Raw genomic sequence first — 72,089 nt, forward strand, 5'->3', positions numbered from 1 at the left:
TGTATTTGTTTTAATATATATTGCTTCAAGTAAAAAAAAAATTATGTTATAGCTTTGCTTTTTGGAATTTTATTTGGATTCTAAAAGTAATAAATATACATGGAAAAATATCAAAATACAGAGAAGTTGAAAGAAGAAAATAGAAGTCCCTCTTAATTCTAGCATTCTGATATATTTTCTATGTTAAGCCTTTTTCTGTGTGGTTCATTTTAAAACTATAGAGAAAAGGCTTCTATATCTGTTTTTCAGGTCAACTAAGAAGGACACTTTTATTTGGGGATCTAAGTAAGGGTTGGAAGGATCCTGGTTTTTCTTAAGACTTTGGTGATAAACAATCTGTGACTTCTTAATGTCTATTGTGTATTGACAATTCCTTGTTTCTGGAGTAGGACATAGGTATGTGATGCTTTAAGACCTCCCATTCCTCCCCAATCTGTGGATTTCAAGAATATTTTGGAGCTCTTTATCAGAACCAGTTTCATTTCTTGGCAGGCATAGTTCAGTACAACCTTATGTTGCCTCATCGAGATTTATGAGAGGTCTTGGCTTATCTATGGAGTAGGATGAGTAATTGTTGGACGCTGTATCGTTTTAGGATTGACTGTGTAAGTTGGTGTGGTGTTTCACAGGTTAAATTAACCTCTTTGAAAAGATACCTAAAGTTGAATGCTTCACACAACAGTAATTTTCCACCTTTCTGGGTCTTTGCACGCCTAGGATTTTTGTGTGTCTAGACACAGTTAAAAATATCGCTTTATTTTTTAAAGTATGCTTTTCTTCATATATTTAGAACATTATCACCATAAAGGAAATGTCCTAGAAAATGGAAGTGAACATTCTCATGTGATTTACTGGAATTCTTCAAATAAGTCTCTGTCTGTAAATCAAATATAGTAAACTGATGGAATACCTTTAAATATCTCATAAAGGAAATGTCAGAAAGAACGCATTGCTGCCTTTAGTTATGGATATTGTATGTTTAACATGGAACCGAAACTGCCCGTAGAGTGCTGCAGAGAGACATGTCTTTACTAGTTGCATAAAAGGTGGTGTTTCTGGACAGAGACATGGATGTGTGATTCAAGCAGTGTCAGATCGGGCTAGAGGGGGGTGACTACCTGCTCAAGTGAGATGACCTAAGAGGCTCCTCACAGCCCCATGTAGCCAGCAAATAACCTTGTTAATTGTCATGGTTCCTCCTGTCTTCCTTTTACACCTGAAATTCTCTTTGATCAGTTCATACAGGTTATCTGGCAAAGCAGATGAATACATGAGATGTGATTCTAGCAGAACTCCCATCCTCCAGGCTGGAAAACCAGTCCTGCTAGTCTTGCGGCAGCAGCGTCTGAGAAGGAAAGAGCCAGGGGGCGGTTCCCGCGCTGTTTGTGAATTGCTGCTCTGGAGAGGCGCGAGAGTTGGGGCCTGGAGGGGGAGCTTGGAGCCTGTCCCAGGCCCCGAGGGTGGGGTAAGTCACAGGAAGGATAAGGCACGGAGCCTTCACAGCCAGGGGCTCCTGTGTAGGCAAGGCTGGGCAGCGTCCGGTCTGCCGAAGCAGTAGCCTGTGGTCAGCCAGGCAGGAGGGGATATGGTACCATTGCCCTGGGAAGGCTTACTGCGGAAACTCCTCTTTCTCTTTTTCTCTCAGTCTTTGCTGGTCTTTACAAGGCTCGGGCAAGTGACACTCTAACCTGCCAGCTGTTAGCTTTCAGTTGCAAGAGACAGAGCCAGTGTCTCAAGTGCAGGAGATCTCAGATACGTGGATTTTATTTGCTTTCCTATGCTTTATTCTTCTTAAAAATCCCTTGGAATTTTTAGAAAAGCCCATATAGATTCCCAATTTCCGCTTTAAAGCCCTGAACTTAGGGCCACAGCATCCCTTAGAGGTTGATGCCACCTGCCAAAGGTCGGGTGAGGGAGCGTCCTGTGGAGCTGTCTGTGAATTGAAAGATACACCTCCATCAAGGTAACTTACTGCAGTAACTGTGGTTGAGTTATCCTTGCAGTGCACATGGATAGAACTTAAATAGAATGGGGGGAAGATAATTCCGCTAAATCGCATCTGTTTTTAAAGTTAGCATCAGTACTGCTTAAAACTTTATGGGAACTTCTGTTTTTGCATTTAAGGGTCTTTGCGGTGCCTTTGCTGTGCAAACTTTGCGGTGCCTCCTTAAATGATTTATCGCTAAGTTATTTTGAAGAGGGTCGCCTCACGGGTTACAGCAGCCGCACTGCTACCATCTAGCGGACAGTTCATGCAATTACTCGTTCTTTGGCTTGACGGCTTCCCAACAGGCGACTAGTGGATTCTGTTTTTGAATAGAACACTGTCACAGCTACTTTCATGTATTATGCTGGATATGGAATCCTGTTTTCCTTGACTCCACATGGAAAACAATGAGGTCATGTTTTGCTTTATGATTTTAAAGTAAGCAACGCCCCCCAAATTAAAATCTAAATACGTATTATTATATTTTAAAATTTGAACTTTGCTCAGTATGCTTGCTCCTTGGACGAAAACCTATGACAAACCTAGACAGAGTATTAAAAAGTAGAGACATCACTTTGCCAACAAAAGTCCATATAGTCCAAGTTATGGTTTTTCCAGTAGTCATGTATGGATGTGAGAATTAGACTATAAAGAAGGCTGAGTGATGAAGGATTGATACTTTTGAACATGGGACTGGGGAAAACTCTTGAGAGTCCATTGGGCAGCAAGGAGATCAAACCTAATCCTAAAAGAAATCAACCCTGAATATTCATTGGAAGGATTGATGCTGAAGCTCCAATATTTTGGTCACTTGATGTGAAGAGCTGACTCACTGGAAAAGACTTTGATGCTAGGAAAGATTGAGGGCAAGAGGAGAAGGGGGCAACAGAGGATGAGATGGTTGAATGGCATCACCGACTCAATGGACATGAGTTTGGGCAAACTCTGAGAAATAGTGAAGGACAGGGAAGCCTGGTGTGCTGCGATCCATGGCGTTGCAGATAGTCAGACACGACTGGACAGCTGAACAATGACAACACTGCTCCCCATTATTAGCATGTTCAGTTTTAATTCTGGAAAACTTCACGTCATATTTGATGTACAAGCCAGTTATTTTTGCCTCTTTTATTTTAGGCCCAACTGGTTTAATCAGAGTCCCTGGCACCTTCTTATTTCACTTCCAATTTACTTTCCACACTGTAGCCTGATGGTGGTTTTTTTTTTTTTTAAACCCAAGACTCTGATCATGTCATTTACAATTTAACATCTTCAATGGCTTCTCACTGTTCTCTTAAAAATTTTATTTAAATTTTTAATTTTTGGCCATGCTCTGTGGCATGTGGGTTCTTAGTGCCCCAACCAGGGATTGAACACGTGCACCCGCATGACCACCAGGAGAGTCGCTTATTGCTCTTTTTTAATTGAATGAAAGGTTCTTTAAACTCTGTACTGTTTTTACAGGTTTCAGAAGTTTCGCACAGATGATGTCATATAATCCCATAATAACCCCCATTCCTCCTACGCTTACATTACCCCTCCCCGCTCCCCTCTCCCCAATAGTAACCACTAGTTTGTTCTCTGTTGTCTGTGAGTCCACTTCTTTTTTGTTTTATTCACTAGTTTGCTGTATTTTTTTCATTTATTTTTTATATAAGTGATATTGTACAACATTTTTCTTTCTCTGTCTGACTTATTTCACTTAGCATAATGCCCTCCCTATCTGCCATGTTGGTGCAAATGGAAAACTTTCATTAATGTTTGTGAATGAGCTCTATTCCGTTGCATGTATGTACCAAATCTTTATTTTTTCGTCTGTTGACAGACACTTAGGTTGCTAGTACACTGGCAATTGTAAACAGTATTGCTGTGAGCCTGGGGGTGGCATGTATCATTTCACATTAGTGTCTGTGTTTGTTTGGGTAAATACCCAGGAGTGGAATTGCTGGGTCATATGGCAGCTCAATTTTTAGTTTTTTGGGAAACCCCCACACTGTGTCCACAGTGGCTGCCCCAGTGTAGGTTCCCACCAGTGGTGTAGGAGTGTTCCCTGTTCTCCTCGTTCTTGCCAGCATTTGTGGTTTGTGTTCTTTTTGATGTTACCCATTCTGACATGTGTGAGGTCATATCTCATTGCTTTCACTTGCATGTCCCTGATGATTAGCGATGTTGAGCACCTTTTCGTGCTTCTCTTGGCTGTCTGCATTTCCGCTTTGGAGAAATGTCTGTTTCATTCTTCTGCCCATTTTTAATCCAGTTGTTTATTTTTTGTTGTTGAGTTTTATATATGTTGGGTATTAGCCCCTCATCAGTCAAATGATGTGCAGATATCTTCCCCCATTCATTGGGTTGTCTTTTTGTTTTGTTGACAGTTTTCTTTGCTGTGCCAAAGCTTTTAAATTTAGCTAGGTCCCATTCATTCCTTTTTCCTTTGCTTACTTATCTATGGCAAAGGAGGCAAGAAGAGACGATGGAGAAAAGACAGTCTTTTCAATAAATGGTGCTGGGAGAACTGGACAGCTACTTGTGAAGGAATGAAATTAGAGTGTTCTCGAATAACATATACAAAAATAAACTCAAGATGGGTTAAAGACCTAAATGTAAGACTGGATACTATAAAACTCCTAGAGGAAATCACAGATGCCCTCTTTGACACAAACTGCAGCAGTATCTTTTGGATCCGTCTTCTAAGGATCTAAAATGCTTCTCTTTGTTCTTAGACCAGTGTTCCAAGTCCTTAACCTGACCTCTAAACTCGCCTGATATGATCCCCAGCTCCCTCCTCAGCCCTTACACCTGCCCCATCTTCCCTCAATTCTCTGAGTTCCACCCTTTCTGGCTTTCTTCTTACAGCTTCTGCATAGTTAATAGTGCCTGGAAGGGGTGTTCTGTTCACCCAGATACTTGTTCTTCAGTTTTCAGCACTAGCTGAGCTTTCTCCTCTAGTTCAGTGATATAAATTAAGTCACTAGCTATTACATAAGAAGTTAGGTCATTATTTGTTTCATGTCTGTCATCTCAAATGGCCTACACAACCGTTGGGGCAGGCGTGGTCTCTGTCTTTTTCGTTGCTCGGTCCTCAATTGCTTAGCAAAGTACTTGGCGTGTAGTAAACAGCTCAGAAAATAACTTGAATGAGCTGATGTGAAAGCTAAACTGTGACGGGATCGATTCACCTGTCCCATGTCTTACAGTCCTAGATCTCTCCTACTTCTCCTTCCTCATCAGCCCCCCACTGTAACCCAGACATCTCTGCAGTCTGCCGTGATTGGCAGTACACCAGCGACCTCAGCTGCTTGTCGGCTGACCTGCGTCAGGTGGGGCGCAGCTTCCTCAGCCATTTGTTCATGTCTTTCCCCCTCAATGAAACAGACAGTCTGTCAGGTTCTTCAGTTATACCGATTCACTTTTATTATGATCAATATTAAACATCCAAGTAGCTTAATAGACCCAGAAGCTTAAAAGAAAGATGAGGATTGGGAAAAAAACATCCAAGCCCACAGAAGTAGGAATTCAGGATAGAAGAGAAACAGAACAAATATTCAGAAATCAAGCTCTTAGCACTCTGGCTCAGTACAGATGTCCCAGGACATAGCTGGTAACGTACTTGATGGCCAGCATTGTCTCCTCACAGGTCGGCTGGATCTGGGATTCAGGGAGGAGAAAACCGTATCTGCCTTTATCCCGGAGTTCAAATGTGAAGGAATATTGGATTCCTTGATCGTAAGCCCAGTCGTCAGAGCCCCCAGCAGCAGGATCTGAAATGAGCAAGTCAAAGGGGAAGAAACACTTTAGGAAGGAGATTTAAAATCACGCCAGCTTTCTTTTATAATTACCAATGCTTCACTGCACTAGATAGTACAGGTAGGGAAATTTTCTAGTCACCAAGATCACAAATCTACGGGGGCTGTTTTAAAGGTTAGTCCAACCTTATCTCTTGGTAAGAGTACCTCTTACCTCTACATGGTAAGAGTGATGTGTTTAATACTTCAGGATGTGATTAGTAATATACATATATACTCAGGGTGCTTCTCTGCTGTGGTAAACTGTCTCACTTACATAGTGTGTGAATTGTTTACAACATATATATAGTTTCTGGGAAAATGATGTGTATCTCCTAGAAAAATAAGGAAAACTGTGTGATGATTGGTGAGAGGAGAGGACTCTGAGCCTCGCTGAAACTACTGAATGATGGAGCAGCTGAGGGGCAGAGCTGGGTCTTCATTTTTGTTTCTTTGGGATCTAGCATATGGCCTGGCCTAGATTAGATATTCATTCAGTTATTCATTCAGCGACAGTTATGGTGTCATTCATTTATTCAGTCACTTGTTCATTCATTCATTCAGTCCCAGTTGTACAGTTCTCATTGATCAGCAGGCAATGTGCTCAACTTTGGAGATACTAGGACAAAGGAGAGACATGGCCCCTGCCTTCCAAGGGCTTATGGTATAATGGAAAAAGAAATCTCATTGAACTGGCCTGAATAAAACTTCTATGACGTTCACAGTGTGTGAATAGATGAGTTATTTCTAATAGAACCCCCTTAAGAAAATTGCATACCCCGTCTGATACAGAGAAGTTTAATAAAGGACAAGAATACAGAAAACTGTATTCTACATGAAGCTTTTTTTTTTAAAAAAAAAACAAACCTCATGATTGGAGCCTCTCCATATGCATTAAAGGCCACTGATGGTAAGGCTGGCCATTTTCTCCCTTATATTTCTGGTCCTTTAAGGCCTGGGGCAGAAAAAAATCTTGCAAAGGCACATATATGTAGAAATTGAAGATGGAACCTGCAGTATGTGCCTTCTCAGTGAAATCAAACTATAGCACCAAGGCCCTGGGGTCCAGCCCATAACTAACTCTGTTGCCAGTTACTTGCACCCCATGCAAACAGCTTAAGCCCGAAGTAGCCCCTTTGAAACTTCAGTCTGTTTAGCCAAGAAAACCTTGCCTCTATTGCTTTTCCCCAGCAACTGTCCTTCCAGATAAAGCTTCTGCGTCATCGTCCCGGGAAGCCATTCCTGACCCTGCGGGCCGGGCTGGCTCCTCTTCGGGTGTGCTCTGTTCTCGGCCATCCTTCTGTCGCAGACTTTGCACCTGTGTGGCCATGAACGCTTCCCGCTTCCCTGCTGTGGGCTCTTGGAAGATGGCTCTGGGCTCCCTCCTTCCCTTTTCCTTTCCTCCTGCCTTCCTGCCTCCACTGGCACCTCTTGAGGGCCTGGCGTGGGGGTAGGTGCTCAGTAGGTGTTTACAGAGAGCAGACGTGTCCATGAGTTGAAAGGGATATTCCCTGCCTGCTTCTGTCTTCTAAGCAGAAAACTGATTACACCTTTTTTAAACCATTCACTCTCAGGCAAAAGTCACACGCTTCAAATGACAGAAAGGAAAGACCCTGGGGACCGCCCGTGGCCTTTGCATGGTTCTGACGCCGAGACTTACAGATCGTTGACGCTCCTGGGCCGTAGGTGTACGAGGTGCCATGCAGCGTGGCCAGCTCTTTCACGGCAGCCTTGGCGAGGGCGTTCTGCAAGAGAGCCAGTGGGACATGAGTGAAGAGATAAAGCGCGCCCTGACCGACAGACCCCTGTCTGTGATTTCTAAGACATCGAAGACGGAGAAGTCATAATTCGGGTTAGCGTCTTAATCTTACTTAGTGCCAGCCCCGTTTTGCAGGGAATTTGGTCACACGATCCACGTGGTTCTGGTAGAAGGATGTCTCCCCTGACCCCCTCCCCGAGCCCCAGGCTGAGCTGCTTTTTGTTGCACACACAGCGTGTCGTGCTTGTCGGGACCATCAGCTGCCCTTACGTTCTCGGTGCCTTCTCCTGCCCGTCTCAGCCTTCCCGGGGCCTCATGCAGGGCGCGACTTAGAGGCCGTGTGTGCGTGCCAAGGCGCGTCAGTCGTGTCTGACCCTATGGACTGTGTAGCCCCGCAGGCTCCTCTGTCCATGGGATTCTCCAGGCAAGAATACTGGAGTGGGTTGCCATTTCCTTCTCCAGGGGATCTTCCCAACCCAGGGATTGAACCCGGATCTCCTGCATTTTAGGCAGACGCTTTACCGTCTGAGCCCCCAGAGTGGACAATTCCAAGGAGGAGTGTAGTTCCAGCGTGGGAGATTTTTTTAGCGTGAAAAGTTAGAGAACACTCAGTTTATTTCAAAGTGCAGAACATTTCAATCCCAGAATTAAGAAAAGTAGTACGTGCTAATTTATTTATTTTTTCTTAGAAGCAGCATCCCCTTATTGCCCTCCTGGCCCTACACGCAGCTCCTCAGGGAGAGGGGCTCTGCCGGCAGCTCCTCCCGATGTGCTCAAGTCTCCGGTGTGCACTGAATCACTTGAAAAGCAAGGCTTGACTTAGCTGTCTGGAGAATACAGATTGGTGGATCTGATTGTTTACTGCAGGAGAATTAGACATATTTCATTCTGGCTATGAAACTAGCTGTATTTCATACTTTGGCAACATAATTATCTTGTACATATGCCTGAAAAACTGTGAGGTTGGTGATGACATCAGAATAATTCCATTTTTAAAAAGTAGGAACTTCCCTTACTCCTTGCTCTAATATTAACACCAGTTTAGTAAAGTCTTAAGTTAAATTGAGGAGGGCGTGACTGTAAGACTTTAAGAATTTCAGCTCCCAAAGCGTGAATGCTTCACCAATCAAGTGGTAAATTTGAAAATTTAAAAAGAATTATAAATCATGATCTAAAGCCTGATTTTCTGGTCTGGTCCACTGAAATGATGCAATCCGTTTCTTGGAACTAACTTATTAGAGTTTTGAGACAGAAACTTGAACTCGAATTTCAGGGTTTCACTTCCCCTTCTTCCAAACTGGTAAAATAATGCGTGCTTTCTCATCCTGTGTGAAATCTTTCCTGTTGTGATCCAAAGGTACTGCCCGTTGTTTAATCTTATTCTAACCAGCATACTAGACTTGGGTCTTCTCTCCATTCTTTAGTATAGGGTCTATTGCCAATTGAAATCAGAACACTCTGTGAACATTACACAATACTCAGAATACATTTAAAACCATCTTTTAGAGATGCGAAACATGGTGAGGTACTAGGTTTTTTTTGCTAGATAACAGCATGTGGTGGTTTAGTCACTAAGTCACGTCTGACCCTTGGGACCCCATGGACTGTAGCCGGCCAGGCTCCTCTGTCTGTGGGATTCTCCAGGCAGGAATACTGGAGCGGGTTGCCATTTTCTTCTTCAGGGGAACTTCCCAACTCAGGAATTGAACCTGGGTCTCCTGCACTGTAGGCAGATTCTTTACCGACTGAGCTACAAGGGAAGCCCTAGATAAATCGCGTATTTCCTATAATTTTACAGTTTCCTTAACTTTTGATTCAACCAAGGAAATTTCTATTATTTATTTTTCTGTAAGGCAGAACCTCTGATCCTAAAGAACTCTTATTCCTTCTCTAGCTGCCTTCTTCAGGCTTTTCTTCTGTTCTGCTTTCCAATCCCACCTTAAGCCATGAATTCTTACTTTTAGTTAGTAGAAATAAGATTCTAATAAGTTCCAGGCGTGTAATGTATAGCATTGTGACTACAGATAGCAAGACTTCTTTGAATACATGAAGATGGCTATGAGAGCAGAGCTTTAGTGTTCTCACCGTAACGACAAAATGACAATTATGTGAGATAGCGAGTATGTAAATTAATTAAACTTTTTGCAGTATTTACAGTATCAAATCATCACATTGTGCACCTTAAATTTAATTTATTTTAGCTCCATAAATCTGGAATAAAGGAAATTCTTTATGATTAGTTCCAAATGTGAAAAGTTATGATGACTTTAGGCGATTTAAGACAAGATCATTGTCACTATCTCTTGATCTCCTGCGTGTGAGATGACCTTCAAAGTCTCTCCGTATTTTTCTTGGTATAATGTAATATTTGAGTTATCAGGCAAAATCGAAGAGGCTTACTTGTGATCTGTTATCTCTTTTGATTTATCAACTTCTCCATTTAGTCATAATTACCATTAGGACCACATAAAAATGTTTGGTTTCCTTTCCTCAAAGAAATAAGCAAGTGCTGTCTAAGCCTTCAGAGACAACTTTTGCAAACAGCTGCTCTGCCTCCAATGCCGAGATCATACCTGAGATCGACGTTAACTTGAACCAGCTCTTATTTTGCTCTTGTCACTGGTGCCCACTGAAGGACCATTTGGTTTGTGGCTCAGCCTTGGCTTTCCTTGTCCTCAGCTGCTCTCTCATCTTGCTGTCTACCTCCTCACTCACCTTCCGACCATCCCCTCATCCCCGCATCCTTGAAGGGCTCTCTCACCTTCCCGCACGAAGTCTGGCCGTGCATCACTTGCCGTGCATCCCCACCTTCTCTCCAAGCCGAGTCGCTCTGAGCTGCTCCCAGCCTGCTCCCTGCCTCTCCTTACCTCCATGGCTTTGGGTGTCCTCCCCTTGTAGGAATCCTCTTGCCCTTTGTGTTCACAGGGGGAATTGCGGCTGTTCTTCCAAATTCAGCCTAACCATCACCTTCTTTGCCAAGCCGCCCCCGGCTCTGTAAGGAGCAGCAGTGAGCCCCTCTTCTTGGTGAGGGCTCAGATCTCCATCGGAGTTCCTGTCACCGTGTGCCGTCCTCGTTAGCTTTGCATCGTTTGTCCCCCAGTGGAGCTTTGGGAGGGGTGGTGGTGGGGGAGAAGGATTCCTGGCTCTTCGTTTTGTATCCTTAGAGATTGCATAACACCTGGCACAGGGTTGCTTGACTGGTTCTCTTCCCAGGGCTTCGGGTGGGCGTGGGCTGGTCGGGGGTGCAGAGTGCCGGGCTCTCCAGAGGCTGGGCTGTGACCCCTGCCCCTCCCCGCAACCTGGGTGGAGATTGAGGGAGCTTGCGGGGAGAGTGGTCGTACCATGGAGTGGTGGTTGACGGGTTAGTCTATTTAGACATCGACCTCTGCTATGCACTTAGCTTATTTCCTTTCATAAAAAAAGTAGAGTCTGTGGACCCTTTCTTTCAGCCCCTCTAAGGCCAAGAGACAAAAAAGTCAGAACAGACATTAATCAACCAAAATGTCATATTTTAAATTCCAGTTATGGTAACAAAAATCTCTGGAATCACTGTGAGTCTTTTCTTTTGAAGAGTTCAAATACTTTCACAAATGTTACTCATTTATCTTCCCAACACTATCTGTCCACATTTCATCAACACAGAATTTTCTAGCAGAATGGAATGCCACGTGGGTAGCATGCTTGGTGAGAAGGTTCTAGCCGAGCTGGATGGCTGACCCCTGCCTGTCAGGAATGGTGGAGAGGTGATTCCTGAATTTGCTAGAATATTAGAGAAGGTAACTCCTTTTCCTTGTACGTTTCTGTAAAAAGGGACCTAAGACAGCTGACAGAAGTCCAGCAGAAACAATAGTATATTAGAGACCATGATTCATCTCTTGAAACTCTAATTAATGACACTTTCTATATAACCTGTTATTCAACGGAGACCTTATATCCTCAATGGGTTCAAAATAAGAACTAACATTTACATAAAACCTTAGACTTTACAAAGAGCTCTTGCTAAGAGCTAGATATTTTTATCCCCATTTTACAGATAAAAGAACTGAAACTCAGAGAGGATGAAAGAACTTGCTCAAGGGCACGCAGCCCTGCAAGTGGCTGACTTGAGCTGGGTTCTTCTTGCTTTAAATCCTGTGCTCTTTTTCACTTCTCCTTGTGGCCTTGGAATACTTCAAAAGAAGTGTTGCTCGAGCTGGTTTTGCCAATTGTAAAGAACAGAAGGAAGCTAAATATAAACCAGTCGGAGAGAAAACTTTGCTTTCAGTCCAGGCCAAACATGGCCAGCCTTTATTCATCCTTAGTTAGGAGTTTCCTAGCACATCTTATGCATGCTTTCTTTTGTCACCTGTCTTCTTAAAAAGAGGCCTTGGTCATAGAGCAAAAGACAGAGTCTAAAATGTCACATCTGACTCAGAGCCCAAGGGACAAAGGGCCGACTCCTGTAACGTCCCCCCAGGCTCTGAGCTCCGGGGGGCTGGTGAGATGAGCGAGGCGGGGGTGGCCTTTCTCAGTGACCTGCATGCCCACGTGGCCTGTGCTCAGGAGGCCCCCGCCTCACGCCTGTGCTCAGGGCCCTCACCGCGACCCCTCGTGCACAGCCCGTGTCGAGGCAGTGGCGGCCGCCTCTTCTGATCTTCCCCTGGCCCGTTCTTACAGTCCCGGGGAGCAGGAGCCCCACGCTGGTGCTGGGGTATACACCAGCGCAAAGGAGATGTGCTTCAGAACTTGCTTTCTGACTTCAAGTCCTGAGTTTAACCGTCCCTCTGGGTGAATACACGTGATAATGGAAACATCAGAATGATGGTCGCTGCGGTTTCCGTCCTTCTGTGCTGAGATCCTGGGTAACCTCCACCAAGGGACCAGTGAGGAATTGAACTTTTGTAATTTTGGTGTGAGGGGAGAACCCCCTGGGGCCTGCTAAGGCAGGGACTGAGGAGAAAGCCTACGGGACCTGAAAAAACAGATATGCTTCTGAGGAAAAGGAAGAGCAAACAAGTGCAGGCTCTGACTGCAAAGCCTTGAGGTGGGGAAAGAAAAGACCAGGAGTAGGGAAGGGTCTGCTCTAGGGGAGTGGAGCCTGTGTCTTGGCAGACCCCACGGGGAGCGTGGCGATGCTTTCACAGATGTAAACTGAATTCTTTCTGGGGCTGATCTAAATGTGTGTTTTTTAGCTCTTTAGAATTCAAGTAAAATGTAAAGCATGAGTCAGCTGAAGCTGGAAAGCCCAGAATTTTTTTTTTTTTTTTTTGATGGCAGTGGTGCTTCTTCCAAATAAATGCTGTGTAATGGGGATGTACTGTCTTGCACTTGAGCTTTGTAGAAAATTGTAAACTGTGTGTGTGGAGGTGTAAGATCCTGTGAAAAAGCCAGGGACTTTGGCCAGGAATGAGACTTTTCTTATCTTTGCTTAAAGCGGAGTTTCTCAACCTTGGTGCGTTTGACAGGTGGGCTGGGTCTTCCTGTGTGTGGGGGCTGAACTGTGCATTGTAGGGGCTTGCTCAGCCTCCCCTGGCCTCTATCCACTGCATGTCAGGAGCACTCCCACACTTAAAACCATCAACCCCCTCCACCCCAGTCAACATTGCCAAGTGTCCTCTGGGGGAAGGGAAGGAGGCAAAAATCAGCTTAAAGTCAGATAAAAGATGTAATTATGTTAAAGAAGAAAGTATTGTAGAGAGAAAGAGTGAAAAAGAAGACAACTGGTTTTCACGATGCTCTGACTGCCTTATTTTGTTTTCCTCTCCTGACCAGAGCACAATGCCCCCTCAGTGCCGCTGCTAGATCACTCCTGCTATGAGAACACTTTGCCCCTAGGGTGGCTGTAACCAAAGGCAGGTTTCCCAGTTACATTTAAATTTCAGGTAAACAATGACGGTTTTTCCGGTGAAGTCTGTCCCATGCGCTATTTGGAACATACTTAAACACTAAAAAATTATTTGTTGTTTATCTGAAATCAGATCTAAGTGGGAGTCCTGTATTCGACCTGGCAGTTCTGTTTATCAGGTCACTGGCTCCAGGGCCTGCTGTGTGTGACACAGGGCTCATTCTGACATCGAGGCCCCTCCATCGTCCGGTTACTGTTCCTTCCAGAAAACACTCATAAGTAGACAGGCTGACCCCTGTCCACTCCCTTCTTATGGCAGGAGCCACGGTTTCTGCTGAGCACTTAATAGGTGCTCAGTAGAATTTCTGGCAATTGCCTTATGAGTCACCAGACCCTGCAGGAGAATTTTAAGAGGCCAGGAAGCCACTTTAAAAATGGTAAATCAGCAACTGTCTCTCCAGGCAAAGAACTTCTGCAGTTGTCATTTAAAATTCTTCTGTCTTATAAGTGAGATTAGAAGTTGTGAGAAAGCTCCTGAAGCAAATGTGTGCTTCAAGTCCATCTGCCTGGACTGCCGGCAGCCGGCCTGACGGACGGGCTCTGACCCTGTTAGCCTTGCTGTTGGCCAGGGCCTCGGAGACAGCTGCCATAGGGAGCGCTCGCGACCCGGTAATCGCCCACCTCCTAATCACAGTATTTCTTCCCTCTGATATTTACGTTTATCTCTAATCATAGTCTTGGTTTATGCTCACATGCTTGAGTAGAACAGTGGGTTTCTATCTTGGTGGCTCATTAACTAAAAGTTTAATGGAGAGGTAGTGAGGTGTCACTGGGCTAGATGGTATTAGAGTTGAGAAATGGATTTCTATCTTTTGGTCAAGGTCAATAATTTTCCAGAAACTATTAGCCTGTCCTATCTGTCCCGGTTTATGCATGTATACCCATGAAGGGATGGGCCAGAATCATAAAGACGGGGCCCTGAGAAGTCAGGGATCTCAGTTGGCCAGTGTAAATCCTTAGCAGTGTCCAGGGTTAGAAGTAATAATGGTATATTTGTGGGATAAAAGGCTTTATTTAATGAAAGATCTTTGGCTAACCGGCTATATGGGGCACCAGCATAGAACACGGCCATTGAAATCTGTGTGTGTGTGTGTGTTTGGGAATTGGGGCAGCCTGGAGCGTTCTGTGTCCGCTAGCTCCATGCCCAAGTCTGCCGCTGTTACTGGTCTTGGCTCAGCCTAAGCCTTCAGTGTCTAAGCTGGAAAATGAGAAAGCAGAACCAGAGAAATTTCAAGGTTCCCACTTGAGAAGCTCTGTTCCTGCTTTTGAATTTAGAAATAGTATCATAGTAATAATTGTTCACAGTGGTTTGGGAGCCTTTTTAATTATGTCTTCTAGTTTTTCTTTCCTCTGATGATTAAGAGGTCATATAACTCAATATTTCATTACCCTTTAGAATTTCGGAGCTGTAAGTATACTCTTTTCTGAGTCTTAAAACTTAGTTTGAAGATAGTGATAGATATATATTGAAGTCAATACTGAGATTGGACAGTTTATGAAGCCACTTGAAAACTCACAGTACACTTTGTATTCTTTCTTTAAATAAATCTAGTGTGTGGAAAAGCAGTTCGCTGTCAGGAAAGCATATGCATGTAAGATGCACTTATGTTTCCTCAAACTTTTTACTCGTCTGCTAGAGATATATTTTTTGATAACCTTTGTAATCCATACTATTACTTCTGTACTTTTATTTCATTGGTCTTTTGCTTTCTCATCTCTGCCTTTTTTCCCCCTGAAGGTTGTCCTATGATCTGAGTAACTGTCATGTAATCTCCATGTAAGATCTTTCAGAAATGCAGCCATATACATTTTGATCACAACTCTGATATAAAAGGATTGCTGCTTATGGTATGTTCTAACTTTGGACTGAAACTGCTAATGTTTCTGTCTAAAATAATTTCCTTCTGATTACTTCATTGAAGCATATTTTTTTGCTACAAATGTGATCTTATAAGCTGTAGATGTAGAAAGAAAAAGAATCAAATATATGCTAAAATCTGTATGACAGAATCTGCTTTGCATTGCTTTAAGAAAATCTAAGTTATCTAAAATGTAGTGTGGTACCAATAATTCATGTTATTAATCTTTTACTATCTTTTGTTTTCTAATAGTAGGGTCATTTTTTTTTCTAATTGAGAATTAATATGGAGGCACTAGATTTGGGTGGAACATTCATCTTTCTAGGTCAAGACTTTTACTTTTTTAAAAAAATTGATATCTTTATTACAAATAAAAACCATGCAAAAGCCAGTATCTTTCTTATTGAGAGACTCTAATTCTCATTTGGCTATACATATGTTTGTAATAACACTGTAGCTATAAGTTGTTCTAGAAAAATGTTTTTAGAAAGTAAGTGAATTGGTTTGATACAAATTAAGAAAATGACTGAAAGGATTTCTGGTTAGCTATTCAAATGATTTACATTATTTTGGGGTGCCACATCCCAAATGAATCAAATAATCAAATAATATGAATCTCAGATTTTACTGATGGTAAAGGAGTATGTTGTTAATATACTGTATATTGTATATTGACAATATACAAGGCTGTATATTGTCACCTTGCTTACTTAACTTATATGCAGAGTACATCATGAGAGACGCTGGGCTGGATGAAGCACAAGCTGAAATCACGATTGCTGGGAGAAATATCAATAACCTCAGATATGCAGATGACACCACCCTATGGCAGAAAGTGAAGAAGAACTAAAGAGCCTCTTGATGAAAGTGAAAGAGGAGAGTGAAGAAGTTGGCTTAAAACTCAACATTCAGAAAACTAAGATCATGGCATCTGGTCCCATGACTTCATGGCAAATAGATGGGGAGACATTGGAAACAGGAGAGGCTTAATTTTTTTGGCTCTAAAATCACTGACTGCAGCCATGAAATTAAAATATGCTTGTTCCTTGGAAGGAAAGTTATGACCAAGCTAGACAGCATATTAAAAAGCAGAGACATTACTTTGCCAAAAAAGGTCCATCTAGTCAAAGCTATGGTTTTTCCAGTAGTCATGTATGGATGTGAGAGTTGGACCATAAAGAAAGCAGAGCACCGAAGAATTGATGCTTTTGAACTGTGGTGTTGGAGAAGACTCTTGAGAGGCCCTTGGACTGCAAGGAGATCCAACCAGTCCATCCTGAAGGAGATCAGTCCTGGGTGTTCATTGGAAGGACTGATGCTGAAGCTGGAACTCCAGTACTTTGGCCACCTGATGAAAGAACTGACTCATTGGAAAACAGCCTGATGCTGGGAAAGATTGAAGGCAGGAGAAGAAGGGGACGACAGACGATGAGATGGTTGGATGGCATCACCGACACTATGGACAAAGTTTAAGTAAGCTCCAGGAGTTGGTGATGGACAGGGAGGCCTGGCGTGCTGCAGTCCATGGGGTTGCAAAGAGTTGGACATGACTGAGTGACTGAACTGAACTAAACTGATTTAAGATGCTAGGCAAAAGTTTAGTCATAGAAAAAAAATTGTTGGAAATTAACTTTTAAATCAATCTGTGTGATATAAGTGCAAATAAGTTTTGTATCTTATTATGCTAAGTATGCATGCATGCATTTTATCACATATCTTATCATGCTCTAAAAAACATAGGAAATAGCATGTCCTTTTCCTTGAATTTATTAGATTTGTGGTTATAAATATAAACATCCAAGGTAAGATTATTTTGTAGTTTGTGTTTTCTTTTTGAGAATTCATTATGAATATTTTACTTTTGTATAGTTCTGTTTCACTTCTTTAGAATTTAAAAACAACATTGAAGGATAGAATTTCTAGTATGTATTTTTTTCTATTGCCTCTCTTTCCTTGACTTTAAATGGAGAAGTGATTTTTAGAGAAAAGTATCAGGGGATCACAATCTCTGGAGGGACGTAGCAAGAATTTTTCTTGAGATTCTAAAGGTAGAACTAACTTGATTCTTTTTTCTAAAGGACAATTTATAGACTTTTAAAGCAGTCCAGATACTAGGTTTTTATTGTATGGAGTCAATGGGGCAAGAAAGTTTTCATTGCTAAAAGAGTTTAAACTTACTCCTCAAATAAGAAGTATTGCAACATTGTGAAGCAGTTCCATTCCAAAGAACACAACTCCTGCAGCTCAATTCCAGAAAAATAAAAGATCCAATCAAAAAGTGGGCCAAAGAACTAAACAGACATTTCTCCAAAGAAGACATACAGATGGCTAACAAACACATGAAAAGATGCTCAACATCACTCATTATCAGAGAAATGCAAATCAAAAACCACAATGAGGTACCATTACACGCCAGTCAGGATGGCTGCTATCCAAAAGTCTACAAGCAATAAATGCTGGAGAGGGTGTGGAGAAAAGGGAACCCTCTTACACTGTTGGTGGGAATGCAAACTAGTACAGCTGCTATGGAGAACAGTGTGGAGATTTCTTAAAAAACTGGAAATAGAACTGCCATATGACCCAGCAATCCCACTTCTGGGCATACACACCGAGGAAACCAGAATTGAAAGAGACACGTGCACCCCAATGTTCATCGCAGCACTGTTTATAATAGCCAGGACATGGAAGCAACCTAGATGTCCATCAGCAGATGAATGGATAAGGAAGCTGTGGTACATATACACAATGGAATATTACTCAGCCATTAAAAAGCATACATTTGAATCAGTTGTAATGAGGTGGATGAAACCGGAGCCTATTATTCAGAGTGAAGTAAGCCAGAAAGAAAAACACCAATACAGTATACTAACTCATATATATGGAATTTAGAAAGATGGTTAACAATAACCCTGTACATGAGACAGTAAGAGAGACACAGATGTGTTGAACAGTCTTTTGGACTCTGTGGGAGAGGGCGAGGGTGGGATGATTTGAGAGAATGGCACTGAAACATGTAAATTATCATATGTGAAATGAATTGCCAGTCCAGGTTCGATGCATGACACAGGATGCTCGGGGCTGGTGCACTGGGATGACCCAGAGGGATGGGATGGGGAGAGAGAGGGAGGGGGGTTCAGGATGGGGACACATGTACACCCATGATGGATTCAAGTCAATGTATGGCAAAACCACTACAATGTTGTAAAGTAAAATAAATAAATTAATTAAAAAAAAAAAACAAAGAACACTTTAAGCTTTTCTGTTAGCATTAGTCTTTTAGTGTTTATATATTCAAAGCTAGTTATTAAGCAAACTGGATATATTAGCTATTGTTACATTTAATGTGGCTTATAATTTTAGTTTTAATATTTTATTTAGTAACTCATTGGTGCTTAGTTTTTATGACTTCGCCTTTTCCCCTTTTGATGTGGTACAGTTTAAACATATTCACATGAATTAAGCAAGCAACGTACCCCCACTTCCTCTCCTCTGGTGGCCAGATATCTAGGACTGAAATGAGGAGCTGTCCACACTCATCTCTGGGACAGCAGGCCTGTGAGCACCCACTGCGGAGAATACTCACAGACTGAGCATTATTGGAAAACTGAAATATTTAATGGTTCCAACTAATGATGTTATGCTTTTGTTTTTTGGCTACAGATAGGGAAAATGGGAAGCGTTTTGAAAAATAGCATTTTTTTTTTTAAAGAAAAGGACCTGGCCAACTATTAGCTATCAGTTTTCTAAAAAGTTGAGTTATTTTTCAAGTTTCCTCTTCACAAAATATTTACAGCATTACTTATTTTATTTGGCCTCTAAGAGATTGAATCTGAAAGTACAAAACAACAATTTCCAGTTGATTAAGTTTTGGGTCTTTGAATTTATGCATTTAGGTAAGCCAAATGTCTATGTCCTTTTCTAAGTGGAATACTTTATTTTTTGGCATAAGTCAAATGCTTTAAATCTTATACTTGTTCTTTTAGATCATTGGTTCCAACTTCTGATAGTCAGATGTTCATAATTTAAAAAAAAGTTGTTGAAGGATTCACATATGCTTATTTTTAAAAAAATTATGCAGATATACCATATTTAACATGAATATTATAAAACTCATTATTTAACTTTTCACATGGTTGTATCTTGACTCTCCAACAAGATTGCTAATTTTTGAGGCAGGGATACTTAATTTTTCATCATATCTAGTAAAGACCTATTCACATCATTTGTTCATTGATTGATTTACATCTGTGTCTCACCTAATCCAACAGTGAAATAGGCATTTTAGGATCTTATCACTTAGCTCAACATCAACCAGATATGCATAATTCCTATTAACATCTGCCATACTCTGCCTACATATGTCAAATCCAGTTTGAGGCAGCTTAATAACATTCACTTTCCGATGAAGATTGTGTATGAAGTGAAGGAACTTTGTTGATTACCCCACATGCGTCTGAAATCATATGTGTCAGTGTTGTGGTGAAGCAGGAGGAAGTGGAACTCTTGCTGTTCGGAAGATTAGTGAATGAACCATATGTTGTGGATCATTCTCTGCATGAAAATCATATTTCTTCTAGCCAGTATATCTAGCCAGTTTCAGATTCCTTGTAAATCTGTTTTACTTCTGTTACCAAAGGTCAACCATGGACCTTCCAGAAATTGTATAATTGTTTTTCCCCAGGAATAGAATTGAAAAAAAAAAAAAAACCTCAACAGCAAAATACTGTATCTGCTACCATGATGACTTACCAACTCAACGTTGTTTTTGGGGAGCTTGTAATCATAGGAGTAAGGGTAGAGCATCATCTGAGAGTAGGAGTGGATTGTCAGGTATGCTTTGATGGAGGACAGGTGGCTGCGGATGAAATTAGCCACGGCCTTGGTCTCCTTTTCAGACTCGGCAGCAGATCCACAGTATGTTTCATCGCAGGGGTTTGTAGAGGCACCAATACCTGGAAAAACATGATGCTGTTAATGGCGAGTGGTCATCTACTGATGTTCCTACAGGGCGTGTTTCAAAATTTCAAACTACAGCATTAGAGAGTTAAAAAAAATAAGTTGTTTTCACAAGAGTTTTTACAATCATCCCATGTATGTATACATTATAAAGTACATATACTTTTAGTTACAAGATTATGATGCTTTTACACTAACAGGGTAAAAAGTTGCATGTGGAATTACCAACATGTCCCTGTGTGCATGTGTGTGTATGCTCAGTCTTGTCTGACTGGGACCCCATGGACTGTAGCCTGCCAGGCTCCTCTGTCCATGGAATTTCCCAGGGAAGAATACTGGAGTGGGTTGCTAGCTCTTCCTCCTTGGGCCCTTCCTCTCAGGGATCAAATCCACACCTCTTGCGTCTCCTGCATTGACAGGCAGACTGCTTACCACTGGTGCAACCTGGGAACCCTAATGTCCCTGCATAGTACTAAACGATGAGACCAGTATAGTGTAAGGAAGCTAATAAGGAGGGGACAAACACCCATGAGAAATTTCTGTGCTACTGTAATCATTTACTGAGAGTTGAATCACAAAATTATAATTCTATCACATTTTTATTTAAATAATTGCTTGAATAATTATTTAATGACTTCCTCTAGGTTGTACATCTCACGAATAGTAGGATTACGTCTGGTTTGTTCATCTCATGTTTCCAGCGTCTAACACAGCTGGGAACACAGTAGAATAGGCAATGCATCTTTACTGGCTGAATATATAAGCTGTTGATTGTCTGTGCTTTTAGAAACCTGGAACTTGAAAGTATAAAATTTTATAGTCTTTCTTGTTTGTGACACTGTTGTATTTTCCTGTTATTTTACTTCCTGTGCTTTCCACTATGCAAGCGAAATGGTCAGCCTGATACTTACGGCACCAGCCAGCATCAAAGTTTCTGTTGAGGTCTGTGCCAGTGCAGGTAGATCCAGTTTTGGTGGAACGGGTCTTTCTCCACATGCGGTTCTGAAAGTGCAGTGTATGGTTAGGACAAGTGTAACAGAATGGTTAATTTTAATTTCATCAGCCCCTCTTAGCATTGGCTCTTTTACCGTGGTCCAGGTGTAGATGTAGCCATCAATGTTGACCACAGGCAAGACATAGAAGTCTAGCTTGTCGAGAAATTCTGTCATGTGGATCTCACGTCCATAGGTCCGAACAGCCTGTGTACAAATTACAAAGCAGAATTTTACGGAAAATGGTATGCATTATGCACTGAAATTTACATAGACTGGACAAATGTTGACTCTGATAACAAAAGTGGTTACCCTTTTTGAGGTAGAGATTATTAATATTGAAAAAAAGCAAATAGCAAAGTATTACTAATAGTCTTGTTTAAAATAGTTTCTGATTATCTGTTTCTAAGTACTCTATTTTATCCACACATAGCTCATTTAGTTGTTATTTTTATTTCAACTTTTTAAAGATGGACAAAATTGTAATAAAATGAGAGACTTTTAAAGAACATAAATGCTTATTTCCTTTAAAATAGCAATTGCAATACCTTTTTTTCAAAGTTAGTAGGATATGAGAGTAAGGCCTATTCCTAGTAAGTAAGAAATGTCTGTGGATGGCTTTGCATGTTCCTTATATTATCATCTAGAAATTTGTTTAATTTTGATGAGACTTCCTATAGACAGTCTCACTAGAGGAAGTGTCTGACATGGAAGAAGAAGGAAAAGGCCTCCCACTGTGAAGTGAGATCACTCTGATGGGTTTTGGAGAGGCTCTCATTAAATTCCAAATTTCATGATGAAGGAAGTCTTCTTCTTACTCCTCTTTCTTGAGAAAGAAGCTCTGTTAAGGGTCTAGCCCTTCCTGCTAAGTGATGTGGACACTTATGTATGAATGAAGGAGCTTATACTGATTTATTATATTCTCTTAGTCACAGTTCCTCACCCCCAGGATCATATTAAATTTACCCTCAGTTCTTCCCTAGGCTTGTTTGAATAGATTTTAAAACATTTAAGGCTTCTATGTAGTAATGGTTTTTAAATACTCTTTGTGGTTCTATACATGTATGTTTATTAAAATAATACATGAGAAAGCAGGTGCTTTTTAGGTTGGAGGAGGTATAAAGTATGTTTTGTTGGTGGTCTATGATTGGAGGTAACCAAAGTAACAATGAAAGTTCTTTCTCCTAGAGAGCAGATGGCGAGTGTGCATGCTAAGTCGATTCAGTTGTGTCTGACTCTTTGCAACCCTATGGACAGTTGTCTGCCAGGCTCCTCTGTCCATGGGATTCTTCAGGCAAGAACACTGGGGTGGGTTGCCATGCCCTCCTCTGGGGGATCTTCCCGACCCAGGGGTTGAACCCATGTCTCTTGTATCTCTTGCATTGGCAGGCAGATTCTTTGCCACTAGTGCCATCTGGGAAGTCCTGTAAATGGTGCAATAACTCACTGAAATTAAATGGTGCCAATTGGACACATAACATGTCTAGAAACCAAGAGCCTAATGAATAGATACAGAAAATGCGTTACACAAAAGAAAGTATATTGTATATAATAATAGTCTTATATTTCTAAAGTATTTCAATATTTTAAATGTAATTTTACTTTTGAGATAATTTTAGAAAGTTATAGAAGAGTTGCAAATACAGGGCGTTCTCATATACCCTTCACCCAGGTTCCCGAAATGTTACCTTCTTACATAACAATGGTATAATGATCAAAGTGAAGCAATTAATAATGGTACAGTACTATAAACTATAGACTTTCATTCAGATTTCACTATTTTTTTTTCACTAATGTCCTTTTTCTACTGTAGGATCCAATCTAGGCTCCCACATTGTATTTGGTTGTCATATCCCCTTAGTCTCTTCTTATCTATGACAATTCCTTTGACTTTTCATTATGACTTTGACATTGTTAATGAGTACTGGTCTGGGTATTTTACAGAAGGTCCCTCAATTTGAGTTTATTTTATTTTTTTAATGATTAGAAGGAGGTTGTGCATTTTGGGAAAGAATACCAAAAAGATGGTTTATCTTCTTGGTGTACAATATCAGGGTATTGATTATATGATATAATTGATTATATAATATAATATAATTGATTATATGATAATCATGATATTGATTATATCTTACACTGGTGATGTTACTAGTGTTGTTAACCTGATCACTTGGTTAAGGTAGTCCCTGCTAGGTTCTGCACTGTAAATTTTGCTTGTGTCATATAGTATAATACATTTTTGGGGAGATGCTTTGATGCTGCAGATAACCTATTTCTCTTTAAACTGTTACCCCATAATTTTTGTATCCACCTGTAGGTTTTCATGAAGTATTTATTATTATGGTGCTCTAATGATGGCTTTCTGTTTTGCTCATTTGTACATCCATTAGCTGTAACTTCTTCTATAAGAAAGAACTGTTCCTTCCTTTTCTTTCTTGACTGAATTATCTTTTTATATCATTTATGGGCTTATGGGTATTTAAAAGGATTTTCACATATATCTTACCTTGACCTTTATAAAGGAGTTAAAAATAGTATCACTTACAGTAGGCGCTCCTATGTGTTATTTTCTTTTATTTTGAAGTGTACATTGATTATTATCTAGCAGATAATGGTCAAGTTAGTGGTTTACCCACAATCACAACTTTTCAATGACCTATTCACTGTACTTAATATCTGTTAGCCTTTTTCCCAAAGGTGGGTGAGAAAATTAAGATGAGTGAAGTTCAAATAAATAGAGTTTGCTAACTGTTTTAAAGTTTTGCCTTATCAAGTTTTCTAGGTGACTTTTATAGCTTGGAACTTGGAGTTATGATTTTTTTCTGTGCTGCTTATTCTCTTTTATTATAGCTAATTTATAAGGGATTGATTGAAATTTAAAAAAAATGCTTTCTACTTTGCTGTGTCAGTAATCGTCCTACATACTGACCTCTCTGACAAACCACTGGCAAAATGCAGGGGAAATCCACTCTCTGGCATGGAAGCCGCAGTCCATGAAAATGGCAGGCTTATCTGATCCAGGTTTGCCAACCTATTGCATCAAAAGGAAAAGGAAGACAACGATTCATCACATTCAGAGGTTAACATTCTCTGCCTGTCTGGGCTTTGGACTCCACTGGCGATACTTGCCAGCAACAAGAAATATATTCCAGGATTAAATTAAATCCTAATACTTGCACACTGTGTTTTTGCCTGTCAACACTCACAGTGTTTGAGCTGGAGGCTTACATGGCTGTTTGTTATTTTTATTAAGCTTGTCAAGCTCGTATTTTCAGAAGATGCTTGATTACTCTGCTTAATTGTACTCACATGGAGGTTATTTTCTATTGCTATTATTAGGTGACATGACCAAGACAACTGGATAAGTAATTAGAAGTAATCATGATTGTTGCTAATATTGTAAGATTTTTTTCTTTTCTCCCACTTATTCCTTGTCTTTTTATTTTCCTCATTAGCATTGCATGATAAAAATGGCATTAGAGGACAACAGTAACAAATTGTTGATACGCTGTGTAATGTTGTCTGATAGACATGAAGTTTATGAACCTCTTTAGCAAATGGATTTGCAAACAACATCTGGGAGAGGAGAATTTCATCAAGGTAGATGATCATTTACATTGCTTACAGGAATGTGGTTAAATTTATAGGACTTCTCCTATTTTATTGCATTTTTTCCTTTTGGATAAATCAAAATAATGATTTAAAAATTCACACATGATAAAAGAATCTGGGTACTCTGTTTGATTCCCTGAGGGATGTAGGCAGAGAAAGAGTTATAACAATGTTTGAGATGAACACGTCTGTGAAACAGATGTTACTGTGTTAGAATTCGTTGATTTAAAGTGCTCAGACGTGGCAAGGTTATGGTTAAAAAGCATTACCTTGAGGAGGTAGATAGTGTTTCCTAAAAATGTAGTTCCGATGGCACTGCGAGAGATGAGGTCTGGGTTTTCACTGGCGACTTGTTCAGTCCATGCCTCTATCTACCAAATGGAACCATTGATGGATTAATGGGACATTCTCAGTTCAGTTCTCAAGGCAATGTCTGTCTAAATCATGTATGCTTCATACCGTTTCCCACTGGTTGTACTTCTCATAACTGTGTCCAGTAGCACGGACTCTGCTATCAAACTGAGCCTCCAGCATGGATCTCAGGTTGCTTATCAATACCCTGTAATAAACCAGAGGAAGCGCTCCTGTGAATATCAGCATGTTTCCCTGTGACCACGTGCAACAACCCAGAGTCTCTGCTAGTCAGATGTGTCCTCTTCACCTTGAGCTACTTGTCTCAGAAAGCGAGTAAATCATTGAGAAGAGTACCAGAGGGTGTGAGTAAGGCAGGCTCTTCTTTGGCCCAAACTTGTTTGGCTGTCCTTGAACCTTAAATCTGAAAAATGATTTCCTTGGTATCTGGGGCACTCTGGGTCAGGGCCTTGGGCTGCTGCACAAAAGCATGCCCTCGAGCCTACCTGTGGTCTTTCTTGCTCAAGACTTCCCTTGTTTTAGCACTGAAAGTCCCATGTCCCAGCAACCTATTCATTCCCAGGAAAATTGGGACATCCAGTCACCTGAGGCCTTTCTTTAGGTTTTGAGAAAAATACCTTGATGGGTGGAAATTCAGAAATATTAACAAGCTAGTAAAGCTTTATTAGACAAAAGAACACTGAGTTTAAAGTACTAGCTTCCGCTTGTCTTTCTTTTGGCATGTTTAAACAAGTCTAAGAGTGGTCCTGTAGCAAGGTGATATGAAAATTGATGACAGAAATTTTGAGGCCTGCTATTTCCTAACAATGATTATTCAGGTGGAAGTGTGTATTATAAGAGGCAGGGGTGAAGGTGTGGGTATGTGTGACTTTGTTTGACTTTGTAGCTTCTGAGTTGAAAGTGTATTTCGAAGGGACAAAATTTTATGAGCATTAATGTCCTTGGTCATAGCACTGTAAACATTATGGGCAGTAGCTAGCTTGCAGAAACTTCTATCATCCACAGTCAAGCCTTGAAATGTTTTTATCTGACTCACAGAGAATTGTAGCCGCACATCAAAAGTCTTCTCCTCCGACTGCCCCAAGGGCATTCTGATGAAGTCTGTCAGGGACATTCTCTGAACCTCCCTCCACGTCTCTCCTCCATTTGGTTAACTTGGGCGTGAACTTGCATCCATTTATGGAAAAATGCAGTAAATCAATACTAAATGGTATGGATTTCCTAGCAAGAAGGAAACACTGTCTTAAGGTCTTAACTCTCTTAAGGTAGTATTAAAAAAAATAAAATGGAAAAGGAGAAGAGTTTCAAATTTATTCTGTGGAAAGAAAATTTCCCACTAAGCACAGCCATCAGTACTTTGTTAGTGTATTCTTTTCTATGGCTGCTGTTTGCACAAACTAAGTGGCTTAAAACAACATGAATTTATTATTTTATGGTTTAGAAGTCCAGCAGAGGTCTCGCTAGTGTAAAAATCAATGTGTCCACAGGGATATGCTCCTTTCCCGAAGCTCCAGGGGAGAACCTGATTCCTTGCCCTTTATAGCTTCTAGAAGCTGCGCACATTCCTTGGCTGTTTGCCCTGCTCCATCTTCAAGGCCAGAAGCAGCAGCTCAAGTCCTTCTCCTGTTTCTCCACTCTGATTTCCTCTTCTGCCTCTCTGCTCCTCTCTTAGGACCCCGGGACCACCTGGGCCCGGCCCCTGCAGGGCCCACCAGGAGTCTGTAGGCTACAGGACTGCAGTCTACTGGGCTCCTTTGTCCATGGGACTTTCCAGGCAAGAATACTGACTGGAGTGGGTTGCCATTTCCTGTTCTAAGGGATCCTCCCCGCCCAGGGATCGAACCTGTGTCTCCTGCATTGGCAGGTGAATTCTTTACTACAATGCCAGCTGGGAATCCCATTTATTTAGAATAATCTACCTATTTTAAGTTCAGCTGCTTAGCAGCCTTCATTCCATAGCAACCTTAATTCTATCTACATTCTTAACTTTATTTTCGCTATTAACATAACACATTCAGATGTTCTAGAGATTGGAATGTAGTCTTTTTCTTGGGGGGGGCGGACAGTCATTCTGCCTACTATGGTTAGGAACAATGATTATAATATTATGATTATAATTTAATTATAAACACCCAAGTTGGATTGTTAGGAAATAGGGTAGAATTAGAAAGAATCTAGAGTTAGAAGTCAAAAGATCAGGGTCATGGTTTTGCCTCATACATAGATTGGTTTCAGCAAAGTCATTTAATCTCTGGGTCTTGCTTTCATAATTTTTATAATGGGATATTTGGTTAGCTGGTATTCAGTGTCTATTCAGTTCTAAAATGCAATGACCTGACTCAAATGCGTACGTCTTGGTCATTTATATAGATTTTCTCAAAGTTTATGGAGAAAAGTTAAACTGTAGTAAAGTTGGGCTTCCCTAGTGACTCATGCCATAAAGAATCCACCTGCAATGCAGGAGACCCAGGTTTGATCCCTGGGTTGGGGAAGATCCCCTGGAGAAAGGAATGGCTACCCACTCCAGTATTCTTGCCTGGAGAATCCCATGGACAGAGGAGCCTGGCAAGTTACAGTCCATGGGGTCACAAAGAGTCAGACATAACCGAGTGACTATCACTTTCACTTTTTCACTTCACCATCTTCATAAACTCCAGGGAAGCAAGCGTCTAGAATAGGGATAGTTTAGGAAAATGATTTTTAAATGTAACTAAAAACTAAAAACAAAGCCAAAGCAAGCAAAACAAAAACCTTGAAAACTAAAAATCAGTAGGCAGAAACCTTTAAGAAAACAGCTATATTCCAAGATCATCAATTTGAAAGAAGAAATCCTGCCTGGTCATTATAAGCTTCTCTAACAGAATGGCAAAACTAAAAATATAAGAGGAAATGGTCACTGACATCCACTTTCCCTTTATCAAGATTTTCCATTTTCAGTGAACCAGTGAAATAATCATCTAGGTCACATGGCTTCTTAATGGGTGCCCAGAGAAAAGAAATCATGAATTAATTGCTCCCAGCCTCAGGACATTCAATAGACATTTGTATCTAAGACCATAACCATGGTGATTTCTGACCTACCACGAACCAGCTCTAAGTGGAGTAGCAAGTAGGGTTTCCACAGCATGTTGCAATATCTTTACTTTTTCATCCAATCTTCAGATTCAAATAATTTGGGAGAATAAGTGACTACTTGGAGGTTGGTGTTTTGTTTGGTACTAAAAGGAGACATTCTGTTAGAGTTATTATTATGTTAAATATTAAACATTTTCATCAATAATCAAAACAAAGAAACATAATAAAACCAATTAGATTTAAGATGACACCCAAGAGTAAAAGTGTCCTTTAGTAACTTACAAAAGACTATCAGAATGAGGTTGAAATGTGGTGCTGACTTTTGCCTGAAGGTAGGGGATTGACCTTAAATGAACCCTTCCAGCCCTATGATTATTTGATTTTATTAGATTTAGGATAAAGCACTACTTTAGCTATATTACAAAATATTATTACTAAATAATGAGCTTCTATTCCAGAAGATTAAAACAATGCCTCTTAATGTAACAGGGACTGCATTACAGCTCCAAAGTACAGAGGCATGTACACTATTTTATACTTTTATATGTTTCTTTTGTAGTGCTATCCAACTTCTTTTTTTACAGGTATGCATGCAAATTAGATAACAGACTCCCAGCAGAGCAGGAAACGCAATGTCTGAGAGGAGAGACATGACAGTTTTCTCCCCCTTTTAGATTCCTGGAAATGGAGTGTTTGGTCACTTCCCAGACTACACACCCATTGCCACTGAAGAACATTACTGTGTACTGATTGTTATCCCAGGACACTTTACTATTCAGATCTGCAATATGCAGAAAAATGTTACACAGAGAGAGCAACAATCAGTCTCTTCCTGGATTGGGTAGGACATAGACCCACAGAAAGGTTCTGTCAACGTTCAGAACCATAAGCTCGAGATTTACACCATCCAATTCTTAGTCTTTGTGTACCTAGGGTACAACATAAGCATTTAAAAATAGAGCTATTTTTCTGGTTGCACACATTTTGAATTTCTTCCCATGGTAATTCAGAATCTGATTGAAACTACCGACTGATGCAAGTCTTGGTGAAGAGAGCTGGAATCACTGAAAAATCTGAAAAGCTGTTTTGGTGAAACGTGTGCAGTAAATGGTTCCTGTTACATAGAAGGTGAAAGTGTTAATCTCTCAATTGTGCCCGACTCTTTGCGACCCCATGGACTGTAGCCGGCCAGGCTCCTCTGTCCATGGGATTCTCCAGGCTAGAATGCTGGAGTGGGTTGCCATTCGCTTCTCCAGGGGATCTTCTCAACCCAGGGATTGAACCTGGGTCTCCTGCACTGCAGGCAGACTCTTTACTGTCTGAGACACCAGGGGAGACTGTTATGTGGAAAAACTGCAAATTCTTGCTGGCAGGAAACCCTCTAAATACACATTAGCCACCATAGAAGGTAATAATGGGATGCCCAGGGATTGCTTGCAGGCCTGGCGAAGATATTGCCGGCGTGCTTCTACAGGATTTCTGGGGACTTATTATTACTTAATATTTAGAAAATTATAAGCCACTAATGTGCTAAGCAAAAATTAACAAGATCTTAGTCCTCAGAGAACATCTTGTGTTCTACATGAGACAGCATTCATACACAGTTCCCCAAAAGTTTACCTGGTATAAAAGTGCATGAATTTTCTACCTGCTGAAAAGAGACTGATACCTGGTTAGAAGCTGTTCTACCGTTTTGTGATCTGAGTAGAATAAGGACGTCAATTCAAGCCACTAGGGTTGGCTTATGGTCTATAGCTTATGGTCTTCCTTTTGTTTTTCTTGAAGACTTTTAAAGAAACTGTCATCTTTTTGAATATTATTGAGGGCTCCTAAAGGCTAGGATTTTAGAAGTCCTTCCTAGTGTAATGAAAAGAGCAAAATATCACAGACATGAATCTCAATCACATTTCAAAACTTACTGTGTTATATCTTTGTTTTAAAAAGATAGTCAATTCTTTTTTTTTTTTTTTTTTTTTTTTTTTTTTTTGGAGGCTAATTACTTCACAACATTTCAGTGGGTTTTGTCATACATTGATATGAATCAGCCATAGATTTACACGTATTCCCCATCCCGATCCCCCCTCCCACCTCCCTCTCCACCCGATTCCTCTGGGTCTTCCCAGTGCACCAGGCCCGAGCACTTGTCTCATGCATCCCACCTGGGCTGGTGATCTGTTTCACCATAGATAGTATACATGCTGTTCTTTTGAAACATCCCACCCTCACCTTCTCCCACAGAGTTCAAAAGTCTGCTCTGTATTTCTGTGTCTCTTTTTCTGTTTTGCATATAGGGTTATCGTTACCATCTTTCTAAATTCCATATATATGTGTTAGTATGCTGTAATGTTCTTTATCTTTCTGGCTTACTTCACTCTGTATAAGGGGCTCCAGTTTCATCCATCTCATTAGGACTGGTTCAAATGAATTCTTTTTGACGGCTGAGTAAAATTCCATGGTGTATATGTACCACAGCTTCCTTATCCATTCATCTGCTGATGGGCATCTAGGTTGCTTCCATGTCCTGGCTATTATAAACAGTGCTGCGATGAACATTGGGGTGCATGTGTCTCTTTCAGATTTGGTTTCCTCAGTGTGTATGCCCAGAAGTGGTATTGCTGGGTCATATGGCAGTTCTATTTCCAGTTTTTTAAGGAATCTCCACACTGTTTTCCATAGTGGCTGTACTAGTTTGCATTCCCACCAACAGTGTAAGAGGGTTCCCTTTTCTCCACAGCCTCTCCAGCATTTATTGCTTGTAGACTTTTGGATAGCAGCCATCCTGACTGGTGTGTAATGGTACCTCATTGTGGTTTTGATTTGCATTTCTCTAATAATGAGTGATGTTGAGCACCTTTTCATGTGTTTGTTAGCCATCTGTATGTCTTCTTTGGAGAAATGTCTGTTTAGTTCTTTAGCCCACTTTTTGATTGGGTCATTTATTTTTCTGGAATTGAGCTGGAAGTTTTGGCCACAGCAATCAGAGCAGAAAAAGAAGTAAAAGGAATCCAGATAGGAAAAGAAGAAGTGAAACTCTCACTGTTTGCAGATGACATGATCCTCTATATAGAAAACCCTAAAGACTCTACGAGAAAATTACTAGAACTAATCAATGAATATAGTAAAGTTGCAGGATATAAAATTAACACACAGAAATCCCTTGCATTCCTATATACTAACAATGAAAAAACAGAAAGAGAAATTAAGGAAACAATACCATTCACCATTGCAACAAAAAGAATAAAATACTTAGGAGTATATCTACCTAAAGAAACAAAAGACCTATACATAGAAAACTATAAAACACTGATGAAAGAAATCAAAGAGGACACAAACAGATGGAGAAACATACCGTGTTCATGGATTGGAAGAATCAATATTGTCAAAATGGCTATTCTACCCAAAGCAATCTATAGATTCAATGCAATCCCTATCAAGCTACCAACGGTATTTTTCACAGAACTAGACCAAATAATTTCACAATTTGTATGGAAATACAAAAAACCTCGAATAGCCAAAGTAATCTTGAGAAAGAAGAATGGAACTGGAGGAATCAACCTGCCTGACTTCAGACTCTACTACAAAGCCACAGTCATCAAGACAGTATGGTACTGGCACAAAGACAGAAATATAGATCAATGGAACAGAATAGAAAGCCCAGAGATAAATCCACGAACCTATGGACACCTTATCTTTGACAAAGGAGGCAAGGATATACAATGGAAAAAAGACAACCTCTTTAACAAGTGGTGCTGGGAAAACTGGTCAACCACTTGCAAAAGAATGAAACTAGAACACTTTCTAACACCATACACAAAAATAAACTCAAAATGGATTAAAGATCTAAATGTAAGACCAGAAACTATAAAACTCCTAGAGGAGAACATAGGCAAAACACTCTCCGACATAAATCACAGCAAGATCCTCTATGACCCACCTCCCAGAATATTGGAAATAAAAGCAAAACTAAACAAATGGGATCTAATGAAACTTAAAAGCTTTTGCACTACAAAAGAAACTATAAGTAAAGTGAAAAGACAGCCGTCAGATTGGGAGAAAATAATAGCAAATGAAGAAACAGACAAAGGATTAATCTCAAAAATATACAAGCAACTCCTGCAGCTCAATTCCAGAAAGATAGTCAATTCTTGAAGTCACATTTTGACACTTCCCTTAGGCCGAAGCAGATAGCTAAGCAGATAGCTAAGTATGATAATGGGGTTAAACAGTTTCTGTTGACCTTTAAAAAATGTATAATCTCCCTCTTTATCAGTAGTACAAAAAGTAAAATGACAGCATTCACAGCGATAACAATGTCAGTTGCAATTTATTTATATATTGTTTGGTTTCATCTTCACAACAGCCCTTTGAAAGCGGTATTATATTTATCTTCACTTCATGAAAATACGATTCTAAGGATCCTTTCCTTTTAAAGACAAAGAAACTGAAGTTCAGGAAGGTTAAGCAAATTATCCAATGTCACACAGCCAGGAAGTTGCAGACTCAGGATTCCAGTCTTGTGTCTTTTTTTCCCCAAAGCCCTTGCTTGTTACATTACGCTTCACCACTTCCCCTGATGGAGGTGAAGATTTTATAGGTGATAATTTTGATATCTTTACTGGCATAAATACTAGTCTATATTTTTAAGATGTAAAAAATAATAGAAAATTTCTGTTAAAATTATGTAGGTCAGTTTATCAAAATGTCATGAAGACTTGTGCTTGTGGTTGGAGATTGTTGAGTAAATATTTGGTGGTTCAGGACTGGAGCTGGAGACGGTCTCTTTGCTCCTTGCTGACCCACTCTTTGGAGGAAAAACTGCTTTAGACTAAAGTTGAATTTTTCTACTTTAGTCATTTAGTTTAGTTATTTCTACCTTCCCTCAGATGAAGATGGAGGGAAGTTCTAAGTCTAAACATCAAGTCTGTTTTCCTAGAGTGTTGTTTTTCTCCTTGTCTTGTCTGGCTAACTCATCAGTCTTTTAATTCTCAGCTGAAGGCTCCTTTCCTAGAATGGCCCCCTGTGATCCTTCAACTTAATCTATTCCCATGCATCTCTAGCTCTTCACTCTTCTTGAGACCTATTAAAGGTATTGCAATCCTTTGTTCATTTTCCTCTGAAGGGGGTGGGTCCTATCTTTTCCCCCAGCATTTATCATGTGATAGGTTGGTACTCACTATCTATTTGTTGGATCAACAGATGAACAACTGCATTCACTTAGGAGAACATTGTAAACTAGGAGCAGGTCAAATATCTGGCTAAAAATTTGGGATTCTAGAGCTAAGCCTGTTTTTATTAGAGCAATAACTCAACACAAATTCTCTCAGGCCTAACGTCATAAGACTTGAAATTCAGGGCCAGCTCTGCCGTGACCTTTGTGTGGAGCCCTGAGGAGGCCATTGTCTTGATCTTATTGTTATCTTCCCGGGCTGAGAGCATGCATGACAGAGAATTTTCATAACCATAAAACATAAGCTTACTCATATTGTAGTCTGTTCTGCCCCAGAAAGTCTTCCACAGCGACAGTATCTTCTGCTTTAATACGGAAGTCAACTGTACTGTGAGGTTTGATTTGTGTGACCGAATCTGGTTTCCAGAAATCCATCTGAATAAGGAATAAGACATATTGTATTGGACACCAATAATTCAATGGGTGAATCATCACTAGTGAGCACACTACCCCAGTGAATTATTATGAATCAAATTATCCATGAAATCTCTTATAAATATCTCCTTTATTTTTGAGTGGACAAAAGTTGGGACCAAGCAGTTGGATGTCAATAAAAGTGTTTACACACACATACATACATACATAGCATTAATTATCAACAAGTATGAAGAGCATATGATTATCTCCCATAATGGTAGTTAATTGCAGTATTCTATAACTGCTCTCTTCTGTTTATTGACTTTCTACAACAGTTGCTTATTGGTGATAGCAGTGTTTGTGGTAATGGATATATGTGATAAATGAATGACGCTGAATTACCTGGAGCCCAAAATTTAATAGAGAGAAGTGGAGCTTTCCCTTTTACTTTTTAATGAGCTCATTTTATGAGTTTCTCTTGAAACTGTAATACTTTGGTCACCTGATGTGAGGAACTGACTCATTGGAAAAGACCCTGATGTTGGGAAAGATTGAGGGCAGGAGGAGAAGGGGACGACAGAGGATGAGACGGTTGGATGGCATCATCGACTCAGTGGACATGAGTTTGGGCAAACTCTGGGAAGTAGTGAAGGACAGGAAAGTCTGACCTGCTGCTGTCCGTGGGGTCGCAAGGAGTCAGACACGACTGAGTGACTGAAAAACGACAATAAAAACAACTACATGCTCGGCTCTGCACCTGAGACTCGGGACACACTCGAGCAAATCAAACATGGGGAGATTTTAGAGGCCATTATGCACAAAAGTAGGATGACATATTTGACAATTCTGATGTTTTTCTTTGTGGGTATGTGGTTTCAAATCTCCTTTTTTTCCTTGGGAAAATATTAACCAAGGACATCCTGCCTCTAGCAGGTCTCTGATTTTCTGTTCTTTCCTTGAGCTGAATAAAGGCCTAGAAGCCTAAGGTGACCGTGACATTGGATCATTTTTGCTCTTTGTCTTCCCCAGTACCTGTTCAGATATTTATGAGCTAATCTCAGGCTAGAGATGTGGCAGGTGGTGATATTTAGGATTGTTGCTTTGGAACGTGGGAGTTTGGGCAGACACAGAGGTTGTTAAATAGAAACTGATGATGTAAAATATTAAGATGACTCAATTTTAGATATGCCTGTGGAGAACCCAGTTGCCTATCTCCTGTCCTGGTGATTTTCCAGCTACTGCAGATGTCTAGAGGATGCTGAATCATGAGTCAGGGTCATAGGGAATGTTAGCACAGGGGGAGGTGGGACATTAGGATTACACAGGAGGGATTTCAGAAGAGAGAGAGTGAGTGTGGTTGTCATTAAGTTGCTGAAAGGAGAGAGTATTGATAATTTGATAAGGATTGGCTACAGAATGTGATGAGAAGATAAAGATGAGAGGTTGAGAGATAGTGAAGGAAGGATAAAAGCTTATCATGATAAAGATAGAGAAAGCAAGAGCTGGTGATGAATTCTAGCTAGCCAGCATTGTGGAAAGAAGGGCCATGAAGACAAGCACATTATAGCAGAAGTTCTTAAAAGTTAACTCTGGGGCTTCTCTGGTGGCTCAGTGGAGAATGAGAGTCCGCCTGCCAATTCAGGAGACATGGGGTCTGATCCCTGATCCTCAAAGGCCCCCCATGCTGCAGGGCAACTAAGCTCATGCACCACATCTGCTGAGCTCACGAGCCACACTCACTGAAGCACATGTGCCCTAGAACTGTGCTTTTCAACAAGAGAAGTCACTGCAATAAGACACTCGTGCGCTGCAACTAGGGAGGAGCCCCCACTTACCGCAGCTAGAGGAAGCCCGTGCAGCGATGAGGCCCCAACACAGCCCAAATAAAAAACAGCACCACCAAAAGGGTAACCGTGAATGTGTGTCCTTCATAAATGTCTGTCATCCCATGGTGGGATGGGAGAGGGAGGTGTATCTTGATTACAGACACAGAGGTTTAGAATCGGTAAAGGACATAAAGTTCTCCAAGCATATGTAGGCAGTTAAGACAGGGCCCTACCCACACAACACTGGGACCCTCTAGTGTTCCTCAGGAGACTCCTCCCTGCCAAGATCTGCATATCTGTGCTTGAAAGTTCTCCCAGAGCTGCAAAAGGCCTCACGGCTCACAGCAGGCAGGAGCTGCCAAAGAAGCACTTTCCAGAGAAGTGCTTAATCAATGGCCCTAGAAAGCAGGTGTCTAAATATTCCCATCCTCTCCCTTCTCAGGTGGGGCCATTTTGAAGTGTGCAGTTTGCACCCCTTCCTAGAGTTTCTCTGGAGGATGGAGCTCTAGTCGTCCTCTATGCGGGCTGACTTCGCCGTGTCCCTTCTGTTGGCTGCCTGCCCTTCTCTGCCTCAGTCCTCACTTCTCTACCCAGGCTCCCCTGCTTTCCAAGTGAAATCTGCCATTGAATCTTTGTCTGAGGATCTGCTCTGGGAGCACCTATGTTAAGATGTTAGCTTTCTACCTAGAGTAACACAACGTCCTTGGTGATGGTTCTAATACAATCTTGGATATATCTAGTACTGCTTCAGAACAGCCTAATTGCCTTATAGGTGGTTTTCTTTTTGATATTAAACTGAAAGTTGCCTTCCCTAATCTTTTAACCTCTTGTCCATCTGTCTTGGCTCTGCCAAGTATTAGTGTGTGTATATATATATATGCACACATACATATATAAAAAATATTTATTTTACAAATGAGATAGAGAAATCTCATAAACATGTTTGACAAAGGACTTGCTGACCTAACCTGAGGTCCCTTAAAACCTTCAGTTTGACAAGGAGAAAATTGGTCAGCAAACATCCTGACATCCAATACTATGGAGTCCTACAAATATGATGGAGACTTACTAACCTGGGCTTGGTAACCAGTGCTTCTTAAGGGACATGGAGCCAAAAATCAGGAAGATCACAGCCCCAAAGATGTTTATAATGCATTAAGTATGGTTACAAATAATAAACTTAAAACATTAGCACAAAGAGATAAAGATAAATTTCAATATTTACCAACACTTTGTGAGTGAGATCTATGTTTAAAATATGGAAGCAGAGGAAAATATATGATCTGAGCTGTGGGGAATTGAATTGTAAGTTAAGGAGTTGCCACTAGTGGTAAAGAATCCACCTGCCAGTGTAAGAGACACAAAAGATGCAGGTTCGATCCCTGGGTCGGGAAGATCCCCTGGAGTGGGAAATGGCAAACCATTCCAGTACTCTTGCCTGAAAAATTCCGTGGACATAGTGGTCTGCTGGGCTACAGTCTGTGGGGCCACAAACAGTCAGACATGGCTGAGCAACTGGGTACATACACACACACAGATAAACAGACTGAGGTTATAAATTTATAAATCCACGTGTCTGAGTAACAAAGAACCATAAAGAATGTTTGTTGGAAGATAAAAGAGTAACTTTACGTGATAGCACTGTGAGAATGCCAACTAAACCATCCATCTGGCTAATAAGCAAAGAGTCCATCCTAAAATGTGATACAAAACCAGTGCAAAAGCAAGATAAAGTAGTGTATTCACCTTAAATTCTTTTGGGAATAAGAAGAACATGTAAACAAATTAATAATTATGTTGGAGAATTTCTATTCTTCACATATTTACACGTATTTGTTTCTTCGCATTGTGTTTGACTGTGAATTCAGCATAGGATTAACTCTTCATTTATCTCGATGGAATTTTCCTTTCTTGTTGGAAGAGGTGATAACTTCTACGCTGGGTCTAGGTCCAGACAGCGGGGAGGAACTTAGTGATGGAACATTAGAAGGCTGTAACCATCTTACTTTGGTCGTGTACCTGAAGCTAGAGAAATAGTTCAGGAAAGTATAGAGAGAAGAGGATAGCTTTTGTGGTGAATGCCTCTAATAAAGAAACAAGAAGGTGAAAGAAAACCTTTATTATACAATTAAATATGAAAAGAGGGATGTTGCTAAAGTCCAGTGTGGTCACAGGTCTCTTCAATACATTCAGCTTTTAAAAGGCCATGTTCAAAAGCTGGGAGGAAGGGCGCATGGCCAAGGATGAATACAAAGACTAGATGCCCTTGTGATGATCTTATCAGGAAGGCTACAGTCCAGAATATGCTATACTTGCAAGATTACTAAGAAGAGTAAAACCTCTTTTTCAATCACATTGGAAATAGAATGAATAAAGAAGAAACATGCTGTCTCATGGCTTGGAGCAAAAGCATAATGTTTGCAGCTGAACAGATGAAGTAACCTTACTTAACTCTTGTGTGGCTTTTGTCTTTTCTAAGGAGTTACACTATCTCTTATTTTTTCCTACTTCTACAGAGATGAAATTACCCTAAGTAAATAATTTTTCACATTAAGATTTTAGTAGAAATGCCTTCTTTGGAAAGAGAATTTTGAGGCCCAGAGATAAGGATGGAGAAGGCAATGGCACGTCACTCCAGTACTCTTACCTGGAAAATCCCATGGACGGAGGAGCCTGGTAGGCTGCAGTCCATGGGGTCGCTAAGAGTCAGACATGACTGAGCAACTTCACTTTCACTTTTCACTTTCATGCATTGGAGAAGGAAATGGCAACCCACTCTAGTGTTCTTGCCTGGAGAAGCCCGGGGATGGGGAAGCCTGGTGGGCTGCCATCTCGGGGGTCGCACAGAGTCAGACACGACTGAAGTGACTTAGCAGCAGCTTAGCAGCAATAGATAAGGAGAGGAGGGATTATACTGGTCATGTAAATTGTGTTCAGAATCCTGGATCTCATGGTGGTCATAATAACAAACACATAGTTTTTACTATGTAAATTCTTTCCAAGTGCTTTACTTACATTACTTCTTTTAAATCTCACAAAATTCTGTAAGGTAGATGCTCTTATTCTCCTTGTTTGACAGATTGAGACCCAGAGAGGCATCCAAGGTCCAGCTAGCAAGTGGCAGAGCCAGGAACTGAACCCAGGAAATCTGAGTCCAGATTCTCTGCTCTTGATTACTAGAAAATGCTGAATTTTAGGTAACTAAAAAGGCAGAGGATGTGACTGCAGAACTTTTTCTCAGCAATCTTAGAGGAATCGGAGCTTGACGGGATTGCTGAAAAGTGGAGGGGGCATGTCTTAGATTTCATAAATAAGAAGACAGGTGAATCTCAGAAGCAGGATCTCCCAGGACCCGGCATGGATACTGGCAAAGTTAACTGGAAGCAGATGGGTTGTGAATGCTCAGAAAAGGGAGCCGTGATCCTTGGGAGCCAGCACAGTGTACAGAAAGAGTGAGTCAAGCCCAATTAACTTCATGTGATGATTGAAAGAAAACACGAGCCTGCCAGAGTGCTGAATCTGGATCTTAGCAACATGTCTGACCACGTCTCTACATTTACATTCTTCTTTATAAGCTGGAAAGCACAGTGTTAGCTGTAGGTAACACGACAGTAACATGAATAGGAGAGAAAACTCATCTGAGATGCCCTGATTTATCAATCACTTTCAGTGCCTACTTAACACTGCATTTGGCATACTGGAAACTCTTGATAAATAGATATTAAAAGAAGGAATCCTGGAAGATGCCTCTAATTCTGTACTGCCCCTTTACTTACTTGATATTTTTACTCGATCTGTGACAAATGTAAAAGTCAAGAAGACAAGTTTATCAAGCTTGCTGGTGATATGAAGTTAGAGCAAATTATTTCCCTGAGTGAATTCATTTTTAAAACTGTCTCAGTATCCAATAAAAATAACTTTTAACCGACTAAATATATAATAAAATCCTGCATTTAGGTTAAAACATCAGTTAGGCAAGTATAGAAGGAAGAATACCTTACTTCATGTGAGAGGGTGATTCATGTGAGAAAAAAATACCCTGATAGCTTTGATGGGCATTAGGTTTACTATAAGCTAAGAGCCTTCTAACTGTTCAACCTGTGAAAAGAATCTTACACCCCATTAGTAAGTGTCTGCTGACGGTGGCCCTACACTGTGTATTAATCAGAGTATACCTGGAGGTCCATTGTCAATTCTGAGAGCTACATTAAAAAAAAGAAATATAGACACAAAGATTGAGCTATGTCCAGAAGTGACCACAATGACCAAGAGTCTGTAAACCCGTGCCAAGAGTATTGATGAATCTCAGAAGTGAGACAGTGTTTGACTCAGCTGGGTCCAAGGGGTCAAGGTTAAGGTAGTTTTCAGCTCAGTGTAATGGTTTGAATGGTTTGTAAGGCACATGCTACTTTGAAAAAGAAGTATTCCTACTATCCTTGGAAGTACTCAAACAGGTTTTATTGGGGCTAGCAACCAGAGATGCTATTTCCCCTGAAGAAGTTCAAATTTGAGTGGAAGCCTGCAATAGGTGACTTTAAATTCTCTTTCTGATCTAGCCCTCTGAATCTGTTTCAGTTTATGACACTCTCTACCTTTTTTGTTTCCCTCCACATCTTAAAAGCTAAAAAGATAACTATAGAAAGATAATGGATGGATAGATAGATACTTAGGAACTAGTAGAATGTTTTGGTTTTTATATTAATGAAAAGACAGCATTGGATCAAGTAAACTATTTGTGGTCTACAATAGCTCCCTGCCACTAATACACACACACACACACACACATATACACATACTTATATACATATATATATATATAATTTAAAATGTCAGTTTTAATCCCATAATTGGAATTTTAATCCCATAATTAAATCCCATAATTTAATCCCCATAATTGCATTAAAAAAGTAAAGTAGCCTAGAGATTTTGGTTTCTTAATAGTAAAATAAAAGTATGAAAATCACTCATGACTTTTTATCATTTTTACCCCCTTCAAGTCCTATCATTAAGAATGCCTGAATCAAGTTCATGAAAACTCAAGCTGTTTGATTTGAAATGAAAGAAAATCAAAGAGAACAGATGATACATGGGATGTGGAAATGAATTTCAAGTTGGACCAAAGCCCAGTTTTTCTGTAATATCCAAGTTGATCATTTTTCTCTTTTGACTTAGAAGGGAAGTTGCTATACATTAGATGTTCTTTGACCTTTGCAACAATTTTGACTCATCAGTTGTCCTGCTCAGGCAGCTCTGTAAAAAGTTACCCTAGATTTATGATACTGTAGGGCTTATGGCAATCGAATTTAGGCAGACAAGGGTGGCCTGGTGGCACTAAATGTTTTTCAAGTTTTTATTTCTTGCTACAAAAGTGCTGTAGTTAATATTTCATGTCATTTTTCCCTTGATGGAATCACAGTGCAATCTTAAGGTTTTAGAAAATAACCTAAGATTTTAAAAATATTGTTATAGGAAGCCTATAAGCATAGATTGGCATTTACCTGCTTGGTGCTGGCCAGCTCATGGAGTAAGCTGATGTGATTTTCATCTTCAACATGGACCCGGAACACCTTGTCACTGAACAATGAGATAGAGAAGAAGAGAACATGTAAAATGGGGTAATGTGTTCAAATTTTTGGCTAACAAGGAAGGACTTGCTAATTTAAGCCGTAGGCTACTTACCCTTCAAAGTGCTCACCAGAATGGTGAGCAGATGCTAGGGTCACAGTCACGAGAATCAAGAACGCCAACATTGTGCCTGACTAGGTCTTTTAGGTAGGTTTCACCTGCTTTTATAACCCGGGGTGTTCACTGTGTTCTGATTGCAAATAGGCATTGTCAGATCTTGATTAATGGTTTTCTTAGCACTGTTGCCTTGGTGGCTGTGTAAAGTCTAGAAGTCTATCTCTCCCAACACCTGTGGAAACAAAGCAAATAATATGAAGTTCAGCCTATCTAATTTGGATGTCAGACCTTGGATATCCGGAGGAAAAGGAGTTTTTACATTTTTTTTTTTTTTCGTTTTTCATAAAGTACTATTTTTATTTTATTGTTTCTGAGTACCTTGGGTCTTTGTTGCTGCGTGCAGGCTTTCTCTAGCTGCGGCGAGGGGGGCTGCTCTCTTGCCTGGGGCACGGGCTCTAGGCGCTCTGGCTTCAGTTGTGGCGCACAGGCTAGCTGCCCCGAAGCTCGTGGGATCTTCCTGGACCAGGGATCCAGCCCATGCCCTTCATGAGCAGAATGAATCCCATGCATTGGACTTTTTTTTCTCTCTTTTTTTTTTTTTTTACTACTGAACCACTAGGGAAGTCCAAAGAAGTTTTAAATAAAATCTATTTTGTAGCCTTTAATTTTTTTTTTTTTTGATTTGAGAAGTACACACAACAAATTCTATTGATTTAAGTATAAAGTTTGGTGAGTTTTGACAAATATATATGCCCATGTAATAAACATCCTGGTATCCTAGTCAAGGTATAGAACATTTTCATCACCCTAAGAAGTTCCTTTGAGCATGTTTTCAATCTATTTCTGTACTCCCCTCAGGCTACCACTATTCCTATTTCTAGCTTTGTGTATTAATTTTGTCTATACTAAAGCTTGATATAAATGAGATCATATGGTATATATTTCTTTGTGTCTGCTTTCTTTCATTTGTGATCATGTTTTTGAAACTGATTAGTGTTTTGTTTTTATTATTGTTTTTTCCTTTTTATTAGCAAGTTATATTTTATTGTACACTGCAGTTTATTTTCCTGCTGGTGGATGTTTGTATTGTTTCCAATTTTGTATTATTATGAATTAATCTGCAATAAACCTTGTATGCAAGTCTTTCTGTAGGCATGTGTTTTCATTTTGCAGGGGGTGGGTTACATAGCTGTTGAAGAATGTGCTGTGTGTAAAGTCACTTCCCTCGTGTCTGACTCTTTTGCGACCCCCTGGACAAGCTCCTCTGTCCATGGGGTTCTCCAGGCAAGAATCCTGGAGTGGGTTGTCAAGCCCTCCTCTAGGGGATCTTCCTGACCCAGGGATGGAACCCATGTCTCTTACATCCCCTGCATTGGCAGGTGGCTACTTTGCCACTGTTTAAAGCCCCTAATTTAAGAACGGAATTGCTAAATAATAATGTAGGTGAGGGTTTCACACTCTAAGATTCTGACAAACATTTTTCCTCAGTGGTTGCATCATTTTAAGCTTCTACCAGTATCCAGTTACTCTGCATTCTCTCCAATGTTTTGGTAGTATTAGTCTTTAATTTTGGTAATTTTAGTGAGTGCACAGTGGTATCTAACTGTGGTTTTACTTTGTATTTCCTTGATGCTGATGAAGTTAAACATCTTGTCATGAATTTTTTTAGCCATTTATAAATCCTCTTTGTGAAGTATCTATTGAAATCTTTTGCCTTTTAAAAGAAATGGGCTGTTTGCCTTTTTATTATTATTATTTTTTTATATAATTTGTGTGTTTTACATTTTCCCAAGAAATCTCTGGCTATCCCAAGACCTCAAACATTTGCCTGTGTTTTCTTATAGGAGTTTTGTAGTTTAGGTCATTATGCATGATGTAAAGTGTGGATCAACACATTTTTAAAAAATATGATAACCAATAGATACAGTACTGTTTGTTGAGAAGGCTTTTCTTTCCCCATTGAATTACAGTTGGTGTCTGTCAAATTCATTTGGCCATATATGTGCGTGGTAATTTCTGGACATCATATTGTGTTCGACTGATGTATTTCTCTAATTTCATACAACCATCACAGTGTCTTTAATTACTATACATTATAGTAAGTCTTAAGATCAGATAGTGTACAAATCCTCCAAGTTAGTTCTTTTTCAAGATTGCTTTGGCTATCAGTGTCAACTTCTCAATTTCTATGAAAAATCTTGTGGAATTTTGCTTCATATTGCATTGATCTATAGATGAATTTTGGAAGAGCTGATATAATTTTGAGTCCTTCAACTTACAAGCATGTTACCTCTGTTTATTAATCTTGGTCTGTGTCAGAAAGTGTGAAGGGTCTGAGATCTTATCCTACCTACAAGATAAAAGCTTATCCAGCCGCAGTTCCATAGATGCTGGTGGAAGATAAACTCCTTGATCAGAATCAAAGGACCTTATTATGCAAGCAGAGCAGGAAGCAGGAGCTTTATGTTCGCTTCATTTCTTTCACTCTGCAGTTCTATGAGTCCCGGTGGCTGCTGGGTACACAGGTCTGGGTCACAACTGAGGTATACCAAATTTAGGAAACTCAATCTTATGAGGGAACCACTGGCAAATCTGCCTAGCTTTTGCCCCAGAGGACACATTAGCATTAATATCTTGAATTGCGAGCAGAACTCTCATTTGCCCTAGAGGGAGATGTCATTCTGTCTCTCAAGCTGTTTGCTATATAAACGTCTTTGAAAAGATAGTCCAAAATAAAAGCTGTTCCAGGACATGCAGAAAAAGAGGGATCCATGAAGACTTGTCTCTCAACAATTCCTACCTCTTTCTATACACTCTTGACTTCTGCTGGATTTTTCCATGAGTTTGCTACTCTATTGGTCATTCTTACTAATCTGATTGACAGAGGCTGGGATAAAATCCATTCATTTTGCCTAATGTGACATTTAATTAGGGTTAATTTCAATGGGACTCCCAGTAGTATCATGAAACCAGCCTGTAGTATTGACCTCAGCCATGCCTCCCTAGGGTACCAGGCCTAACCAGCTAAAGAAATTCCATAAACTCTCAGTGTCTGTTTTAGAAAGTCAGGCAGCTTTCTTAAATGTCAGTATTGACTGTTACACTGAGAAAACACTACAATTACAACAGGGAATATTAACTGTTGTGTAAATTCCACCAGTGGCTGCAAGAAGGGAGTCTGCACGTATGCGTTGCTTCAGTCACATCCAGCTCTTGAGACCCTATGGACTATAGCCCCCCAGGCTCCTCTGTCCATGAAATTCTCCAGGCAACCAACTGGAGTTGGTTGCCATTTCCTTCCCCAGGGGATCTTCCTGACCCAGGGATTGAACCTGGGTCTTCTGCATTGCAGATAGACTCTTTACTGACTGAGCCACTAGGGAAGACCATGCCTCAAATAGATTCAGGTTAGCATCTTACTGAATTGGCAGTCCTGATGGCAAGATAATTTCTTCTTCCCCCCAAATCTAATAGATCTTCAGAATGAACCTCAGTGGCCTGACTTGGTACATCTCTATCCTTGAAGCAGTTCTGTGGTCAGGATGATGGAATGTGCTGTCATTTGATCACCTCCAGAACCTTGGAATAAGCCCCAATTAAAATGTTTATAAAACTATTACTGCTGCTGCTGCTGCCTTCCCAGGATGGATCTTGAGCAGTCGTCACTTGTGTTTGTCACCAGATCCCAAATCAAGTCAAAGTCATAGGTCAGTGCCTAGCTATGAAAGAGGACCTGGTGAGTGGAAGTCTGATTTTAACTTTGATAGTGGGAAGGATTTCTGCCTCCCTTGGCTTCTTAGCTAGAGCTGCCTCCAAACTTAGAGTAGAAGTTTGGAGCTGAATGGCTAAAAAAGAATGACAAAATCATTTGTGGATGACTTGTACTTGGGATGATAAACATACTAGAGAATTTATTTCAATTGATGCTTTTTGAATCCAAGTGGAGGGCAGTTAGGATTTTCAGTTAGTAATTAAAATTTGTTTTTGTTAGTTATAATAGCTTTTCACAGATACTAAAATTTCTGCTTCCTGTCTCATGTTTATATATTTAAATTCTTTTTTATACACAGTTTTGGTGATGAATAAGCCAAGAGACACCTTTGTGTCTGCATGTGTTTCATGTAACAGCATGAGATTTTGGAGATTCTGTTAACTTCCCTGTGGAGTTATGATTCATCCTATGTAAGGTCTTACTTTCTGAAAAACGACTTCCCCCAGCATATCACTTGGTGTTAAATAGTAAAGGGTTCTAAGGTCAAATGTGTTTGCTTTAAACTAAACAAACTCTTTTAGTGTAGGGCTTTTTAGAGTTGTTAACATGTATTGTAAATCATCAAAAAAGGACTCGCGTGCAGCATTTCCCAAACTTATCTCACAGTAGAGTGCCAGGTTGGCTCAATCCAGCTAAGTTAGAAGATTTAGGACTATTGCTGCATTCCATTGTGGTTGGATGTGGAACATTTTCCTCAAAAGCCTCGCTTAGGACCAGTGGTTTAGGGAACAACACAGTTTGCGAAACTCCAGACTAAGTTCACAAATAGAACTGCATTAACTTGTGGATTCGTGGTCTGTTTATGTTCAAGGCCACAGCGCTGATTGTGACTTCAGTGTTAAGGTCACTGGCTGAGCGTTATCAGTGTTATTGTAAAATTCCCTGGTTGCTCAGTGGTAAAGAATTTGCCTACAACACAGGAGCCGTGGGTTTGATTCGTGACTCAGGAAGATCCCCTGGAGAAGGAAATGGCGATCCACTTGTGTTCTTGTTTGGGAAATCCCGTGGACCGAGAAGCCTGGCGGGTCATAGTCCATGGGGTTGCAAAGAGTTGGACACGACTTAGCGACTAAACAATGACAAGTATGTGTTTAGAAGAGTGTTTACAGACGTGTTTTGAACACCCACCTTCGATCATAAGTTATACTCTTTACATGGAAGTTTTAAGTGTCAGTGAATATATACAAATATATGTATATATATAGTTATATTTGATTGTGTAATTTCATACTGAAGTATAACTGATTTTGGAGCTGTATTAAACTTGAGTTAAGCAGGTCGGTCCCAGAAGAAGAGAGATGGGCCTGCACTCTCTAGGTTTCTGAACAGCACCCTGCCTCCAGGATGGCATCGTCATGGATGTTAGGCTCACCCAGGCCTCACTGGGCAGCCTTCCCAGCGGCTCAGTTGTAAAGAATCCACCTGCCAGTGTAGGAGACACAGGTTTGATCCCAGGGTTGGGAAGATGCCCTGAAGAAGGTAATGGCAACCCACTCCAGTATTCTTGCCTAGGAAATTCTGTGGACAGAGGAGCCTGGTGGGCCCACAGTACATGGGGGTTGCAAAGAGTCGGACAAGGTTTAACAATTGGGTCAGTTGATTATTCTGGGAAAACCATTGTCTCAACTTGAGTGCTACCTCAAATCGATGGGTGAGGATTAAATAGAGGACTCTTCACTGTTAAAGGACCAGATGCTATAAGGGAAGAGAGAGAAATCAGGGAATGTGCAATTTCTGTTAAATCAGAGAAAACAATTTGAATGACTTGGAGGAGTACAAATACTTTTGCACATTTATTTGTGCCTATTGGATAGTGAATATGAGAATTTTTATATAAAAATCATTCACTCAAAAACCCTGTGTCATCACCATCGTTGCCATCATCATCACTGTATCCTGCCATCAGTTGCTAGACCATTTACTATGAAACAGGAACATTATTGCTTCAATTCTGATATTTTAAACATGGTGGAATTTTAGGTGATGGAAGAGGGAAGCTCCTAAATGGGAAGCTAGTTTTGAAGAGTTAGCTTTTGTTTCTGTTTGCACCCAATCAAAATAATGAACTGGTTTAGTCAATTCAGTGAGAATTCTGTCTTAACTGATCTGTCCAGTTGTTTGTGAGTCGGCTAGAGTTTTCCTGTAATTTGGGGACTATGACTGATTGATGACAGTCTGTGGTATTGCTCCAAGGAGGGCAAAACGACCTGAGAACGTCATCCAGGTGTACCAACGTCCTGTTAGCTTTGTGTAATTATATTTAATATTCAAATAGACTGCCTTTTTATAGATATGAAAAGGGAGGCTAGTAAACATTTGCTTGGAGGCTTTTCTTTCTGGCATCTACTGCTGTTGGTGTATTTATCTATGTATTTAAACATGTTCATCATCGTGAATAGGCATAGTCTGCATATCTCTGATGCGAATGTTGTTTGTTACTGAATTGCAGACCAGTATTTTTGAAAGCTGGGAGATAAACAGGACAACTTCATCCCATAAATCTTACCACCTGACTCATCAAATTGAAGTTCCTATTGAAACAAGGAAAACATCTTTAATCATGGAAATATTTGGAAACTGCAAGCATATCTCTATTTGGAATTTGGGAGATAATTAAAATGGACAAGTTATGATTGATTAGCTCGTGAAGAATGGGTTCGTTAAAAGGTAGTTGGTTCTCTTTTTATCCTTATGTCAACACCCCATCAACAGGAATTAAGAAAACAGCATAACTAGGTCCTAGCTCCTTGCTGAGGGCAGTTAATCAGAAGAGTGGGGAGATAAATTGGAATGATGCCTAATAAATCAACCTGTTTTTCCATCTACCTTTATCTTTGTTAATTCTTATAGACTATCTTAATAGTTTGATCTTTGATTTGTGTATTAGTTGATAGACTTTAGGGAAAAATGCCCAGGTATTTTGAATTTTTACATTAATAAATGATAATTTTTGAATTTTCATATTGATAGGTTTACTTCACTGGAAACAAACTTGTAAGGTGTACAATTATTCCTTTAATTCAAATATGAGAAATATTTGTTTTATTCTAGTTTTTAAAGTAGTGGAGAGCTATTTCTATCTTGAAATGCTGTAACAGAACATTAAGACTCCTTAAAACCTTTGGAGGAAAGACCAGGGTTTTAATAAATGAATGTTGATAATATGAAATGCCATATGGGTAGAAAAATAAAAGCATAAAATCAATTTTAAAAAGAAAATGTCAATATTCTCTGACAACCTGTTGACTCGTTACCTGATATGAATCTTCAAAAAGGTTTGTGTTCTACTTTGTATGGCTCCAGTTCAATTTCAATTTATTTTTAAAATCAGTTTGGAAGGGCCGCCGCCAGGCTCACAGATAACACAGCCAAAGCTGTCATTTGGCAATCTGGTTCCGACTGCCAGGCTGGTTTTCCTGCTCCCAGATTCTCAGTCATCGAGACTCCTGTGTTTCTTTTATATTACTATGAGGTAATTTTATAAGCAAGTCATATACCAGCCACTCAGGTTGACACTTGAGAGAAAAGGTTAACAACAGATTCTCCTGTAGTCATTTGAGAAAGTTAACATTTGAGTTCTCAAAATGATGATCAGTACAATGAATGTTATAGCACTTGGATTTTCACCCTTTAGGAGTGTGTATATTTTAATATTGGCTTATTTTCTAGCCTCTTTGGAGGGCTAGGTATTATATTGCCATACTTTTTAAAAATCTTTTTTTTCTTCACTTTTTAAAATTTTTAATGGAGGATAATTGTTTTACAGTGTTTTACATTGTTTGACAATGTTGTGTTGGTGTCTTCCATACAACAGCGTGGATCAGCCGTAAGAATACACATCTCCTCCCTCTTGAACCTCGCTTCCACACCTCTGTGTTGTCACAGAGTGCTGGGTTGAGCTCCCCGTGTTGTGCGGTAGCTTCTCATGAGGTGTTTTATATACGATAATGTATGTGTTTGAATGCTGCTCTTCCAGTTCGTGCCCCCTCTCCTTCCACTACTGTGTCCGCACGTCTGTTCTCTGTGTCTGCACCTCTATCCCTGCCCTGCAAATGGGTTCCTTAGTGCCACTTTTCTAATTCCATATGTACGCATTAGCATGTGATATTTGCTTTTCTCTTTCTGGCTTACTTTACTCTATAACAGGCTCGAGGTTCATCCGTCTCACTAGAGCCGACTCAAACTCATTCCTTTTTACATTACCATACTATTAAATAATAAAATTCTTCCAAAGAACTCTGAGAATAATTATAAATAGCTAAATTGACACCTTTGTTGAGATTTAAAAGAAGATTCCAGAATCTTTGATTGTTTAGTTGTTTTTTTTTTTTTAACCTCAGAGTGTTTTGGTCTCCAAATGCAAGCAGGGGTGAGCTGGCTTCACAATTAATGACCTAATTTTGCAGCGCTACGTGCTGCTCCCCAACATTGATCTGACTGGGAGGCAAGTCTGTTAAACATGATGTCAGCAGGAATTATTTTGACAGCTGCCAGAAGCAGTAACATAAGACTCAGGAGGTTTTCATTTTAGAGTGTGGTGGTCTAGAGTATCAGTCTGGTATATACATACTAATGGACAATCCAGGGCAGTAGCACAGTATTTAAGAGAAGAATCCATAAGAAAAAGTGACCATATTAATGGAGCATTGGAAACTAAGGCTGAAACACACAAAAATATCCTCTTTAATGTCAAATTAGAACAACAGAATCCAAGCACATTCTTCCTTTTGATGTCTCTGGTATTGCTTTACTGGCATGAGAAGTGATTCCAAGCCATATGAAATGCCATCTCTGATACGCGGAGTATTGGCTGCTGACAGGTCCCTCTTAATTGGAAGAGAGTGCTTCTGTGGATGGGCTGCAGTTTTCATTCTCAGGATTGATGATCCAACATCAGATTACATGATAAACTTGCTCAAAGCACGGTCTTGTGTTTTCTGACAGTGTTAGATAAACATTTGGTGCCTGCATTTCAGAGTGGTAACACAAGGATGAATCAAATAGCAAATTAAATTTAGGTATGCCATCTGCTGCCTTTATTTTATGAATTCCAGCCCATAGGACGTTGGCTGGGCATGAATGTATAAGCCATTGTCTTTTATTGTTGGACTTACCACAAACATTGGACAAATGTTCATCCATGCTGCTGGTCTTCTTAGAAAGAGTAAGATTCAGCAAAAATGAATTGTTTTCAGTAGTTGTAAGTTTTTTGTTTTAATAAAAATAACCCTCAACAGAAGAAAAACAGCATGTACTCATTTCTCCAAGTGCAACATCTCAGCAGGCTTTAGGAACTCATCCACAAGGGGTAAATTGTTTAATGCGTAATTGTAAGCAGAACTGTAAAAAGCCATATTAGGCTTTCATGATTTTATTCTCTTCTTCTGGTGAAAGATCATTACTTCTCCCTGGGCTCCCAATGGTTAAGCCTCTTATAACGTTTCCATTTCCAAGAAAGTTCTTGATTTCTTCTGCTGGTGATTCTTACGCCGTGTCTTTCCTTCACCATGGTTTCTTTGAGAAATGATGTTTTTCAAAATGTTTTTGAGGAAATTTTTTTGTCTCTTTTCGAAACCTAAATTTTAAAAAGTCTCCATTTTGGAAGGACAACAGGTATACTATCTTTGAGCAGTTTAATATAAAGTATGAATTTATAGACCTGAAATTACAGTTTGGTGTTATCATCCTCTTAATACCTGTTTCCAGTTCTTTAGCAACATTTGCTCAGATGCCGTGGTTACCAGGATGGGTAAGAACTGCTTTTCAAGGACTTTTGTAGATTTTTAGCTCACACATAAAACGAGTTCTGTGTTTCTGAGGCTCATAAAAGTCTTAATGATATGTGCATCCAACAGATGGGACAGAGGGCTATTTTGGCAGTGGGCAGTTGAAATCTGCCCTCGGTTGTTTATATAAGGCTCTTGCTAAAGTCAATAAAAGGTAATTTTCACACACAATTTAGTCCAGAGAATAAAATATGGGAAAGAGTGGCTGGTTTAAGTCCAATGGGCATAAGGGTAGCAGTTGGTAAAAGTTTTGTTTGATGGCACATTGTAACCGACAGACTGACGAGTTGGTCAAGAGTGATACAGGATTGAGTGGTCCACACATTGTGGACCGTGGCAGGGCTTCTGGGGCTAAGAGAAGGGCACAGCTGAGCTAACTCTTCCCCATCACTTTTTGGCATAAGCCTTGATGATTTTTTTTTTTTTTTTTGGTGATGATTTTTTTAAAAAGCTCTCTCTTTTTCTCTTTTTTTCTGTTCCCAGTCTTTTCTTTTTTTAAAATACTAATTTTTATTGCCATATAGTTTCTTTGCAATGTTGCATTAGTTTCTACCATACAGCAAAGTGAATCAGCTCCTCACTCAGACTCACATTTTTTTCTTGGCTGACCCATGCAACATGCAGGATCCTAGTTCCCTGACCAGGGATAAGACCTATGTGCCTTTCATTGGGAGTACAGAGTCTTAACTACTGAACTTCCAAGGAAGTCCTCATACCAATTTTAAAACTCATTCATTTCCTCATTTCAGATTAGCCTTTTGTCCATCAAATGAAAATTTTACAAAAATTAATCCCTCATGAGATTACCATAATGGTATCAAGCAGATTCAGAATATAGTGTCCATTCCTGCCATACAGGGTCTGGTGTGTGGCTCAAATCTGCTGATGTGAAACAGTGACTCCATATATTCTTCCTGGTTATGGGGAGGGATGTTATGTTTAATGCAGATAAGACTTTAAAGGGGCTGAGAAAGAATCTAGAGACAGGTTCACAGGTGAAAATTATGGAAGCTGTCAGGACTTTATTCTTTCATGCACTTATTGAATGAATTGTTAATGATTTATGCATAGCTTAATAGCTTCATGTATTTGGGGAATTAAAAGAGAGTCAGCAATGTTTTTGGCATGTATTATTTTGTCTGATGTTGATGATCTCTGAATATGGTTTAAATGTATGCATGGTAGGTATACTGAACAGTTTTATATTTTAGCTCATGTTATTGTTCAATCTTTATTTATTTATTTATTGTTCAATCTTTAAAGGCAGGTACTGGAACTCTGGCTTGCCCAATGACTCAGTGGGTAAAGAATCTGCCTGCAGTGCAGGAAACACATGAGGCGTGGGTTTGATCCCTGGGTTCGGAAGAACCCCTGGAGGATGAAATGACAACCCACTCCAGTATTCTTGCCTGCAGAATCCCATGGACAGAGGAGCGTGGCGGGCTACATACAGTCCATTAGTTGCAAAGGGTTGGACACGACTAACACACACTGTAATCTACATGCCAAAAATACATGGCAAATGAGAACTGAGTGTAAAGTCATGGAATTAATGATATTTGGTTGGGCTACTGCAAGATTTCTTAATCTTAGCATTATCGACATTTTGGTTGGGGTTGTCATTCTCTGTTCTAGGTGTATTCTATGCATTTTAGTCTGTTTAGCAACATTCCTGGACTCTGCCAGTTAGATGTCAGTAGTAACCCCCCGATGCCCTCTGCATTGTGACAGCTAAAAATGTCTTCAGATTTCGCCAAATGTCCCCATCCAGGGCTAAATCTCTCCTGTTGAGAACCGCTGGTCCACTGATGGATGAGCTTGCTTCCAAGTGAAGCTAAGGCTTCTGAGCTTTAGTAAGACTATAGACCCAGGTGAAGAGGCAAATCAGGAAGAAGGCATACGTGTAATATATTTAGATTAGACATCTGTGAGAACTCATTCGAACATTCAGTCACAAGACAATATCAGTGACAGTGAGATCATTACACGCCAGCCCCGGAGCACAGTACTTGCTCCAGTAGATTATTTTCTGGAACTGAGCCGTGCAGAGAGCTTGGTGGGTTTGTAGGCAGCTGTGGTTTTGTGAGGTGAAGTGAGTGGAACTACGGCGCATGCATGGGAGTCGCATCAGTCGTGTCTGACTCTTTGTGACCCTGTGGACTGTAGCTCACCAGCCCTTCTGTCCATGGGCTTCTCCAGGCAAGAATACTGCGGTGGGTTGCTGTGCCCTCCTCCAGGGGATCTTCCAGACCCAGGGATTGAACCCGCATCTCCCAAGGCTCCTGCATTGCAGGTTCTTTACCGCTGAGCCACCAGGGAAGCCCCAGAACAACTGTGCCCAGGGCAAAAGAAACCTTGAACGTTGGCCTGAGAAGTGGAAGCTGAGATGTCACAAACTAGGAAGCAGCACTTGAGAACAAAGAGGGCGGCCATGACTGAGTGGGGTGCTGTTCTTCACTAGAAGGATCTTGAGTTCTCCTAAGTTCCTTAGTGTTTTTCCCTTTTGGACAAGCACTGAACAATCTGCAAGCACTTCCAGTCCCCTAGGGAAACCTGAGTTCCCTGGCACAGTCCAGCTGGGCCTGGCGCCCATGACCACAGTAAATGGATGGATGCTTTCCCACTCTGCCCCACATTTCTTGGGCTTGATTTCTTCTGCCCTTTCCAAGTGAAGACAGGCTGGGGCAGTGGCAGCTAGGAGCTGAGTACTTCTAATTTCTTTCTGTTTTAGTTATGATACTACCTCCACAAAGTGAAGTAAAGAAGAGGGACACATTCTTTGCTAAATTCTTGTCTCTTTGTGGTCCAATTAAATGGCGTTTGTTATCCTTGATGTTGGGCTTCCCTGGTGGCTCAGTGGTAAAGAATCTGCTTGCAATGCAGGAGACCAGGGTTTGATCCCTGGGTTGGGAAGATCCCCTGGAGAAGGGAATAGCTACTTGCAAAGAGTCGGACTCTGAGTGACTAACACACACACACACACCGTTGAAATTTCCCTGTAACACGTGCTGGACTTCAGTCCACCTAATACTGTTAGGAAAACTCTCTGCAAGCAGCAGGCATCCTTCTTATTTATATTGCTTAATTTTACCTTTCACACATATTTTTAAAGGAATGTGTTTTAAAAGCGTATTGTGTTTCTTTAGCTTCTTCCCTGGTGTCTGTTTAGAATTTTAAAGGACCAGTATAATTTGCTGATTTCTAAGCTATAGAATTCTTAAAAATGTGTAGCTCTTCACTAGGTGATTTAAAAGAGGGTGGTTCAAGATGAACAGTGTTTCTTAATTTGAAATGAGACTGTGCTTCAGTGAGAGTCTGAATGTGAATGCTGAGCATATTTCAGCAGTAGGGGGCTGTGGGTGATTATTGAAAGCCTGCTTGGTTAGCTGCTCAGACCCTTTAATCACAGACTGTTTCAAGTTGGTTTTGGTCTTTCCAGGTGCTAAAGTTGCCCAAATGTACTACGCATTTTCGAGCATCTCTGCCCTTGCTTGTGCTCTGCCAGCTGCTTGAAATAGATCCATTTAAAACAAAGGTTTATTTATTTGGCTGTTCTGGGTCTTAGTTGCATCATGTGGGATCTTTAGTTGCAGCATGTGAACTCTTAGTGGCGGTATGTAGGATCTAGTTCCCTGACTGGGAGTCGAACTCAGGCCCTCTGTATTGGGAGCATACAGTCTTAGCCACTGGGCTACGAGGGAAGTCTCGGAAATAGCTTCCTTACTGAAGTCCAGCTGAGGAAATTCTTCACTTCCATCCCACAGTTTATCGAATCTAAGACAGATTGTCCCCTTCCCCATTTTAGTGTCTGCCAATTTGCTCTGATTCTTACAATGAATAGCAAATCATAATCAAATGGTGACTTTTTTTTTCTTCAGTTCAGTTCAGTTCAGTCGCTCAGTCTTGTCCGACTCTTTGCGACCTCATGAACTGCAGCACACCAGGCCTCCTTGTCCATCACCAACTCCCGGAGTTTTCTCAAACTCTTGTCCATTGAGTTGGTGATGCCATCCAACCATCTCATCCTCTGTCTTCCCCTTCTCCTCCTGCCTTCAATCTTTCCCAGCATCAGGGTCTTGTCCAACGAGTCAACTCTTCCCATCAGGTGGCCAAAGTATTGGAGTTTCAGCTTCAGCATCAGTCCTTCCAGTGAACACCCAGGACTGATCTCCTTTAGGATGGACTGGTTGGATCTCCTTGCAGTCCAAGGACTCTCAAGAGTGTTCTCCAACACCACAGTTCAAAAGCATCAATTCTTCGGTGCTCAACTTTCTTTATAGTCCAACTCTCACATCCATACATGACCACTGGAAAAACCATATAGCCTTGACTAGACGGACCTTTGTTGGCAAAGTAATGTCTCTGCTTTTTAATATGCTATCTAGTTTGGTTATAACTTTCCTTCCAAGGAGCAAGTGCCTTTTAATTTCATGGCTGCAATCACCATCTGCAGTGATTTTGGAGCCCATAAAAATAAAGTCTCTCACTGTTTCCATTGTTTCCCCATCTATTTGCCATGAAGTGATGGGACCAGATGCCATGATCTTAGTTTTCTGAATGTTGAGCTTTAAGCCAACTTTCACTCTCCTCTTTCACTTTCCTCAAGAGGCTCTTTAGTTCTTCTTCGCTTTCTGCCATAAGGGTGGTGTCGTCTGCATATCTGAGGTTATTGATATTTCTCCCGGCAATCCTTATTCCAGCCTATGCTTCATCCAGTCTGGCATTTTGCATGATGTACTCTGAATATAAGTTAAATAAGCCGGGTGACAATATGTAGCCTTAACATACTCCTTTCCGGATTTGGAACGAGTCTGTTCCATGTCCAGTTCTAACTGTTGCTTCCTACCTGCATACAGGTTTCTCAGGAGGCAGGTCAGGTGGTCTGGTATTCCTATCTCCTGAAGAATTTTCCACAGTTTGTTTTGATCCACACAGTCAAAAGCTTTGGCATAGTCAATAAAGTAGAAGTAGATGTTTTTCTGGAACTCTCTAGCTTTTTTGGTGGTCCAATGAATGTTGGCAATTTGATCTCTGGTTCCTCTGCCTTTTCTAAATCCAGCTTGAACATCTGGAAGTTCATGGTTCACGTACTGTTGAAGCCTGGCATGGAGAATTTTGAGTGTTACTTTGCTAGCGTGTGAGAGGAGTGCAATTGTGTGGTACTTTGAACATTCTTTGGCATTGACTTTCCTTGGGATTGGAATGAAAACTGACTTTTTCCAGCCCAGCGGCCAGTGCTGAGTTTTCCAGATTTGCTGGCATACTGCGTGCAGCACTTTCACAGCATCATCTTTTAGGATTTGAAATAGCTCAACTGGAAATCCATCACCTCCACTAGCGTTGTTCATAGTGATGCTTCCTAAGGCCCACTTGACTTTGCAATCCAGGATGTCTGGCTCTAGGTGAGTGATCACACCATCGTGATTATATAAAGCAATAGTTTAGTTTGTAACTGATGGTGATTTAGATGGGATGAAATGTAGCCCATGAATCTGCACTGCCGGTGTGTTGTCCAAGTAGAGACCTGCAGCAGGCAGTTGGGAGTGACTGTCTGGGTCCTTGGAGAGGCGAAGGGACACAGCACATGCACTCATCCTAACACTGTCCAGAGTCCTAGTCCTTTGCAGCATCAACCCTGAGGCCTGAAAGTGCATTCCTGACAGGTTGTGTAAACTGAGGGTTGCTGAGAAACCAGTGAGGATGTAAACTTGTAGAGTTGTGTAACTATCGCTGAAATCCAAATTTTAGGACCTTTTTATTACCCCAGATCAATCTCTCAGGGTCGTGTGCAGGTAACCACTGCTCCCATTTCCAGCTCCAGGCAGTCACTAATTTGCTATTTCCAGCGATTTTCTTTTTCTGGGCATTTTATATAAATTGAATTCTATAATAAATGGTCTTTTTCGCATGGGTTATTTCGTTTAGCATAATATTTCTTGATGTTCATCCATGTTGTAGTATTTATCAGTGGTGGTGGTTTAGTCACGGTCATGACCGACTCTTTGCGACTGGATGGACTGTTGCCTGCCAGGCTTCTCTCTCCACTGGAGTGTATTGCCATTTCCTTCTCCAAGTGATCTTCCCGACCCAGAGATCAAAGCTGAGTCTCCTGGACTGCAGATGGTCTCTTGCATTGCAGGTGGATTCTTTACTGACTGCATTCCTTTTAATTGCCAAATAATATTTCCTTGTCTGGATGGGCCACATTTTGTTTATCCATTTACTGGTTCATGGGTGTTTGGGTTGTTTCTTCTATTTTGTTATTATGAGTAAGAACATTCACATATAAGTTTGTGTTGATATATTTTTTCATTTCTCTTGGGTAGACACAGAATAATTTCTTGATTGAACTATGGACTCTTGTCTCAAGAGCAGGGATATTCTATCGACATCTTTGCAATTTTCTTTTTTACATGGGGTTGTATTGAAACCTTGAGTAATATACCTAAAAATTAAAATACTAATGAGTATGTGAATATGAGAAGTGCAGCTAAAAGGCTGTTAAAATTTATTTGGCATCTGGTACAATTTACTGTCATTCACTAGTAACTACCTCCAGTCTTCCTGTCTGGAATAAAAATGACATATACATTATATTTACTGCTCTGCTAATACCACCAAAAAGCCTAGCAATTGTCATTTCCAGATTGCTCTGAGGCAATGTAGCAATCTAATTCTTTAAAACTGTGTTCTTGAATGTATCATTTCATTGCCTCCTTTTTTGTCCTTTTGCGGTTGAAGGACATTTCACATTTGACAACTGGGATTTAAATCGATTCTTAAAGGGGCCAAGAGAAAAAAAGTAATTTATTTTAAAATCTTTTCAGGTCCAGAACAACATGAGGGACAGTTTCTTAATTTGCCAGAGAAGTTAAGAGGTTGGAAAATTTCCCCAACCTTGATTTGCTCTGTTCCCTGTCTTCTTACAACTGCAGAGCAATCTAGAGTCCCATTTTCCATTTGCACATTTTTGACGGTAAGAATAGGGAAGATGTGATGATGGTGAATGTTTAAGTATGTTAGCAATAACACTTATCAGGACATTTTCACTAAATTATTAGTGGCCGAATAAGACTCATGCCATGGTCATTGATTCATTCATTCATCTAGTCACTAATCTAGCCTCTCATTGTTTTTACAGATATTTATGTAACCATCTTCCATACACTAGACACTGAACCAGGGGCCTCGATTACAACTGTGAACAGCATTTTAAACTGTACATACTAAAGAGAGAACCTATTTAGCAGATGATTTTCCCAACTAATTAAAAAAGGAGAGTTAAATTGCTTTGGAAGGAGAAACTTGCAACTTTTGGTTACTTGATTTAAAGATATGTGGGGCTTCCTTTCAGCTCTTTGGTACAATAGCCTGGTCAACATTTTTCCTGAATCAAGTATGAGTTTGGCATTGAGCAACTTCTAAGATCAGGCAAAATATGACCAAGGACAAGAATAATCATACTCTAAAGAAAAAGTTCCAAGGCCCCTCAGATAAGGCCTTTTGAATGCCATGTCTCTTATTGAAACCTAAGGAGAAAGATATAAATATTGTTTAAAAATAAAAATGCAAGATTAATTACAAGCATTTCATACAGAATAAAAAATGTGGTTCTGTGTTCTATTCTTCTAAAATTCTTGCACATTTCTTTACACTATTGATCTTGCACAAGATGATACTCAATAGATACTTAGTTAAAAATGACTTGGGTACCAGTTTCCTGGATTAATACCCAGATGAAGAATGATTTTTAAATTTATACTTCTCTGCCTCAAAATGAGCACTCATCAGATGACATCTAGGCAATGAAACTTCTTATAATCTAGAAAATGCTTCCCTAAGTTTTGAGAAGAATGCCTAGAAACTAATGAAGCTATCATCTAAGAGAAAATCCATTTTCAACACAGGCATATATCAAGTTACACTTCAAATTTATTAAATTCTAATACACAGGGATATAGAGTGGTCCAGGGACCCTCCAAAGACAATCTCACCTTAGTCCAACATCTATCCTACGTTTTCCAAAGCGTGGACATCCGTAATACTGGTTGAGCCATACTAGGGTCACTCTTATTCTTTCCTAGACTTTTCTTACATAGCATTAAAAAACATTTAGCTCCAGTATTGTAATTTATAATAAGAAATATTTAGTCTTTGTCCCTATTCCTGGCACAGAGCTCCTAAAAGGCCCTTGGAATTTCCTGAGTGATGAGAGCCATAAAGGTGTCTTGGTATTCATAACAAGCCCCTTTCAACCACGTCTGAGTGAATGTTAATGAGGTGACTTTTGGAAAGCACGTAAGAATGGGAGCTGGTTACCAGGTGAACTAACCTTGTAATTAGATGGTTGGAACTTTCTGTCCCACTTGCCTGACCTGCGGGCGGGGAGGGGAGTGGAGGTTGAATCAATCACACCAATGGCCAGTGATTAATCAACTGTGCTTGTGTAATGAAGTCTTCCTAAAACCCCGAAATGATGGAGTTCGGGAGGATTCTAGGTTGGTGAACGCATGCAGACTCAGGGAGAGTGGTGCTCCCAGAGAGAATGGAAGCTTCCAGCCCCTTTAGTGTGCATGTCTTCCACCCGGATGTTCCTGAGCTACACCGTTTTATAATAAAGCACTTCAGTTCAGTTCAGTTCAGTTCAGTTCAGTGGCTCAGTCGGGTCCGAGACTCTGTGACCTCATGAACCACAGCACGCCAGGCCTCCCTGTCCATCACCAACCCCCAGAGTCCACCCAAACTCATGTCCATGGAGTTGGTGATGCCATCCAGCCATCTCATCCTCTGTCGTCCCCTTCTCCTCCTGCCCTTAATCCCTCCCAGCATCAGGGTCTTTCCAATGACTCAACTCTTCGCATGAGGTGGCAAAGTATTGTCGTTTCAGCTTCAGCATCAGTCCTTCCAATGAACACCCAGGACTGATCTCCTTTAGGATGGACTGGTTGGATCTCCTTGCAGTCCAAGGGACTCTCAAGAGTCTTCTCCAACACCACAGTTCAAAAGCATCAATTCTTCGGCACTCAGCCTTCTTTATAGTCCAATTCTCACATCCATACATGACCACTGGAAAAACCATAGCCTTGACTAGACAGACCTTTGTTGGCAAAGTAATGTCTCTGCTTTTTAATATGCTGTCTAGGTTGCTTATAACTTTCCTTCCAAGGAGTAAGCGCCTTTTAATTTCATGGCTGCAATCACCATCTGCATTGATTTTGGAGCCCAGAAAAATAAAGTCAGCTACTGTTTCCACTGTTTCCCCATCTATTTGCCATGAAGTGATGGGACCAGATGCCATGATCTTAGTTTTCTGAATGTTGAGCTTTAAGCCAACTTTTTCACTCTCCTCTTTCACTTTCATCAAGAGGCTCTTTAGTTCTTCTTTACTTTCTGCCATAAGGGTGGTGTCGTCTGCATATCTGAGGTTATTGATATTTCTCCCGGCAATCCTTATTCCAGCCTGTGCTTCATCCAGCCCAGCGTTTCTCATGATGTACTCTGCATATAAGTTAAATAAGCAGAGTGATACAGCCTTGACGTACTCCTTTCTGGATTTGGAACCAGTCTGTTGTTCCATGTCCAGTTCTAATTGTTGCTTCCTGACCTGCATACAGATTTCTCAAGAGGCAGGTCACATGGTCTGGTATTCCCATCTCGTTCAGAATTTTCCACAATTTATTGTGATCCACACAGTCAAAGGCTTTGTCGTAGTCAATAAAGCAGAAATAGATATTTTTCTGGAACTCTCTTGCTTTTTTGATGATCCAGCAGATGTTGGCAATTTGATCTCTGGCTCCTCTGCCTTTTCTAAAACCAGCTTGAACATCTGGAATCTAGTACATAAAAAGTTTCTCTGAGTTCTTTGAACCACTCTGGAAAATTAACTGAACTCAAAGGAGGTGAGATGGGTGAGATGGTCTACGGTTGGCCGGTCAGAAACACAGTAACAACCTGGATTTGTGATTGGCATCTGAAGTGGGTGGGTGGGGGAGTGGGTAAGTCTTGTGCGACTGAACCCGTAACCTGTAGGGTCTGATGCGATCTCCAGATAGACAGTGTTGGAACTGAGTTAAATTTTAGGACACCCAGCTGGTGTCACAGAAAATTGCTTGGTGGTATTAAAAACACATGAGAATATCAACCTGTGTCAAATGAGTAAGTGCAACTTAAAGATTCTCTATTTAGTTTTTGCAAGTGGTCAGTTGTGTCCGCCTCTCATGTGACCCCATGGACTGTAGTGCTACCACAGTCCTCGGTCCATGGGCTTTCTCAGGCAAAGATGCTGGAGTGGGTAGCTCTTTCCTTCTGCAGAGGATCTGGCTAACCCAGGGACTGAATGCCCGTCTCCCGAGTCTCCTGCAGTGGGAGGGAGATTCATCACCACTGAGCTACCTGGCAAGCCCTTTGTTAGTGCTTAAAATACTTTTTCTTTGTCAGCTGCCTCTTGTCATTCAGAAATTTTAATTTTTATTGTATCAGATCTTTCCATGTTTTCCCTAATGTCTTCTGAGTTTTGAGTATTGCTTAGGAAGAGAAGAGCTTCCCTGTTGGTGGTGGTTTAGTCCCTAAGTCATGTGCAGTTCTTGCGAACCTATGGACTGTCGTCCGCCAGGCTCCTCTGTCCCTGAGATTCTCCAGGCAAGAATACTGGAGTGGGTTGCCGTTTCCTTCTCCAGGGGATCTGAACGACTCAGGAATCAAACCTGAGTCTCCTGCGTTGCCGGGAGATTATTTACTGACTGAGCTACAGGGGAAGCTGGTTTTGTTAGTGCAATAGCTTCTAAATAGAAAGCGCTGTGTTTGGGTTTAAAATATCAGAAGAGGAATACGACTGTGTTTATTGTCTGCTGGGATTAGATCGGGGATGATCTGAGTTCCATAAATATGCCTTTCCCGCCATAGGCACACAGGAGAAAGTGGGGATTTTGGCGACCAAAGGAAGCAGGCCCTGAGGAACACTCAGTCTCCCGTTTTCTCCTGGCGCTCTGCATATGCTGATTGTGGCCAGGTGGAGGATTTGGCTAGCCCAGCTAATTGCTTCTATCTAGAGGAATGAGCGAGCAGTGAGGTAAAGTGTGCTACCTCTAGATACGAATTAAACAGCCCTAAAGTGCACTTAGAAGAAATTAGCGAAGCTCCAGAATGGAAAGTGACATTAAAACATTCATTCTCTTTTTATTTCAATTTTACGATTAATGGCAAATGAATAAATGAAAAGACCAAGTGGAGAGAGGAAATAGGAAGGGATTATTACCACCACACAAAGCTTTTATAGATATTATGTTTGAACGGGCTGAATAAAGGAGATGGATTTTTAATCATTTCCCTAGTTTTAAAGATCACTATTATTTTAAAAAATTATTATTTTGGAAATCCCCAGGCTAAGCCCGTGTACTTTGGATTTCAAAGTACAGCAACCACTAAGTTTTTATGTATTCTCACTAATAGAAGCAGTGCTTCCTCTCCTTCTCTCTAGGTGGATGTTATTTATCTTTATGTTGTTTCAAGGCAGATGACTTAGTCCCAGGCATGATATGAGCTACTCATAGTTGAAGTTAAAATTTTACTTCTTAACAATTTTGGTGTGTAAAATATGGCACAGCATTGGCAAACTGTTGGTATATATCTCACAAAATATACGGAGAACAAAATAGATTCCTAAGCTGGTAGAAGGCATTCCACAGTATACAAAATTCAACTGTCCTTTCTTCTCACAGTATGAAGTATTATCTGATCAGTTGGATGGATCCGTTAAAGACCATCACTGTATTATTTATGTATTGTTACTCTGTGCCAGGCTTAGAACTAACAGCTAGCCAGGGATTGTCTATCTTGGTTTTCATATTTGTTCTGTGAATTACACCTACATTGTATTTGAGGAAAGCGAGGCTCAGAGAAAACTAACTACTCAAGGCCATGCAGTTGATCAGGGAGCCAAGAACTGAGTTGAAAATGTTTATTTGTACTTGAAACAACAGGAAGGGAGACCTATGTAGACCAGAAAGGGGAGAGTTATCTGGAAAAAAAAAAAGAATGTGATTTCAGGTGCAACTTTCACACAGAAGCCTCTGCGTGCCTCCTGATTGAGTCTTCTTCATGATGAATTAAGAACAAAATAACCCAAAAACCTTTATGTCAGGGGATGGAAGTAATTGGAAAAGATCTCCTTTTCTTTGGCTAGGCAGCATAGTATTAAGTGCTTTCCTCCAATTAGTACTTTTATAAATTATCATTATTTTTTTAGACAGTCTTCTACCCAGGTGGCTGAGTTTTTGGTTGCAAAATTAGTTCAGATGGTCTCACACAAATGTATGCTAAATGTTGTTACACATGCTTTACTGAGATGAAATATTTAACATTTAATGAATTCCCTTTCCTCATTGGTAAGTCTGATATTTCTAGGACAATTTAAAAATAAATTTCATTTATGAGTCTCTTGTTTTCCTAGTGTTCCCATATTTATTCAGTATTTTTTTTATTAACTTACATACTAAGGAATTTAATCATCTTCTGGATTAAACATCATGGCCCAGAAGGCTAACCAGAGAATTCAGTGGTCTCTAAGAGAATAATCTTATGAGATGCTTCTAGAATATTATTTGAGGAGGAGGGTAATAAGTGTGTATGGATTAACTAATATAACTAAGTATGGATTAATTAAGTATGGATTAACCAATATAACCTTAGTTTCTACAGAATTTGTTGTTTAAATGATAAAAAAAAATGTCAAAATATTTTACTTTGGAGATTGGATGACTTTATTGACTGAATATTGACTAAAGTTAGCAAATAATTGCCCCTTTTCACTCTGAGCTGTAGAGACTGCTTCCCGTCTTTCACCTTGGCAGAGGGGACTGGCTGGAGCAAGCCGCGTTCGCCTCATACTTCGGCCGCATTTCACGGTGTGTTTCTGCCTGTGCCCAAACCTCCGGTGTGCGCCATCCGTCAGTTCAGTTCAGTTCAGTTTAGTCTGGTCGCTCAGTCGTGTCCAACTCCTTGTGACCCCATGGACTGCAGCACGCCAGGCTTCCCTGGCCATCACCAGCTCCTGGAGCCTGCTCAAACTCGTGTCCATTGAGCTGGTGATGCCATCCAGCCATCTCATCCTGTCATCCCCTTCTCCTCCTGCCTTCCATCTTTCCCAGCATCAGGGTCTTTTCTAATGAGTCATTTCTTTGCATCAGGTGGCCAAAGTATTGGAGCTTCAGCTTCAGCATCAGTCCTTCCAATGAAAATTCAGGACTGATCTCCTTTAGGATTGACTTGTTGGATTTCCTTGCAGTCCAAGGGACTCTCAAGAGTCGTCTCCAACACCACAGTTCAAAAGCATCAATTCTTCGACACTCAGCTTTCTTTATGAACTCTCACATTCGTACATGACTCCTGGAAAAACTATAGCTTTGACTTGTAGGGACCTTTGTCAGCAAGTGATGTCTCTGCTTTTAATACTCTGTCTAGGTTTGTCATAGCTTTTCTAAGGAACAAGCGTCTTTTAATTTCATGGCTGTAGTCACTGTTTGCAGTGATTTTAGAGTCGAAGAAAATAAAGTCTGTCACTGTTTCCATTGTTTTCTCATCTGTTTGCTATGAAGTGATGGGACCAGATGCCATGAACTTAGTTTTCTGAATGTTGAGTTTTTCCTGTACCTTTCTTCTTTTAAAGCAGGGTTCAGCATTAAATTGACAGAGAAAAATCAAGGAATTTGTGGGATTCAAAAAAATTTCATGCTTATTTCTTCTCACTTCTGACTCAAAGTTGGCATATCCTTCAACTGTGAATTTAAGCTACAAGACAAAACATTATTATATTAGCATCACTCATGATTTTGTCTTTCATACAAATAACAAACGTTTTGATATCATCACAGTGTGATTGTTGCAGCTATTACCCCCTGTCACAGGTACTTTGAAATTATGGCAGTTACTGGATGTCACTAGATCTTCTTATTTCCTGTTTTAATAAAAAAGGCTATGTCATTCATTTGGCTTTTAAATATTTTAAACCGTATTTTGATATACAGTTTCCTTTTTAATCTCATTAATTTTATTTTATGCATTTAAAAATATTATTCTGAGATGGGATCCATAGACATCACCAGGTAGTAAGGGGTGCAAGGCACAAAGACCTGGAGAAGGGAATGGAAACCCACTTCAGTATTCTAGCCTGGAAAATTCCATGGACACAGAAGTCTGGTGGGTCCCAGTTCATGGGGTTGCATAAAGTCAGACACGACTGAGTGACTAACAGACTCAAAGGCACAAGAAAGGTTAATATCCTCTGCTGGACAGCACAGCTTCCCATGTGAATGCATGTGTGTATGCTGAGTTGCTCAGTCATGTCCAACTCCTTGTGATCCTATGGACTGTAGCCTGCCAGATTCCTCTGTCCATGAGATTCTCCAGGCAAGAAGAATACTGGTGGTGGTTGCCATGGCCTCCTCCAGGGGATCTTCTCCACCCAGGGATCAAACCCATGTCTCCTGCATTGGCAGGTGGATTCTTTACCACTTATTCCCCAGGGAAGCCCTCCCATGCGAATAGCTTCATAATATATCTGAGAAATTTATGCTGTCAGTCCTCAGGATGGCAGTTTGCAGCTGGAGCAACCTCAGACCTATTACACCTTGTCTATACAATCATTAACTTCATGTGTCCTGTGAGATGACGAAGGTTGGGGAGCACTCTTGAGTTGCTCATGACTGGACTCTTTTAAGACTGTTCTTCCAAGAATACCAACCATACTTTTACAAATTATCTCCTACATGGTGTAATTATCTTTATTTCAGAGAAAGCAAGGGAATTTCCCAGGTAAGAATACTGGAGTGGGTTGCCATTCCCTTCTCCAGGGGATCTTCCTGACTCAGGGGTTGAACCTGCATCCCTTGCATCTCTGGCATTGGCAGGCCGATTCTTTACCACTGAGCCACCTGTGAGGCTGTCTCAAATATGGGTAGCGCTAAAAGGATTAATTTCTCATCAGTACCCAAACTTCTTGTGACTTGATGACTTTTCCTTCATGTAGTCTCCCTTTTACTAGGGTCCCCAGTAGTATATGAGGTCAAATTTTAATATATCTAAGGGTTGTAATCCGTATGTCCTTTTCTACTCTCGAGTCTAGAATTTCTGCGCTTGCCAGTTTCTCCTCAGTTCTTGAACAATAAAATTAATAGAATAAGGGGCATTGTAGTTGATTGGTTTGTTGGTTCTTTTTATGGACTTCCGAAGTTTTCTCTGTGTCGCTTGCTGAGTCCCCAGCTTTGCAGGGAAAGGCTTTAGAGTAAGTGGAATCCTCTCCTCTTTAAACTCTAGCAAACAACGGCGGTCCAAGGACCGAACAGAAAGTGTCACATTCAGATGGGCGTGCTGGCCATCAGTGACATTTTCTGTTTTTTGGTATCCCGGAGACTGAAAATCGCTTGGTTTTCTTTATCTAGGCCACAGCTGTCTTGGGCCTGATTCCAGTCATTTTGATCTGGTGAGGATTCTTGTTGGCAACAGAAATGCCATAGAGGAGGGGCCGTAATGACATGGTGGTGATAGCTGAGATGCATTTCCTCATTTTGATCTAGGTGAATGTTCTCGGGAGTATTGCTCGAGACCAAGTGCTTATTCCTTTCACATGTCTAGGAGAAGATTTTTTTTAAAGAGACCAAAAGGGTTTTTTTCCCTCCATTTAACTGGACAGAGGATAGTTGTGAACCAGTGTTGGTTAATCCGTCAAATGATAAAAGATGAAAACCAATAAACAGAAAAACACAAAGTGCCCCAATGTGCCCACACTGTTTCAAAGAAATTCTTTCATCAGGAGAGGCTGCATCAAAGTAGATTTGTTAGCCTAATTATGATGTATTTCCTTTTAACCAGTTTGTATACAATAATTGATCACACATCTTCGTAACAGGCTTCCCTGAGCAATTCATTAGTTCAGTAAAACAGTCGGAGTAATAGCTGGTTCATGCTTGCTTCATGATCATTTTGTTAGGAAAAAAAAGAACAGCAGCTGTATTTCAGTGCAGATGACCATCAGAAACAGTTGATTTATCAAAATGAATTGATCTTGGCAGCTTCCTATTTGAAGCTTAGATAGAGAAACAAAATTAGAATTCAGCGCAGCTCACATAGCCAGAACAAAGTAACGTTGGCTCGTTTTCCACAGACATCATGGCTTGCACTGTGGATAGATAGAAAATTCAGAATTTATCCAGTCATACAGATGAAGCCACATGTCTAAATGACCAATAAATGGAGTGAAAGCATTCCCTGATCATCTCTGCCCCTATAGGAAAATGGCAGGCCAATACCTTCTTTTAAACTTAGACTTAATATCCTATCCCAAAGCATGGAACAGTGATGGTAATATAACACATTCTAGCTTACTGGCAAAACGGTGGATTGAGAGAGTTAAAGGTGAGCCTGAAAAATGAGCACACCCCCCCCCCCCCAAATGCACAGTTAAATGGATTCTCACTCTGACTTCCATAGGGTTGTACTTTGGGAAAATCCTCAATCTCTTAGTGCATATCATCCTGATTTTTAACCATAGATCATAGCTTCACACAGCCACATACATTCAAAACTTCTATCCTTTCCCAATTCCCTTTCTCTTCGTAAAAACTGTGGCTTAATTCAGTTTAGCAGCTGCCTCCTTACAGCACACGCCTCCTGGATACACAGATTACATCGATAACTGGCCATCTGTGCTCAATAGTCACCCGTACCAGCTCCATATCTTTTTTTGGCTTCTCTTTCTGAGCTCTCAGTGGGGTACTTGACCCTCAGGTATTGGGCTGCAGTCAGAGATGCAAAGACGTTTGGATCACATACAGGGGCTGCAGAACTGAATGATTCCATGAAAGCAGCCTGTATATGACTATGACCATTTTTTCTTTTTTTTTTTTTAATGCAGGGAGATTCTGCAAATACCTAAAACTTACTTTCCAGTTCCCTACCTCATCATGCCTAAGAGGAAGTGGATTTTCCAGGCCAGTGCTCATTTGTTGTTACCACCAAGCTTTTAAGGTCTCAATAATGCTCTCGCTCACCCTGCCAGGAAGAAAGCTCAGCTGAATACATTATCAGCTTCCAGCATTTTTTCATTCTGGAGACTTTGTGGTCTGCCTAGCTATGTTACCTCGGGTGCCAAGTCTGTCCTGTGGGGACCAATTGGGGAGTTTGGCAGAGAGACAGTGAACTCGCTCACGTCCTAGAAAAGTCATGGTTACAGGGCGAAGGGAAAACAAACCAAATCCCTAAACCCCACACTGAGGAGTCGCGCTTGCTGCTGAAGGCAGCAGTGAGAGGGCCGTGCGTGGACTCTGCTTGGAGGGTGGTGTGGCTGAGGGGGACGCGTTGAAGGTTCAGTTCTGTTCGGTGGCTCTAGGCCCTGCCTTGGCATCTATCCTCCTCCACGTTAGACAACGTTAACTCTGAAGAGCTGCCAAGATTTGATGATCAAGTGTATTCATGAATCGCAGAGCAATGGATTTGAACCACAGTAAATTTGTTTCTGGAATAAACAGAGAAAAGACCAGAGGTTTGGTTTGTATGTTATTAGTTTGCTTTCTGTGAGAAACAGGCATAACAGCATCCTTCTATGTGCAGGAGGTGGTCTGGATAAACAAGTGATTATGGGGGCTGACAGCCTAGGATTGGAGGCACAGCCTGGCTCTGGAGCTCATCTGGGTTTCCAACTCCTGGGCCGTGTTTTTAGGATAAGCAGTGAACAGAGGCTGATAATTACTGAGCAGTGGGGGAGTTCCTCTTCTTAAAGGTCTTCAGTTTATGTGATTTTAGAGTATTGTCAGTATTTCATCCAAACTCGGTTGATTAGTAGTTCTTGTTGCTGATAGATTCCTTCCACTCATGGCCACCCCCAGACTAAAGTGTCTTCTTGGATATTGTTTTCTACACGTTTGAGGGCATCGGTCGTGTCGTCATGGGAAGGTCAGAGGGAGACTGCATGGCATGAGAACGGGCCACTGGACTGGGGGAAAGCTGCCCTGGGGCGGCGATGTGATGTTGGATGAGCCACTTAACTCTTCTGAAGACAGTGTGCTCCTCTCAATAATGAGAGGATTCTTTTGACAGTAAGATCCTATCGTGACCCTTAGAAAAATCAGACAATGCCTACCTGATGCTTTCAGCACATAACAATAGGATGACGTTAGTGTTTGTAAATATTGCTACTTGTATTAGCATCAACGTGATATAAAAAGGAAGTAAACCATATATCTTGGAAAAATTAAAAAAAGTTAATGCACTCTCTTTCAGCCCCTTTCCATTCTATTTCAGTTAATAGCTTTTCTATTCCCAGGAATTCTGAGAATAATGTTATTTTTTTTTTCACTTTTTTAAGGAATGGAGTTTTATTGTCTTCAAGTTCATATATCTTGAAACTGATGAGTTCTCAGATAGAGGTTGATACTACAAAGCTCTAGGAGACCCATTTCAACCAGTCGTCTAGAACTTCTAGTTAGAACATCGTTTGTTAATATGGGGTGGGCTTAAAACATTGTGATATGTAACACGACTTTGTTTAAAGGATGATAAAATTTAAAAATGGTAAGAAATGTTCAAACATGCAGTGCGGTATAACACATTCAACTGATACCTACAAATTGTTATTGCTATTTAGTCGCCAAGTCCTGTCCCACTCTTTGCGACCCGATGGACTGTATCGCCTGCGAGGCTCCTCTGTCCAAGAGATTTTCCCGGCAAGAATACTGGAGTGGGCTGCCGTTTCCTTTGCATACCCCTCTCTTAGTCTGAAGAAAGGTTTGACCATGTTTGCTTCAAATCTGTGTCCTCTGTTCTTTAAGAAATAGTTTTCATTGGGGCATAATTGCTTTACAGTGCTGTCCTCGCTTCCTGTATGTAGCGAAGTGAGTCAGTTGTGTGTGTACACACATCCCCCCCCGCTGCTGGACTTCTTCCCCATCCAGGTCTCCGCAGTGCGTTAAGTAGCGTTCCTGTGCTGTCCAGGGCATCCTCATTAGTTATCTCCTCCAGACTCAGCATCAACCGTGTGTGTGTCCATCCCAAGCTCCCAGCTCCTCTCGCCCTCAAGGATAATTGTATTTAATATTAGCAAGTACTGGACAAAACTGGGTATTTCCTGGTGCAGTTGTCTTTAGTAGCTTATGAGCGAGGCTATTCCCAGGGTGTGCCGATGGTGTAGCGTTCTCATTTAGCCTGGGGCTTTTCCTCACGTCGGCTGTTTCCTTCTCCCCAGAGTCTGATGTCAGCAGCAGCGAATGCTTAAGTAGGCTCTGCTGGGAAACCTCTCGGTGACCTTGGAAACGGTATTTAACCTTTCCATGGATCAGCACCCAAATTGCAAAGCCGAAGTGACAGCGGCCGCCTCGTCCACAAGTCTGAGAGCGATGACTAAGGAAAGGGGCTGTGAAGCCCGGGGCGAATCCTCAACGCTGCAGACAGGTCCGGTAACGGTACTAACCAACCAGCTCACGCCTGGCGGCCAACAGCAGACCCTTAAGGCCAGTTCCTTAGCCGTAGTCCAGGTCACTTCCTACTGGAAGTGGAAAAACACTCAAATGGCAAAAAGTTGCAGCAATGTTCGATGACTGTCAACAGCAAAACTGGATTTGTTTTGAAGTGCATGTGAGGCATGTGAATGCTCTAAGAGGGTGTTTCTTCTGTGGAGAAGCCAAGGTCATGAGCTGTTAATGTGAATCCTGTCACCAGCACCGAGTTCACAAAAATCTCTTATAACAAGATGTTTTTTCTTTTCTCTCTCTCTCTCTTTTTTTTTTTAGGAGAAGAAAACAGAGATTTGGCATAAGTTATACGACAGCCACAATGAGGCTTTCTAATGTATGAAAGACATTGACAATCAGCCCCACGGGATTTATGTAATTTGAGAATATAGCTTTAAAATCATATTACAGGAGGCAGTACTTAAGATTAATCCAGAGGCCATTTAGCTTTTTATTATATGTTTTATTAGCACTTAGCAGCTTGATTTATGGAAGGAAAAAACTCTGACTACAGTGTTGAAAGAGAAAGACTGCGCTATACAAATGAACATAGGATGGTGACGCTGCACCCCTCCATTTTAGGAGAGAAAGTTTGGGAAGCTTGCTGCAGCATGAGGCTCTGGGTTCCCTTGAAGGCGATCTCCCACAAGGGGCTAAAGAAGAATCATGGGAGGGTTTCCCTGGGGAAGTGGAAATTGTGGGACGACCAAAAGGAACAAATTTATCGTGGGGTGTGGGGGAAAGTGGGGGACCATCCAGACAGAGAGAACAGCATCTTTGAGGCCCTAAGGCAAGAAAGAGGTTGGCATGTCTGGAGCAGGTAGGAGAATAGTGCAGGCGGGGCATGATTAACAGAGGGAAGCCTGGAAAGTGAAGTTTAAGAGATGTGCGTGCGTGCGTGCTAAGTCACTTCACTTGTGTCTGACTCTTTGCAGCCCTGTGGACTGTAGCCTTTCAGGCTCTTCTGTCCATGGGATTCTCCAGGCAAGAAGACTGGAGTGGGTTCCCATGCCCTCCTCCAGGGGATCTTCCCAGCCCAGGAATTCAACCTGCGTCCCCTGTGTCTCCTACATAGAAAGCGATTTCTTTACCTCTGAGTTGCTGGGGAAGCACCCAAGAGATGTGCAGTTAAAAACTTCTTATTAAAAAGCATAATTTCTTGAAGTAAGTCAGAAAGAGAAACACAAATACTGTATATTAATGCATATATATGGAATTTAGAAAGACGGTAACGATGATCCTGTATGCAAGGCAGCAAAAGAAACACAGATATAAAGAACTGACTTTTGGACTCTGTGGGAGAAGGCAAGGGTGGGATGATTTAAGAGAATAGCAATGAAACATGCATATTATCGTATGTAAAACAGTTGACCAATGCAAGTTCGGTGCATGAAGCAGGTCACCCAAAGCTTATGCTCTGGGATGGCCGAGAGGGATGGGATGGGGAGGGAGGTGGGCGGGGGGTTCAGGATGGGGGGACATGTGTCTACCCGTGGCTGATTCATGTTGATGTATGGCAAAAATCATCACAATATTGTAAAATAATTATCCTCCAGCTAAAATAAATAAATTAATTAAAAAACCATAGTTTCTAAAACAAAATCTTAATTTGTTGTATCAAAAGTTATTGTATCTATAATAAAATTGTGTATAAAGAGGGTTATATCC

At 40.7% G+C, this 72,089-nt stretch overlaps 1 protein-coding gene across 2 annotated transcripts; it reads right to left on the reverse strand.

Moving 5' to 3' along the window:
- Positions 1 to 5,372: 5,372 nt before the first annotated feature.
- On the reverse strand, positions 5,373 to 42,134 carry CPB1 (carboxypeptidase B1). 2 transcript variants are annotated; one of them, XM_043474065.1, is made up of 11 exons: positions 41,365 to 42,134; positions 41,184 to 41,259; positions 33,753 to 33,877; positions 25,288 to 25,387; positions 25,098 to 25,199; positions 24,146 to 24,247; positions 21,313 to 21,423; positions 21,139 to 21,226; positions 20,018 to 20,220; positions 7,427 to 7,511; positions 5,373 to 5,742 (listed from the first exon to the last, which is right to left on the reverse strand). In XM_043474065.1, the coding sequence occupies exons 1-11, from the start codon at positions 41,433 to 41,435 to the stop codon at positions 5,555 to 5,557; spliced, it is 1,251 nt and encodes a 416-aa protein (XP_043330000.1). In that variant the 5' UTR covers positions 41,436 to 42,134; the 3' UTR covers positions 5,373 to 5,554. The 2 variants fall into 2 exon arrangements, with proteins under 2 accessions (XP_043330000.1, XP_043329999.1); XM_043474064.1 differs by having other exon boundaries at positions 21,136 to 21,226.
- Between the last annotated feature and the right edge of the window lie 29,955 nt (positions 42,135 to 72,089).

Source organism: Cervus canadensis, chromosome 7, assembly GCF_019320065.1.
Source record: "Cervus canadensis isolate Bull #8, Minnesota chromosome 7, ASM1932006v1, whole genome shotgun sequence".
Classification (NCBI taxonomy): domain Eukaryota; kingdom Metazoa; phylum Chordata; class Mammalia; order Artiodactyla; family Cervidae; genus Cervus; species Cervus canadensis.

What these genes read in the sequence shown, in the direction of transcription:
- CPB1 (XM_043474064.1), bottom strand. Translation starts at nt 41,435, where the DNA reads ATGTTGGCGTTCTTGATTCTCGTGACTGTGACCCTAGCATCTGCTCAC. An exon ending in GCCAGTGGTTTGTCAGAGAG is followed by an intron (nt 21,424 to 24,145) that starts GTCAGTATGTAG and finishes ATTTGTACACAG; the next exon opens with GCTGTTCGGACCTATGGACG. An exon ending in CCCAGGAGCGTCAACGATCT is followed by an intron (nt 5,743 to 7,426) that starts GTAAGTCTCGGC and finishes TGCTCATTTCAG; the next exon opens with ATCCTGCTGCTGGGGGCTCT.